Raw genomic sequence first — 72,089 nt, 5'->3', positions numbered from 1 at the left:
GCCAGAACAGCTTCAATGCACCATGGCATAGACCTAAACCATGCCAGGGAAATGCACCCCACACACAACATATTCTTTGTATCCCTCGTTTACTCAAATGTTCCCTTTATTTTGTCAGTTACCGGTATGCCGACAGTTGGAAAGGCTGCAGTATAGGCTACAGCTTGTTGCGGTTGTGGTCAAAGACATATAATCCATAGAAGGGTCTCGTAACCTCTTATCCTGGCAATTTGACTGTGAAACTCATGGGTACACGAGCAATGGATGCCAGTCCTGACTAGAATGGGAACTATCTATAGATTATATTTCTATAGTTGGTTGTGGCTGTCAGTTTGCCTTTTGCAGATTTCAAAATATAATATCAAGAAAAACGTAAAGTATTGGAAAGCAAATGCCAACTGCTGAAAAGAGAAGACTATCTGTCTGTAGAACCAATAGAAATAATCATTTCTCAACAACTCCCAATTTGTAGGGGAGGGGCATGGGGGGAGGGAGCCTATAAAAAAACATAGCCCCAGGGCCTATGATGTCTTAATCCGGCCCTGATTCCTAGGTGTGTGTGTGATCTGAAGAACAGTGAACCCCATCGTGCACATTGTGTTTCTAATAAATATCTGACATTTTAGGTAAAAGCAACATAAGAAAGTGTTACATTTCGAAGTGTTCTCTGCAAAAAGGTAAATAGCTGTATGTAAAAAGCTGTTCAATGTTTGAGTATGCTTTGTGTTTTATGTTTGTTCATTGATGAAGGACAAGCCGGAGGGTAAGTTTAAGTACTTTTAATAACCCAATGCTGCCTGGAGCTAGCGATGTACAACAGTGTGTAGCCATCAGAGGTGGGACCAAATCACTATTATTCGTGTCACAAGCAAGTCGTAAGTCACAATTAAGGTCTTAGTCTCAAGTTGAGTCCAAGTAGAACGGGTCGAGTCTCGAGTCAAGTCCAAGTTGTGCGTTCTAAGAGCAAGTCAAGTTTGAGTCAATGTCGAGTCACAAGTTTTTTCAAGTCAATTCTCAAGAAGTAAAAAATCAATCTACACATGCAATGACAACTACAAATATGTGTCCATTTATTGAGGCTATCAGACATCCCTTTTCATTATTTTGTATGAAACACATTTTGACAAGCAGTTTTGACATGCCAAAAGACCAGTAGCTAGGCCTATGATAGGAATTGTTCCTTGATGCCCCATTGCAGGTGAGCTTGAAAAGTAATATTCTTGATCACCAAACTGTTTTTGGAGCTGGATATTTATTTTTGGCAATTTGCTCTCACTACAATTTGACATATTACACTAAACTCGATCCTTTAGCTGTACAGCAAATCAGCAATCTGTTTGCTAGCTAAGTGGTTCCTAAACTTTTTGACCCGCGACCCCCAAAAAAACTGTGGTTCAAAGCTTGAGACCCCCCACGCATGCAAGTGCGCACGCACAATTGCTGCGCAAATGTAGCCTGTCATTTCAAAAGCTGCCATGGCTAATTGAGTGACTCAGTGACTGACATAACAAGACAAAAACTGCTGATGCACAACCACACTGCACCTTGTGTATTCCACTATTCTACATGAACTGTGTTGTCCTTTGTAGCTCTGTTGGTGGCTTACGTTAGTTTTTTTTTTACATCCCAATATTGCACTTTATATACATCACAGAAGACTGAAATATAATAAAACTGTTTGACATAGACTTCCCAGTTGTCTTGAACTCACTGAAGTCAAGTTTTTGCAGTTCTGAGTTAACAGTTGTTTTGAGCGCGGAACAAATCACGCTTCATTACAGCATGGCCAAGGTTGAATGTTAATCATTTTAAACTTGGAAAAGAGCCCCTTAATCCCAGATTTGGGACCACACAGCCACTCCACTGAATAGCAGGCTAGTGATTGCTTCGCAACGCTTGCAGTTAGCCACTGTCACTGATTTCTTCCAAACCACTCATTGTTGAAATTGCGATTGTGTAATGTTTATTTTCAATGGCCGATGAGCACCGATATGTTTTAGCTATAACTTCTCTTCATTATTTCTCCTCATATGACAAGGATTAAAACGGATTTACCAGTGAATTGTCGACTTGATTCGTGATGATGACTGCTAGCTAAGATTTTGATAGTATGATGTTGACATAATCAGTCCAATCAAAGCTACTGTACATATAACGTGATTTGACGTCATTTTATCTGTGGCCAATGACCTTGAGCCTTCTTGGATGGGCACTTCTAATGTAACTCTATGGCAGCACCCAAAGGGCTAGAATTTTCTAGCTCTACCCTTAGACTTGGTAGTGTCCCCATGAGTGACAGAACACTGAGCCAATCACGGCGCAACGCTCCGTATTTTCTGCTGTCTTGCCCCACCACCACAGAAAGCACTGAGCTAGGCTGAAACACCTGCATTTTGGAGCTGCCTTACTCAAGAAAACAAAAAGAGACCATGTTTGCATGTGGCTTTATTAACTCAATGATACATTATTTTTTACATTGTTTGCAAACTGATATGTGACACATATTAATGCCAAAATAACATTAACATTAATGCCAAAAATAACATTTTTGGGAGGGGCAAAAAATGTGGGGCTCAAAACAAGTGGGACTCTATGCTGAATGACAAGTCGCAGTCATGGTGAATACTGTTACAGATGTGTTGTCCATGTTTGTCTTGAATTCTGAAAAGACAAGAAACATTGCCTTTATAGAACTCAGTAAAAATATTTACAGAGCTAGATCTTTTCCTCCCATTTGTCTTACAGGACTGGCTATACTGTGCATGTTGAAGGTTCAATCAATCATTTATCTTTCTGCAATATACAGTTGGATTCGGAAGTTAACATACACTAAGTTGACTGTGCCTTTAAACAGCTTGGAAAATTCCAGAAAATTATGTCATGGCTTTAGAAGCTTCTGATAGGCTCATTGACATAATTTGAGTGAATTGGAGGTGTACCTGTGGATGTATTTCAAGGCCTACCTTCAAACTCAGTGCCTCTTTGCTTAACATCATGGGAAAATCTAAAGAAATCAGCCAAGACCTCAGAAAATAAATTGTAGACCTCCACAAGTCTGGTTCATCCTTGGGAGACATTTCCAAACGCCTGAAGGTACCAGGTTCATCTGTACAAACAATAGTACGCAGGTATAAACACCATGGGACCACGCAGCTGTCATACGCTCAGGAAGGAGACCTGTTCGGTCTCCTAGAGATTAACGTACTTTGGTGCGAAAAGTGCAAATCAATCCCAGAACAACAGCAAAGGACCTTGTGAAGATGCTGGAGGAAACAGGTACAAAAGTATCTATATCCACAGTTCAACGAGTCCTATATCGACATAACCTGAAAGGCCGCTCAGTAAGGAAGAAGCCACTGCTCCAAAACCGCCATAAAAAAGCCAGACCACGGGTTGCAACTGCACATGGGGACAAAGATCGTACTTTTTGGAGAAATGTCCTCTGGTCTGATGAAACAAAAATATAACTATTTGGCCATAATGACCATTGTTATGTTTGGAGGAAAAAGGGGGACGCTTGCAAGCCGAAGAACACCATCCCAACCGTGAGGCACGGGGGTGGCAGCATCATGTTGTGGGGGTGCTTTGCTGCAGGAGGGTCTGGTGCACTTCACAAAATCGATGGCATCATGAGGCAGGAAAATCATGTGAATATATTGAAGCAACATCTCAAGACATCAGTCAGGAAGTTAAAACTTGGTCGCAAATGGGTCTTCCAAATGGACATTGACCCCAAGCATACTTCCAAAGTTATGGCAAAATGGCTTAAGGACAGCAAAGTCAAGGTATTGGTGTAGCCATCACAAAGCCCTGACCTCAATCCGATAGAAAATTTGTGGGCAGAACTGAAAAAGCGTGTGCGAGCAAGAAGGCCTACAAACCTGACTCAGTTACACCAACTCTGTCAGGAGGAATGGGCCAAAAATCCCCAAACTTTTTGTGGGAAGCTTGTGGAAGGCTACCCGAAATGTTTGACCCAAGTTAAACAATTTAAGGGCAATGCTACCAAATACTAATTGAGTGTATGTAAACTTCTGACCCACTGGGAATGTGATGAAAGAAATAAAAGGTGAAATAAATCATTCTCTCTACTATTATTCTGACATGTCACATTCTTAAAATAAAGTGATGATCCTAACTGACCTAAGACAGGGAATTTTTACTAGGATTAAATGTCAGGAATTGTGAAAAACTGAGTTTAAATGTATTTGGCTAAGGTGTATGTAAACTTCAGACTCAACTGTAGTGGGTCAAATTGTATTCACAATCAAGGCTGTATCAAAACAAAGGCACATAAACACACAGGCACAGACAGACACAGCAACAGGTTATGCCTGTAAGATATTTTGATATGTGACACGTATTAATGCCAAAATAACATGCAAAACAGGCAAGCCCACTCGCTGGCCAACAGATTTTCTCTGTAGTTTCCATTCAATAGGGTTTTCAGTACATTTATCTTAAGCTATCCCTTTCAATACGGTGTACCTTTAATTATAATTTTGTGGACAGAATCAATAGAATACATGGAGAGAACTGATTCAGAATAGATGGATTAATGAAAGAATGCCATCTATGCATCTTCGTCTCCGTTTCAGCAGCAACTTGTAGATTTTAAAATAGTCTGATCTTGTAGATTATTTGGGCACATTTTAGGGTTAGGAAAGCATGTATGAATCATTAAATAAATGGGTTTGGAAAGCCTTTACGCACAAAATATATTGATGAATAAAAAATGCAGTGGTTTGATTCATCCTGAAATACATGAAATATTGGATGGTGCAAAAAAGTGTACAATAGGGGTTGAACAATAGTCCTATAAATGTACCCTTAATCCTCACTATTCATGGAACTGTATGACAACAGTCCAATTGTTGTGAACCATGCGCCAGGCTCCAGGTTTAAACTGCTACCTGGTCTGAGTTCCATAATGATTCAAATAAACTACATGTCCCAAATTACTGCACAACGTTAGCCTAATATGATCCACTAATGCTAGCAACCCCCAGGAACAACTACACGGACGTGAAAGAGGAAAGAAAGGTAAACAGAATGGAATGATGCAAAATGTAAACTACAAGTTGAAGAAAACTAACACTAAAGTAACAGTTATAAATGTATGTGTGTATTACTGACGGTGGCTCCCGATAGTGGCTAATATATGACATGATACACAATTTAAAATAAAACGGAGAAAAGCCCAAGCATAGGCTATAATTAAAACATACATCAACTCGGCAGGTTCAGCCCTACAGAAGCCTATAACTTGGGTGTCCAAATTTCATCCACGCAAATTATGAGGGCACACAATTAAAACGTTGAATAACGGCACAGCTATTTATTCTAGCCTATTTCACTGTGAAAAAGGGGACGCAATACATGTCATGTTTATATGATTTTCAGTTTGCTTCCATATGGCGAGTTTCACATTTGTCTACATGGTTCCTAAGGAAAAATAATCTAAAACAATTGCAATGTTTATTCACAATCCCCTTCTCCTAACGGACTACTTATTTTCCTAGCTCTTTTATATTGCTCTTATCCATTTATAAATTACAGTGCATGGAGAATGCTATTATTTCTGTCAGAAAAAAGAAAGTAGATGCTTTCTCTACTGAGAAACCGGCAGGTTTGCTCGACCTTATTCATGGTTTCTTGGCGCACAAAGGTGGTTGGATTATGAGGGAGTGAAGTCAAGGTCAGAATAGGGTTAATCTGTAGACACCTCCGCCACACATCCATTTCTTAGATCTCCACCCTGAGCCAACAGGTGAATAGCATGCTATTCTCATGCTTAAATTCAAGGTCAGAATATGCATAGAAATAAAAGTACATAAAAAGGAATTACTTTCCGTTTGCGTCTGCTTACCCTGGGTTGGAATCGGGGCCATTGTGAATAGCACATCAATGCAAGGGCTCCCAATCATCATTACTAACATCAGCCATTTGTCAAGCAAAGTAAAACTTTCAGAAATGATGGATTACAGCCAGTCTATATTTTCCATTTTGATCATTACAAACTCTTGTATTCGTTTATACATACTGTAGACAACCCATGATTTAGGTTGATGATTGCTATTTCCAAAATAAAGGAAATCACACACAAAAAACACAGTTGTTTAATCTTGTACTTTTCATTTTTATTATTAAATTGACAGAGAAATTCATGAAATATATATATAAGTTACAATATTGTTCATCACTTAACAAATGTTAACTTATTCTGTCTCATTCTCTATGTACAGTGGGCCTCAAATTAAAATGTAGTCTGGTGACTGATGCAGCTGTATGCTGCATAAGATATTAAATATAAAACCTAGACTTGACTAAGAAAACCCACACGGAGCCCTTTTTTGACCTATTGTGTATTTAGATAAATACATAAATGATTATAGCTAAACCAAAAATCAACAGAGATGAAGGGCAGCTCTCTGAGACAGGACAGACAGTAGCAGAAATAGTTCTATTCATACTAATAATGATGATAACATGAAAATATACAGTATTGTAGATTACAGATGATTTTCATTGTTTTCATACACTTTATTTATAGTGACTTTAGAACTAAAATAATGTTTACAGCATAATTGTAGGTCTATATGGTGGTTTTGAAAAGTATATTCACAAATGTGAAGTGTAAATATCCCATTAAATTCTGTTATAATAGGGTTCATGTAAAGCCCGACACCCTCCACCCACATCTTGATAAGACATTTACATACAATATCTGTTTCATGTACATCTTGCCATAGTTGCACGTGGCAGTTTTTCAGTGGCATTGCTTTTACTTTAACAATTTATTCATTATTCATTATGAAAACTTTGTCTACAGGACTAGAACTGCGTTTAACCCATTTTTAACAGGAGGCCAGCCTGTTAGACACACGGTATAGTTTTAAGACATGCATTCTGATGGCTTGATTGGCCATTCCATAAATTGCAGGGTTTATCAATGGTGTAAGTAATGTATAGTATAGTGACATGATGATCCGAAACATAAAAGATGTCCCACTCATGTTAAATCTACTTTGAGCAATTTCAAAAAACCCTCCAATAGAGTAGTTTATTACTGAAAGTAAATGAGGGATGCACGTTTTCAGTGCTTTGACCTGAGATTCTTTTGAGGATTTCAGGCAGACCCTGAAAATGTGTGCATATGAGAATATAATCATGAGGAGCTGAGGGATCATAATGAAAGCTATTAGCACAAGTCCTACAATACTATGGTAAAATGTATTAGAACACGCATTTTTGACCAATTCAAAATTGACACAAAACAATTTAAAATGTATGAACCTCCCACAAAACTTCAATCTCAAAGTTAAGCAGAAGTACATCAGAAAGAGAGAAAAGGGATATAGCCATGCCAATGCAACAAGTTTACAAACCTTGGAAATAGACATGATGCTGTGATAATGTAGTGGATAACAGATGGCAACATACCGGTCATATCCCATGACAGCCAAAATATGAAATTCAACCGCTGCATATGTATGTACCCAATAGATTTGTATTAGACACCATGGCAATGATATCTCATATGTCTCAGACAAAAGTAGAATCAGAGTAGAGGGAAGAAATCCAGTGCTACCATATAGTCCGTTAGCAGCTAAGTTACATATGAACACATACATGGGTTGATGCAGAGCTCTCTGACAGCATATCACAGCAATCAGCAGCAAATTGAAAGAGATTATCAAAATATACAACAACATAAATATAGAAAACTGCAGGTACTTGTTATTTTCCATTACAGCATACGCAGTCATGGTAAATACTGTTACAGATGTGTTGTCCATGTTTGTCTTGAATTCTGAAAAGACAAGAAACATTGCCTTTATACAACTCCGCCTTCAGAAAATATTCATACCCCTTGACTTATTACACATTTTGTTACATCCTGAATTCAAAATGGATGAAGTATATTATATTCTCACCCATCTACCCACCCTATTATTACAAAGTCAAAACATTTTTATACATTTTTGAAAATGAATAGAAAATGAAATACAGAAATATCTAATTTACATACGCTACCGTTCAAAAGTTTGGGGTCACTAAGAAATGTCCTTGTTTTTGAAAGAAAAGCACATGTTTTGTCCATTAAAATAACATCAAATTGGTCAGAAATACAGTGTTGTCACGTCCTGACCAGCAGAGGGAGTAATTGTATTAGTTTTGGTCAGGACATGGCAGAGGGTTTGTGTTTTGTATGTATTTCTACGTTCTGTCTAGTTTAGTTTTTCTATGTTTAGGTTTGGGTGTTGGACTCTCAATTGGAGGCAGGTGTTTCTAGTTGCCTCTGATTGAGAGTCCTATATATAGGTGTGTGTTTGGTTTGGGTTTTTGTGGGTAGTTGATTTTGCACTGCTGTATGTAAGTACTTAGCCTGTAAAACTGTCGGTCTTTTGTTTATTGTTTTTGCGTGTTTATTTAATAAATTATCATAATGAACACGCAACCCGCTGCGTATTGGTCCACCTTTTCTGACAGTGATTTTAACATATTGTCAGATGACGGAGAAGACTGTTACAAGTGTAGACATTGTTAATATTGTAAATGACTTGTCGCTGGAAACTGCTGCTTGTTTAGGAAATATCTACATAGGCGTACAGAGGCCCATTATCAGCAACCATCACTCCTGTGTTCCAATGGCATGTTGTGTTAGCTAATCCAAGTTGATCATTTTAAAAGGTTAATTGATCATTAGAAAACCCTTTTGCAATTATGTTAGCACAGCTGAAAACTGTTCTGTTTAAAGAAGCAATAAAACTGGCCTTCTTTAGACTAGTTGAGTATCTGGAGCATCAGCATTTGTGGGTTCAATTACAGGCTCAAAATGGCCAGAAACAAATGACTTTCTTCTGAAACTCATCATTCTATTCTTGTTCTGAGAAATGAAGGCTATTCCATGTGAGAAATTGCCAAGAAACTGAAGATTTCTTACAATGCTGTGTACTACTCCCTTCACAGAACAGCGCAAACTGTCTCTAACCAGAATAGAAAGAGTGGGAGGCCCCGGTGCACAACTGCGCAAGAGGACAAGTACATTAGTGTCTAGTTTGAGAAACAATCGCCTCCCAAGTCCTCAACTGGCAGCTTCATTAAATAGTACCCGCAAAACACCAGTCTCAATGTCAACAGTGAAGATGCTGGCCTTCTAGGCAGAGTTGCAAAGAAAAAGCCATTTTACTAGGCAAGTCAGTTAAAAACAAATTCTTATTTTCAATAAGCCTAGGAACAGTGGGTTAACTGCCTTGTTCACAGGAAGAACAACAGATTTGTAGTTTTTCAGCTCAGGGATTTGCACTTGCAACCTTTTGGTTACTAGTCCAACACTCTAACCACTAGGCTATGCACTAGGCTCAGACTGGCCAATAAAAAGAAAAGATTAAGATGGGCAAAAGAACACAGACGCGGACAGAGGAACTCTGCCTAGAAGGCCAGCATCCCGGAGTCGCCTCTTCACTGTTGACGTTGAGACAGGTGTTTTGTGGGTACTACCTGGGTTTTCAAGAGGTAAAACACACATAAATAAGCTAAAACATGAAATTGTCTTCACTTATTCTTCATCGGAATGACTTATTATTCTCAACAACCTTTAAATTCCACCAAGTGCAAACACTTAGTAAATATGATCTACATTAAACTCTTATCCATTGTATGAATGTGGTCATTTGATTTGTTTAATTAAAAGCATTAAGGTTCTCCCATGTTCCGACTAGCTCATACTTACCACAGCAGGGATGTCAGGGAACAATTACTTCTGAGAAGGAAGTGCATGTCGTCATTCAAACTGGATAGAGAATTGTTAAAGGCCTGTTCCGGTCAAAAAGGTAATTTTCCTGTGTTTTACATACATTTCCACACTGAGGTCGGAATAATTCTGTGAAATTGTGATAATGCCCTTTTAGTGTACAAACTGTTTGAAAAGATCACCTGTTTTGGTGTGAAGGAGAATTTGGCCAGTAAACTAGTTAATCTTTATTTAACAAGGCAAGTCAGTTAAGAACAAATTCTTACTTTTAATGAAGGCCTAGGAACCTCTGCTTTGTTCAGGGGTAGAACAACAGATTTTTACCTTGTCAACTCGGGGATTTGACCTTACAATCTTTCAGTTACTTGTCCAATGCTCTAACCACCTGCCACCCCATATAGACCAATAAGAAAGAGAATTCCAAACCGCTCTGCCAATAACAGCTCGTTTTCAGTTTCAGTATTGAAAACAATCACAGTAAGGTACTTAAATGTTACACAGAAATGATTTGATAATAAACTAATAAAATGGCTTTAACTAACCTTTATAAATACACTATTTCTAAAATATCATTGTACCTTCAAACAACTTAGCTCCAGTGATCCCTAGTTAATGAATTAAACAATAACTCAACAGGAAATAATTCAAAACAAGGAAACAAATGTATACAATGAACACATTTTAAAGAAAATAATTAAAGGAGAAACCATAAATTAAGAGTTATTCAGAAAACGAAAATGCAGTCTGTGCATGATTTACCTGTTTCTGAGAGTCTGAGAGTTAAATAAAGGTTAAATAAAAATGAAATAAAATGTCCCTCTCAATCCAACACTGCCAGTGTTACACCTCCCCAGGTTGGCAGAAGTGAATGAAAATGTTGCATCGTGTCTTTTTGTTAAGACGTAAAAACATGACGTCAGTTATCTGTGCAACAAATTTGACTGATGTTGAGTATTCCAATCCCACAGGACACTGGCTGTAATCTGTGTGTTCCTAGACACACCGTGTCAATAACACTTTCTGAAACAATGTCAAATATAGTAGTGACATGAAAAATATGCTTCACTTCACAAATGAATTGCATTTTAATTGATCCATTGATTTATTTCATGAGAAAAACACCTTGATACAGGATCACACACAGTGAGCAATACTTTTGTTGGTTAGGGTCCTGACATTAAAGGGAGAGTTCATTTTTTAAAGTTTCATCTTACGCTTGACTTAACATGGGTGTTGTCGTTTGATCCAAACTGTTTATAGGTTTGGTTGCTGGTTATGTAGAAATGTCCAGGATTTTATAATAATAATAATAATAAATTTATTTGCATAGCACATTTAAAACACAGACTGCAGCTCAACGTTTTAAATAATTGGCTAACAAACATAACAGGTCCATTTTTGGGAGAGAAAATGTATTCAGTTTGGATGAAGAAACAACACCCTAGGTCAGGGCAATTCAACTATATTCTTATGGGAGCCAAGTATTGCAAGTATTCTTCTGAAGAACTATAAAAAACAGCGCGCACACACCATATAAAACACTTAAAGATCCCCTCCGGCCTCTGTAGAACCTCATTTATTACCGCATTTACTTAACAAAAGGCTCAATAGGTAGTCCAGGTATCCTCTCCTCTGACATGGCACAAGTGGGGGTGGGTCTTTTCTCTTGTCTTCAATTGCTCCTCTATTGTTCCCGCAAGCAAGGGGAGGCCGATGACATCAGAGTACACGATCAGACCAACTCCTTGAATTGCCAAACGCTTAATTTTCGCAGTTGTGTCTAAACTAAATTTTGCTAAAAAAAATGTGACCATTGAGTGTGTGTACTTTACTGTATTTATACTTGGAATATCGTTTTTTAACTGGAAAAGTAAAAAAATTGCTGGAGTGGGACTTTAAGTAAAAATCCCCTGAAAACGAAGCATTTTCGCTATGATATTTACTGCCCTAACACATGGATAGTGATAACATGGACCAACCAGCTACATTATTTTTTATTTTTGTGCTTTTGAATTTGGCCTTATTGCAATGAAATTTCAGTCTGAATGAAGTATACTTTGAATATATTTTCCTCAGTCATTGAAAAACATTTCATCCTCACTCACTCTATGTACAACAGACTGTATGTTGTAAATTTCAAAAACACAATGTTGACGGCTCAGTACATCACCGGGGCCAAGCTTCCTGCCATCCAGGACCTCTATACCAGGCGGTGTCAGAGGAAGGCCCTAAATATGGTCAAAAGACTCCAGCCACCCTAGTCATAGACTGTTCTCTCTGCTACCGAACGGCAAGCGGTACCGGAGCACCAAGTCTAGGTCCATGAGGCTTCTAAACAGCTTCTACCCCCAAGCCATAAGACTCCTGAACAGCTAATCAAATGGCTACCCAGACTATTTGCCCCCCCATAAGCTGCTGCTACTCTCTGTTATTATCTATGCATAGCCACTTTAATAACCCTACCTGCATGTACATAATTATCTCAATTACCTCGACACCGGTGCCCCCGCACATTGACACATTAACTCTGTACCGGTACCCCCAGTATATAGACCCGCTATTGTTAGTTACTGCTGCTCTTTAATTATTTGTTTTTCTTATCCCTTACTTTTTTAAAGGTATTTTCTTAAAACTGCATTGTTAAGGGCTTGTAAGTAAAGATTTCACTGTAAGGTCACCTGCTGTATTCAGCGCGTTTGACAAATAAAATGTTATTTTATTTGACCTAAGCTCTCATCTACAATAAGGCCCTAGCCAGGAAGGTAATGCTATATGCAGAGGTCACAAAGCAATATAGGCCTACAGTAATTTTGACCCCCTCAAACGTGGATTGCCATTGTTTGTATGGCCACATTGGGTACATGGCTCCCATCTCCCTCCATTCAGTTCCATCAGAGTTACATCAGTGTTGTCTTACGGGAGGTAATTACAGCGCTGTCCTCATCTGCTTCACCCTAACCTCCAGACACTGGCCACAGAGTGCTCCGTTTGGTCGGAGTGTCCTTTAGGTCTCATCAGTGTGTGCTTTTTAATTGCTTTCCAGGGGATGAAAGTATCAAGTGGATAATGACCTCTGATAAACATGTTTATCCACTTTGCAGTTTGTCAGCAATATCCCAGAAGGTACTGAGAACCCTCCAGAATGTACACAACGTCAGCATATCCAAAATTGGATAGCAACATCTACAGTTGAAAGTTAATATACTGTAACTCTAAAGTTGCATTCTCTTCATAATGGCACTGTTCATACATCATCTGTCAATTACTAGGGAAATCAAATCAAATCAAAACCAAATGTTATTTGTCATATGCTTTGTAAACAACAGGTGTAGACTAACAGTAAAATTCTTACTTACGGGTAATTTTCCATCAATGCAGAGTTAAAGACAAAGATCCAAAAAATAAACGAGGAATAAATACACAGGGAATAATGATTAACAGTAATGAGTAAAAATAACATGGCTATATACAGGGAATACCAGTACCGAGTCAATGTGCAGGGGTATAAGGTAATTAAGGTACAGTAGCTATGTACATGTAGGTAGGGATAACGTGACTAGGCAACAGGATAGATAATAGACAGTAGCAGCACTGTATGTGGTGTGTGTGAGTGTGTTTGTGGCGTCAGTATGCATGTGTGCGCATGTTCTGTGTGTGTGGACGTATGTAGTGTGTGTGTGTATATGTGTGTTGGGATGTCAGTGTAAGTATGTATGAGTGTGTGGGTAGAGTCCAGTGTGTGTGCATAGAGTCAGTGCAAGAGTTTGTGCAAAAAAGGGTCAATGCAGGTAATCTGGGTAGCCATTTTATTAGATATTTTGCGGTCTTGTTTAGCAGTCTTCTGACATAGTGGTAGAAGCTGTTCAGGGTAGTGTTGGTTCCAGACTTGGTGCACTGGTATCGCTTGCCATGCGGTAGCAGAGAGAACATTCTTTGGCTTGGGTGGCTGGAGTCCTTGACAATTTTTTGGACACCGCTTGGTATAGAGGTCCTGGTTGGCTGGGAGCTCAGCCCCAGTAATGTACTGGGCTGTAATCACCACCCTCTGTAGTGCCTTACGGTCGGGTACCTTACAGTTGCTGTACCAATAGTGATGTAGCCAGTCAAGATGCTGTCAGTCATGCAGCTATAGAACTTTATGAGGATCTGAGGGCCCATGCCATATCTTTTCAGCCTCCTGATGAGGAAGAGGGGATGTCGTGCCCTCTTCACAACTGTGTGAGTGTGTGTGGACCATGTTCATTTCTTAGTGATGTGGACACTAAGGAACTTACAGCTCTCGACTTTCTCCACTACAGCCCCATCAGTATGGATGGGGGCGTACTCGCCCCTCTATTTCCTGTAGCCCACAAACAACTAATTTGTCTTGCTGACGCTGAGGGAGAGGTTGTTGTCCTGGCACCACACTGGGCCCCCGTGTTGATGATTAGCATGGCGGATATGTTGTTGCCTACCCTCACCGCCTGTGGGCGGCCTGTCAGGAAGTCCAGGAACCAATTGCAGAGGGAGGTGTTCAGTCCCAGGGTCCTGAGATTGGTGATGAGCTTGGAGTGTACTATGGTGTTGAATGCTTAGCTGTAGTCGATGATCAGAATTCTTACATAGGTATTCCTTTTGTCCAGGTAGGTAAGGGCAGTGTGGATTGCAATAGAGATTTATCATCTGTGAATCTGTTGGGGCGGTATGCGAACTGGAGTGGGTCCAGGGTGTCTGGCATGATAGTGTTGATGTGAGCCATGACCAGCCTTTCAAAGCATTTCATGGCTATAGAGATGAGTGCTACAGGTTGATAGTCATTTAGGCAGGTTACCTTGGTGTTCTTGGGCACTGGGAATATGGTGGTCTGCTTGAAACAGACCGGGTCAGGAATAGGTTGAAAATGTCAGTGAAGACACTTGCCAGCTGGTCAGAGCATGCTCTGAATACACGTCCTGGTATTCCGTCTGGCCCCGCGGCCTTGCGAATGTTAACCTAGGTCTTACTCACATCGGCTATGGGGAGTGAAATCACACAGTACTCCGGAACAGCTAGTGCTTTCATTTAACTCGGTAGGCTTGTGTCGCTAAGCAGCTCGCAGCTGGGCTTCCATTAGTAATCTGTGATAGTTTAGTAATCCGTTGAGCGTCAGAGCCAGCGCAGTAGGATTCCATTTTAATCCTGTACTCACGCTTTGCCTGTATGATGGTTCATCGGAGGTCGTAGCAGGATTTCTTATGAGCGTCCGGATTAGTGTTCCGCTCCTAGAAAGCGGCAGCTCTAGCCTTTAGCTCAGTGATAAAGACATACGTGAGTGAAAGTAAAGATACCTTAATAGAAAATGACTCAAGTAAAAGTGAAAGTCACCCAGTAAAATATTACTTGAGTAAAAGTCTAAAAGTATTTGGTTTAAAATGTACTTAAGTATCAAAAGTAAATGTAATCGCTAAAATATACATAAGTATCAAAAGTACAAGTATAAATCATTTAAAATTCCTTATATTAAGCAAACCAGACAGCACAATTTTTTATTTTTTTTTAATTTAAGGATAGACAGGGGAACACTTCAACACTTAGACATAATTTACAAACGAAGCATTTGGTGTTAGTGAGTCAGAGGCAGTAGCGATGACCAGGGATGTTCTCTTGATAAGTGTGTGAATTAGACAATTGTCCTGTCCTGCTAGGAATTCAACATGTAACTAGTATTATTGGCTGTCAAGGAAAATGTAAGGAGTAAAAATAACATTATTTTCTTTAGGAAAGTACAGATACCCCAAAAACTACTTAAGTAGTAGTTTAAAGTATTTTTACTGCCCGTTGCTGACAGGTGTATAAAATCGACCACACAGCCATGCAATCTCCATAGACAAACATTGGCAGTAGAATGGCCTTAGTGAAGAGTTCAGTGATTTTCAATGTGGCACCATCATAGGATGTACAGTACTATATATATATATATATTTACATGTATATATATATATATATTTACAGTACCAGTCAAAAGTTTAGACACACCTACTCATTCAAGGGTTTTTCTTTATTTTCACTATTTTCTACATTGTAGAATAATAGTGAAGACATAAAAACTCTGAAATAACACATATGGAATCAGGTAGTAACCAAAAAAGACAATTCAAAATATATTCAAAATATATTTTATATTCTTCAAAGTAGCCACCCTTTGCCTTGAGGATAGCTTTGCACACTCATGGCATTCTCTCAACCAGCTTCACCTGGAATGCTTTTCTAACCGTCTTGAAGGAGTTCCCACATATGCTGAGCACTTGTTGGCTGTTTTTCCTTCACTCTGCAGTGTAACTCATCCAAACCATCTCAATTGGGTTGAGGTCGGGTAATTGTGGAGGCCAGGTCATCTGATGCAGCACTCCATCACTCTCCTTCTTGGTCAAATAGCCCTTACACAGCCTGGAGGTGTTGGGTCATTGTCCTGTTGAAAAACAAATGATAGTCCCACTAAGCGCAAACCAAATGGGATGGCGTATTGCTGCAGAATGCTGTGGTGTCATGCTGGTTCAGTGTGCCTTGAATTCTTAATAAATTACCAACAGTGTCACCAGCAAAGCACCCCCACACCATCACACCCCCTCCATGCTTCACTGTGGGAACCACACATGCGGATATCCTCCGTTCACCTACTCTGCGTCTCACAAAAACACGGCGGCGGGAACCAAAAATTGCAAATTTGGACTCATCAGACCAAAGGACAGATTTCCACCAGTCAAATGCCCATTGCTTGTATTTCTTGGCCCAAGCAAATCTCTTCATCTTATTGGTGTCCTTAAGTAGTGGTTTCAATTCAACCATGAAGGCCTGATTCATGCAGTCTCCTCTGAACAGTTGATGTTGATGTTATTTGGGCTGCAATCTGACGCTGGTAACTCTAATGAAGTTATCCTCTGCAGCAGAAGTAACTCTGGCTCTTCCTTTCCTGTGGCGGTCCTCACGAGAGCCAGTTTCATCATAGTGTCACACCCTGATCTGTTTCACCTGTTTTTGTGATTGTCTCCACCCCTCACCAGGTGTCACCCATCTTCCCCATTATCCCCTCTGTATTTATACCTGTGTTCTCTGTTTGTCAGTTGCCAGTTCGTTTGGTTCGTCAAACCTACCAGCGTTTGTTTCCCTGCTCCTGCCTGTTTTCCAGCTCCTGTTTTCTAGTCCTTCCCGGTTTTGACCATTCTGCCTGCCCTGACCCTGAGACTGCCTGCCGTTTTGTACCTTACCCCACCGTTCTGGATTATTGACCCCCACCTGCCCTGACCCTGAGACTGCCCAGCAAAAAGGCACATGAAAGATTCAGATCATGAGCCAAAAGATGATGTGGTTTGATAAGACAAAAATGTAACTATTTGGCCTGAAGGCAAAGTGCTATGTCTGGAGAAAACCAGACACAGCTCATCACCCATATAACACCATCCCTACCATGAAGCATGGTGGTAGAAGCATCATGCTATGTGGATGCTTTTCAGCAGCAGGAACTGAGAGACTGGTAAGGATAGAGGGAACAATGAATGGAGCCAAATACAGGAAAATCCTTGATGAAAACCTGCTTCAGAGTGCAAACAACCTTAGACTGGGGAGAATATGTATGTTCCAACAGGACAATGACCCCAAGCATACAGCCAAACCAAAGCTGGAATGGTTTAAGAACAAGAATGTGAAAGTTCTTGAGTGGCCCAGCCAAAGCCCAGACTTGAATCCCGTTAAAAATTGATGGAAAGATTTGAAGATTGTTGTTCACCAAGATGACTCAAAACTGTAATCGCCACCAAATGTGATTCTACAAAGTATTTGGAAAATATGGCTAGGTTGTAGATTTGAAGGACCATTAAAATAGGGGAAAACATAGGTGCTGTTATTAGGCCGGTTGTAACCACTACAGAATGTCCAGTTAAAACAATGAAGGGGCAGTGTTTCCAGATTAAGGGTGTTTATTGAAGATCCACACACACACACACACACACACACACACACACACACACACACACACACACACACACACACACTGACCACTCTTGGTTCTAAGTTCTAACCCAGTAATATCTGTAGATACAGTAGTATGGTTTCATATTATGCACACACAAGTACAGCTAACTTGTCTTCTGAGGAGAACTCACAAACTGTCTACTTGGCTTCCCGGGACTGCAGATTGCGATGTCGCAGGTCTCGACGAAGGTCTCAGGACTAGAGACTGCAGGTCCGCAACAGCAGAGCTCTTCGAGGGCGTCCGGACTGCAGATAGGGAGGTCACCCCATCAGCGACAGGAGAGGCCCCTGGGACAGGAGTTGAGATCGGCTGGATCTCCAAAGCAGCGTTGGCAGGAGATCTCAGGACAGCAGACAGCCAGAACCCCACATCAGTGACAGGAAAGGACTGCGGGTCAGGAGCTGAGATCAGCTGGATCCCCACAGCAGCACCAGGTGGAGATCTCAGAACATGAGACAGCTGCACACCTGAACGAGAGGAAGAAAAAAGCAGGAGAGAGCTGTTGACTTGGGGCTTGATAGAGCTTGTGACTTGGGGCCTGACTGGGCTACAGACAGTGAGCTAGGGGATGTTAGATCTATTAGGACAGAAAGTTCCGGACCTACTGGGATAGGAAACTGGGGACCTAGTATAGCAGTGAAACTGGGGACCTAGTTTAGCAGTGAAGCCACTAGGTGATCAGGGAACTCAGGGCTATGATGCTCTGGACCTACTGGGGTTATAGATTGAGGACCTAGTGGGGAAGAGGGTGAGGTGTCTCCTACGACAGGACGCTAAACACCTCGGACAGGAGGGTCCCCCACTGGAACACCGGGAGGATTCCCCACAGGAGGGTCTCTCAAGGCTGTAGCTACCAGGGCACAGTTTGGAGGGGCTAGCAAGAACCCAAAGGCTCAGACTAGCAGGTTCCACCAGACAGGGACTGACAGCAGACATGGACCGAGCCACTTCAGCTGAGAGGGAACTCACACGGAGGAGCAGGTAGAAGTCTTTGGACAGCAGCAGGCTAGACGTCAAAGGTAAGAGAAGGGAAACATATTTTTTACAGCAACAGGCTGGACTAGGCAGATCCCACCAGACAGGGACCAGAGACGCTTAGCAGACACTCTTATCCAGATTAACTTACAGGAGCAATTAGAGTTAAGTCCCTTGCTCAAGGGCACATCGACAGATTTGTCAACGTGTTGGCTCCAGTATTCGAACCAGCAACCTTTCAGTTACTGGCCCAACACTCTTAAGCACTAGAGTCAGATCCGAGACCGGGGCTGATGGCTTCTGTGATGCTGATGGTGAGGGCTCATGCTGATGGAGGCGCTGATGAGCAGCTTAAGGCTGGTGAGAGTGGAGTGGGGCTGCAGGGTGTAAATCTGCAGCACCGCCTTGATGCTGTGCTACAGCAGCTGACAGTGAGAGAGAAGGTGCATGAGAAAGGAGACGTGAAGACTGGTCAGCCCCCACTTGGTCAGGATGGGCATCTCTTTTGGTAACCAGTGGTGGTGATCTTCTCCTCATCGTAGATTCTGAGCCATTCCTTCCCTGCGTCTTCTCACTGGCCCTCCGTGGTGTGCTGGTACGAGCCTGTGACACAGGAGGTTCAGCTGGCTGTGGGCGTGATTTGGTTAGTGTAGCCATGAGCTGCTCCATCTTATGCTCCATCTGTTTTAGATCCTTCTTGGCCTCAAGTAGCATCAGGTCAGAGGTGAGCTGGGCTGTGGCAGAGGACCTCGGACCTCTGCCTGATAGCATTCAACTGATCTTCTACCCAGTGGTCACCCCGACCAGTAGGGGGGAAGTGGCATGCCGTGTCTTGAGGCTTGTCTGTTCGTCTTCGTTCAGGGAGAGAAGACTGGGATGAGGTGGGTGCTGCTGTGTGTGGTGGTCTGTGCCTTACCCCATAGTCATTCGGATGATGTCCGTAGCGAGTCTGACGGCGGGGACAAACCACATCTTGTGGAGGATCTTCTCTGTGTACTGGCATCCTTGGGCTGTAGCAGTTACAGTACTTAATCCGCCTCGAAAGGACCATGCAAAATATGGCTAGGTTATAGATTTGAGGGACCATTAAAATAGGGGAAAAGTTAGGTGCTGTTATTAGGCCGGTTGTAACCACTACAGAACGTCCGGTTAGAACAAGGAAGAGGCAGTATTTCCAGATTAAGGGTGTTAATTGAAGATCCACACACACACTGATAACTCTTGGTCCTAAATTTCAACCCAGTAATAACTGTAGATAGTGTGGTTTCATATTATGCACGCATAAATACAGCTAAAACATGGTGCAACTTGTAACTTGTCTTTTGAGGAGAACTCACAAATTTCACTTGTCAATATAGAATGAGCAAAGTATATTTTATACAAACAACACATCCTATACAGTAGTCAGGGTAACATGACTATCTCTCACAGAGAGAAATGATTAACATAAGGACAATAGCACGAGTTTGAGATTAGGTGAAAAGAAATGTTGCTCTCGGATACCGTGACACTACTGCATCATGAGCCTACCCTTTGCAGTGAATCAGTTTTACTAATGTGATTAGGAACAGTATGTCTATTCAGACATCCACATAATTCCATCCTGAGGTTCTCACAGTGACCATAGCGTTCCCTATTAAAGTGACTCCTCCCTCAAGACCAACATACAAAACAGGCCATGACTAAAAGGTTTAGTTCCATGTCAAAGTCATTGGAGTAGCACCATCATTTTCTTCAGCAACTAGAATGTCTTGTCAACGTATGGTCACCTTGGTGCTCCTGGTTTTCCTATTGCTTAATAGTAAGTTTAGATTAAATTTGTGTTTACATGTCTTATGAAAATAGCACTGCTAAATGAAATGGTTATATCTCTGCATTGGCATTCAATAGTTACATGTAAGTTGCATGTAATACAGTATATGCCATATGTTTTTCTTAGGTTTCTATTGTTTATTTATTCCAATTTTTACTCCTTTTGGTTCGAACGAAAGTTGTGGAGAATGAGGCTGCATCATTTCCCTTCTCTTGCCCCACCCTGAGTGGAGTCTGTCGAAAACTTTGCCTGCCAACAGAGATGTTCTTTGGACCACTGGGCTGTGGAAAGGGATTCTTGTAAGTCTATATTTCAACAGTTCCACATGAAGTAAATGTATTAAATAGTGGGACACACTTTCATTTTGAATATGTGCACTTACTAATCTATTATATTATTTTCAGGTGCTGTGTTTCTCATTTCTTATGACAACTGAATAATTACTAGATTGTTTCTGATCAATCACACATGAAGACATCACCATCCCCATTTATGGTCTTTCTTCTTATGTCCCTCCACCTGACCTTGGATTCGGGGTGGGATGATAAATACACTGGGAAAACAATGTAATAAATGCATGTATTAGTGATACAGTTCTCCTGTGAGGAGTGGCTGGTTATAAAAGCTGTTCTGTTATATTATGGTGCTATTATTGTACTCTTGTTTGGAAGAACTTATAAAGCATAAAGGGGCAATCTGTGATTGCTACATCCATTGTTTTTGTCAAAATGCACAAGCTCAGAAAATTTGGTTGGGAATCATTGATGGACAGCCATATTCAAACTTTGTTTTTATTAATTAAAAAACGTTTCTATAATGTAGGTTGTATAAATACTGTAAGTAGGAAACAAATCCAATTGAATCCCTTTTTAGATTGAATTTTAAGGCAGCAAAATGTGAAAACTGTGCAAGGGCTATGTAGACTTCCGCTAGGCATTGTTAATATCCACTCACTCTTGAAGAATAAAACTTATAAATGCCTCATGAGCTTAGTTCAACTGTCTTACCCCATCAGAACCCCATATATAAGCTTGTTTTACCACATTGTTTGTAAACAATGCCATTGTAAACAAACACTCTATAAACAATTCCTATTTCTCTATGAATTCGAGAACGGTTACATTTCTCCAGCCCAGCCCCATCCCTCAGCTATTTAATAAAGAAGTGGCAGGGTGTTAACTTTGTTATTCTTTGTTTTGCAGATTTCCCCTTTAATCCAGAGGGTTTTTTTGTGGGGGGGTTTAGCAAAGAAAATACACGCATTTACAGTCAGGTCCATAATTATTGGCACCCTTGATGAAGATGAGCAAAAACCCACCACTGGTGTGCGTGGCCGAAGAGTTCTATTTTCATGTCATCTGACTATAGCAGCGGTTCCAAGCCATGTGCCATTGCCGTTTATCAAACTTAGCCTAGGCAGCTGATAGTGGGTGCTATATCTGCACTATTGTTTATGATTGATGCACACAGCAGGTAATACTCTCCTGTCCCCTGTGGACCAGCTTGTACATAAAGCATCTTCCTTTCAGGCAGCAAAGGTATGATTTTCCACTTTAACTAGCTTAAAATGGCGGGCCGTCTGAAAAACAAATGTGTACTGTCTTAATAAAACACCATCTTCCACCACTGCTGTACACCTTTAGCTGAACGTGGTGTGCAACATCCTAAGTTATCAGAAAATGGTTGTGGACATTTTTGTTTTATTAAGACAGCACACATTTCTCTTCAGATGGCGCGCCATTAAAGCTAGTTAAAGAGGAAAGTAATGCCTTTGCAGCCTGAATGGAGGATACTATATTTACCAGCCGGTCCACAAGGGACACTAGTGTATTACTGGCTAGGCACATCAATCCTAAACGATAGCGCAGATCTAGCGCCCACTATCCTGGCAACGAATGTTCCGCCCTCACAGGCCCCTGAGCCTAAGTAAGGATATGATTGGAATGGAATATTGTCTTTTCAAGACAAAGAAGTGGGCAGTAATAAAACTTTTCATGATGTAGTCCACCCTAAAACCCCACCAAAGAAGAAGAAGCTCATGGAGATCTCCTAGAACAGCGGTTCCCAAACTAGTGGTTGCGACCCCATGTGATATGAAAATGGGGTTGCAGGAGAATTGTCAAAATCCTGGTAAAAAAAAAGTAATAATAATAGTATTATAACATCGTATTTGTCTCTCAAAATCATTGTAATGTGGTTAATCTTAAAAATCTAAATGAAAATCCTTCAAATCTAAAATTGTGGAAAAGGCAGCACTTGACTGTTGGACTTGAATCATTCCCATGATGAATGGCTAAGCTCACTACGCTAGCAAACCATACACTATTGCAGAGACTTTCATATTACCAGCCGCAATTGATATGGTGAAAACAATGTGTGGGGAGGCACCGAAACTCACATCAATACCTAAAAAATCTGACTGAACAACTCCAAAACTCCCCACCTTATACTCTCCAAATGGACGTTAGCTGTGAGGGCTGGGATGCATTGACCGTTGTTCGCTGCATGTCGGGGGATATAATTCAGTGGGACATCATTTTCTGTCTCACGATTCCCGAGCATGAAACAACACAGGGGATGTTCAGTGTGCTGCGTGGCTATATTGATGAAAAACAGATTCCACGGGATCGAATGGTGGGCTTTTGCACAGATGGGGCTTAATCTATCACGGGTACGGCGGGCAGCCCTCTGCACTCTAATTACAAATATGTCTCCCTCTGCCATATGGACACATTATATGATACACCCACGGAGCTATAATGGATACACCGAGAGCAACTGGCGGCAAAAAAAGCTGAGCGCAGAACTCAGAGATATGCAGCAGGTAACTTCGATTGTAAACTACGTTGCACACGCCTGTTGGCAAAACTACTGTATGTTGAGATATGCGATCAGAGGATGATAATGTTCTATTTCACACTGAGGCTTGGTGGTTATCGAGGGGGAGTGTTGAAAATATTTTTGGAATTAAGAGAGAAACTCTCAATGGATGTTGACTTTCTGTGTAATGAAAATAAAATGTGTCTCCTTGCCTATGTAACAGACATATTTGGGAAACTGAACGAACTGAACGCAAGCATACAGGGGAAATACAAAAAAATTCTATAGATGAGTGAATGAAATTGAACAGCTGATTGAGCTGTCATGTGACCGAATACTGCAGACAACACATTCACTGGTCACTATGAAGGAATTTTGGTTCCTGACTCAAAGGGAATACTATGCCATTTCCCTCCAAGCATTTATTCAATGCACTGATTCAGTGCTCTCGCCTGCATTAAAAACAAATCAATCCAGGTTGGATGTGACAGGAGAGATGAGGTGCGCACTGTCGACCACCCCTTGACTTAGAGAAGCTCCGACGCGACATGCATCAAGGACACCCATCTTATTAGTGATGGTGAGATAAGAGAAATTATGTCAGACTAATTTGAAATTGACTGTAATAGCCCCACATTAAAAGTATATGATGGTGAGTTTAGAATACAATCAGAAATACTGTTAGAATGTTTTGCAATTGACTGCCATAACCCCAATTCAAAAAGTAAACACACAAAAGTAAATTACATAATTTTGTTTCAAATGGCAGGGGTCGCGTGAATTTTCAGACATCAAAATTCGGTCGTTGGCCAAAAAAGTTTATGTCGCACGCTGATCTGTTTCATCTGTCTTTGTGCTTGTCTCCACCCCTCTCCAGGTGTCACCCATCTTCCCCATTATCCCATGTGTATTTATACCTGTGTTCTCTGTTTGTCTGTTGCCTGTTTATTTTGTTTCCCCTTGTGCCTGCCTTGTCTATTTTCCTGTTTTCTAGTTTTCCCGGTTTTGTCCTTTCTGCCTGCCCTGACCCTGGGCCTGCCTGCCATCCTGTACCTTTGCCCTCTACTCTGGATTACCAACCTCTACCTGCCCTGACCCTGAGCCTGCCTGCTGTTCGGTACCTTTGCCCCACTACTCTGGATTACCGACCTCTGCCTGACCTGAGCCTGCCTGCCGTCCTGTACCTTTGCCTGCCCGTGTTCGAATGAATAAACTTTTGTTACTTCGACATTATCTGCACCTGGGTCTTACCTTCAAACGTGATAGAATCCCTGTCCTAGAATAAGAGTTTCAAGGGAAGTGTGGCTGCGTCCAGCCCACTGGCCAGGTTTATGCTCACTCTCTGGTCACTCTCTGGTCACTCTCTGGTATTTAGTACAAAGTTTTGGACTTTTGCTCTTTGGAGAACTACAAGAAAAAAAAAAAAAACATGCAGCTAAAGGCATTAAACAATTTCTCTGATAGAAAATGGCCTAAGTGGCATTGATATTAGTCAGAAACATTTATTTTATTGTCAGAATTGACAACAAAGTGTAAATAGGATAATTTAGGATAACTGAGTTTTGTAAGTGAGTTCATGACTTGAGAGTTGGGTTTTGATTTTGACAAACCACTAAAACAGGATACACAGCTGCGACGATTGCGCTCTACCCAATCCTACCGCAAAACACACAGTCAGTAGGCAGGTATCCATTGACCCAGGTATATTCGACAAAAGCAAAATAATTGCAATGTGTAATGGAAATGGCAGATACAGGAGAAATGTTCTATAGATTGAAAAAAAAAATGTATTTGTTCGATAGGGATGGATTTGTCTGACTTACATTACTGCAACAAATAATGATGGAAACTGTGTTTATCGAATGAATGCTGAATAAATTTGAAAGAATGCCTACGTGGGGCACATGATGTCATCACGTAACTATAAAGCTCCACATTTAGTTCTAAATGCAACTGACGAAATTAGAGAGGCTCTGAATTCAATGAAAAAAGGGAAATCACCTGGCCCTGAAGGCCTATCAGTTGAATTCTATACAGATTTGGGAGTTACTAGAATACCCTATTTTTAACATGTTTCAAGATTGCATTAAAAGTGGGGAAATGGTCTCCACTATGAAACAGGGCCTTATTTCATTGATTCCGAAGCCCGATAAAGACCCTTCGCTCATTGACCATTGGAGACCAACTACTTGATTAAATATTGATTACAAATTGATTGCTCTGGTTTATGCCAAAAGATTAAAGAAAGGAATAGATACCATTATAAATGAGACTCAAACAGGATTTATGAAGGGCCGTCTGTAACAGTTGTTGTCGGGGATAGAGGACCAAAACGCAGCAGGAATGTGGATGCTCATCTTGTATTTATTTTGAATAAAGAGAACACCAAAATAACAAAACGAAGAACTCACAAACAACAAACCAGTCTTGTCACGCTCACACAGGCAAAACAAGAAACAATCTCCCACAACACCAAACCAAACAATTACCCACATATAGGACTCTCAATCAGAGGCAACGAGAAAGCACCTGCCTCCAATTGAGAGTCCAACCCCCCATCAACCTAAACATAGTAATACAACAAACCAGAAAGAACATAGAAATACAAAACATAGAACATAGACCAAAACCCGGAAATAATAAATCAAACACCCTACTACATAAATCACCACCCCGAACCACATAAACAAAATACCCTCTGCCACATCCTGACCAAACTACAATAACAAATTACCCTTATACTAGTCAGGACGTGACACCGTCACATAAGCTCTAACATTCGTTTAGTCTTGGACCTTATAGATTATTCAGATGCAATTGACTCAGATGCGGTTGTCTTATTTTTGGACTTCTGTAAAGCCTTTGACACAATTGAACATGAATTTCTCTTTAGGTCACTTAAACTTTTTGGATTCAGTGAAAATGTTATCAAAGTCATTCGCATGTTTTACAAAGATATAAATAGTTCTGTGTTACTAAACCTTAATACTTCCAAAAGATTCAGTATCAACAGAAGTATACGACAGGGATGCCCAATTTCGCCATTTTTATTCATTTTGGTTGTGGAACTTCTATCTCTAGATATTCTTAATAATGCAAATTTGTATGGCTTAACCATTTTTAACAAAGAAATCACAATTTCTCAACTGGCTGATGATACTACTCTTTTTTTAAGAGACAAAGACCAGGTTGTCCTTAATGCTATAACTGCATTTTCTATTGCATCAGGATTAAAACTGAATGTTTCTAAATGTGAAATCTTATGTTTATTTGACTCTGATGATAAAGAAATAGAAAATATTCCTGTTAAGGACTGTGTTAAATATTTAGAAATACATCTGTCAAAAAAACCACTTAGTCAGACAACATATGAATTTCTCTCCTAAAATTAAGAAAACCAAAAATATATTTAATAATTTGCTACAAAGAGATCTTTCTATACTTGGGAGAGTACTTCTGTCTCCTGAATAAGAAACAATGTAATTAACAATTTCGCTTTGTCTCGCTTTGTGTACCCCTCATTATCTTTATTTGTAAATCCTTCTACTTGTAAAGAGATCAATAAGACCTTTCTTGACTTCATCTGGAAAAATAAGTCTCACAAACTAAAAAAGTCAGTCCTTTCTAATAAAAGAGCTGAAGGCGGTCTGGAAGTGTTGGATTTTGTTGACATAAATAACACTTTCAAGATCAATTGGTTGAAAAGATGTTTGATCAATACTGGTATTTCATTCCAAATAATGTGTTTAATAGGTTGGGAGGTCTTCAATTTTTACTGAAATGTAATTATATTCCTGAAAGATTACCCGCTAAATTGGCTAGGTTTCACCAACAAGCTTTAATGGCCTGGAAAATATGTTTCCTGCACAATTTTTCCCCACATAAAGCTCGTTTGTGGAATAATTCAGACATAACTGTAAGGAATAAGTCATTGTTCTACCCCAGCTGGCATGAGAGGAATATTGACTTTGTTCTTGATGTTTTCGACAACAGGGGTAATATTCTTACATATGAATAATTTATAACATTGAAAGAGTTTCCAATACCTTTCAGAGAGTGATCAAAGCCATTCCCAGTGGTCTAACTACACTAATGAAAACTCATCTTAGCTTTGGTAATGATCACAAAGTTTATCCAGAACTCAGATGGAAGGTGTGGGCTTACTTGAGAAATCTAGTTGTAATAAATATAAAAGACAAATTCACTATTCACAAAACCAACTAACACTGAGAGGAACATTTTTCTGGAACATGCTTATTGCTGACATTGTCTGGAAAAATGCATGGTTAAGGCCTTACAAATATTGTATACCAAACAAAGTTACGGAAGTGCACTTTAAAATTTTACATAAGATATATCCATGTAATTTTATGTTATCCAAATTTGTGGCTATTGATGATATCTGTGTTTTCTGTGAAAAAGAAGGTGAGAATATGTCTCACTTGTTCTTTGAATGTAAATTTGTGTCAGAAGTTTGGGAAAACCTTGCAAAATACATATTTACCATTATGAACACCACCCATGTTTTGACATGAAGAATATAATATGCTACTATTGCAATGATAACAAGACCATTGAAATGATTGTGAATGTTTTTATTCTTGTTACAAAATACTTTATACACAAACAAAAATTCCAAATTCTATACCAAAATTACACATATTTTTGATTGAATTTAACTATCTTATTAAAACATTAACCCTAGTGAATAACAACAAGAATAACATCTTCCTGAATCATTATAATACGATTTTTTCAGAGTGATTACAATTGTACTAGAATTGTTTATTTTTTTATTATTTCATTGATATTTTTTGTATGTTTTAGTATTTTCTTATTAATACCTGCATTCTATTTTGTATGATGTAACAATGTAAATTGTTGATCTGTATTATGATAAAAAATATATATTAAAAAAAATATATATATATATATATATTATTTGGTTCTAAATGCCTACTTCTTAAATCTATTTTTCAACTATAAACATTTTAGTTGCTTTGCAGGACAAGGATTGTCCTGACTTTAAAGTATGCCTAATTTGCTTTGCTTTTCTGGTTGGCTGCCAAGTTTCCCCATCCAATTATTTCAGATCTACAGGAGTGCTAGTTTCATAATGGCACGAACCGTGGTGATATGTTGGTGTTATGGATGTCACGCTGCTTGCTTAGCAAATACCACTACATCCCGATACGGCACATACGTGGCGCAAACTCGGGACGTCTGGCTTGCTAGAACGTGACCAACCCCTACCAGTCGGCACCACGTGAAAAGCTAACTATTCACTGGCGCAAGTGGGGACACTTCAGGCTGAGGAGTAAGTTTCACACATCCCATGTGCTACACTGGCACATCAGAATTACTTGAATATGGCAAATATTAGTCAATTATTGCATTCTATCCATGCTGGCTTTCGCAGGCGACCTGAGACTTGAAACATATAGGGGGAGGGCATACAGGCTATCGCCAATTTATTAATGCACAATTTTCCTAAATGGGTAATGGAAACACTTCAACTATAAAAAAATGATTAGACACTGTCGTATTTTTTACTTGTGAAATACTGCACCAAACACCTTAGCTAGATGAAAAAATGTGCGACTAAAACCTCAACAAAAACATAAAAATGTATTACATATGTCGTGGAAATTCTACACAGGGATACTCAAAGTCATTAATCATTGTTTATTAACAGTAAGCTGGAGAGGTCACAGTCAAATTTAGATGCATAAAGTACCGGTCTGAAGTGAGCTCCGTAGACAAGCTACATTTGCATGATTTAGCTTATTCCTCATTCATAATCAATTAATCATTAACATTTATTATCATTCATGTGACCGATCAAAACTGGTTCATGCATTTGACAGACCAATACCTCACGAGGCTTCTTCTCTCCAAACTGAGACCTTGAAACTGAGATATCCCTTTTGTTCTCAAAACAAGGTTCTGGGCGTACTGCTAAATTGTAGATACTGATAGTGAGGATTCCTCCCAGGCACGTTCAAACAGTCACTTGCTTGAACACAGAAATGCACAAACACAGAACACAGAAATTGGTTATTAGAAAAGCACAAACATAACATTTTCCATCACACATATTTCTTAAATTATCTTAGATTCATTCTGACTATTTTGAGTAAGTGATACTGGCTTTGTTCCTACGGTGTCTCATGGGGGACAAACATCGGTAACTGCCACATCAAACCACACCCCCAAGACTGAAATCATAATGTTATGACTATAACTACTGTTCCCCGAAGGAGGGAAACGAGGTACAACATACTATGGGGAGTTGCACTCTCGCAACTTTAGTTGAAGGGTTGAAAATCTAAAAAAGGCCAATGAAATCCACGCCTTGATGTAAGCTCCACCTTCCACAGGTGATAAGTATGAGGCTCAGATTAATTCCTTCAATTTAATACCGCTCTTCACCAAGCACAGGAACAGGCGGTGCGGTGCCAAACATGTTTTGTACCTTGTTTTTCTCCTTCAAGTAACAGTAGTTAAAGTCATAACGTTATGTGTTATGTTCCCTTTCAGTCAGTCAACTGAAAAAGAATCACACACCAGGCCGACCCCAACAGATACTAAAATGAAACAGAGCATCGCAGACCACCCAGACCTGACCCCGCAAGATGAGACAGTGTGGGTATTGCGCACAAGTCATGGTGCCTAGTCACTTTCCCCTGTCCCAGCTGTGAGCACACTGGGAGCAGTGACATCAAAGCAATAAAACCTCACAAAAGTGTGTGGTGATGCCCAACTCGCCGCATCTCAAATATCTCCTACAGTCAACCCTTTAAATAACACCCAAGACGCTGCCAGACCCCTGGCAGAGTGGGCGTGTACATCAATAGGTAACACTTGCCCCTTGCTGCTATATGCCAGCTCCAATGCCTGCCACTTATACAGCCCCCAGATGGAGGGCATCATTGTGGACGAATAGTAGCAATCACGTTTGGAGGTAAACCTCTATTCTCGAGATTGGACCTCTCAGATGCCAAGAACCACAGACCCCAAATCTCTGGCCGAGGGTGCCAAACCTGCCTGTGTGCCTGGGATAATTGATCCCTGCGCAGAGGGAGTTGCCACTGGACCCCACCCATCATGAATAGGTTGCATAAATCATCACACATTTCAAAATGTTATAACAACCCTTCTACACTAAAACAAGTGACATATTAGACAACTGCAACCTGTTAAACATTACGATCTTGTGGCTAGCAAGTAGCAACTAACGTTAGCTAGCATATCTAACACTAGCTAGCATTGTTCAGCCCATAGAAAGTCAGCCCGCTAATAACTTTGGCTTGCTTGCTATCAACTTGAAATTGAATGGCTTAGCAAATGTATGTTGTAGTTCTACATTAACTACATAGGCTGAACATTTCCTTTCCCCACTGGAGTTATAAATGTTCCTTCTTGGATGTTCTAGCTAGCTACTACTGCACTACCCATGTTCACTTCAGGCAAGTTTCCTGCCTACCCCCTGATTTTGGCAATGCATGAACATGAAGTACCCTAAACATAGTTCATAGTCTGGCCCAAAAAGATCAGACTACAGCAAGTATGACCAACAAAACCAAAAGAGACATGAATCATCTTTCATCAAGTTAACCAAAAATGTACACCACCGTTGAAATGTTTAGGGTCACTTACAAATGTCCTTATTTTTGAAAGAAACTAACATTTTTTGTCCATTAAAATAACATCAAATTGATCAGAAATACAGTGTAGACATTGTTAATGTTGTAAATGACAATTGTAGCTGGAAACGGCAGATTTTTTTATGGAATTTCTACATGGCGTATAGAGGCTCATTATCAGCAACCATCCCTCCTGTGTTCTAATGGCACGTTGTGTTAGCCAATCCAAGTTGATCATTTTAAAAGGCTAATTGATCATTAGAAAACCCTTTTGCAATTATGTTAGTACAGCTGAAAACTGTTGTTCTGATTAAAGAAGCAATAAAACTGGCTTTCTTTAGAATAGTTGAGTATCTGGAGCATCAGCATTTGTGGGTTCGATTACAGGCTCAAAATGTCCAGAAACAAAGAACTTTCTTCTGAAACTCGTCAGTCTATTTTGGTTTTGAGAAATGAAGGTTGAAAAAAAAATCTGCCGTTTCCAGCTACAACATTAACAATGTCTGCACTGTATTTCTGATCAATTTGATGTTATTTTAATGGACAACATTTTTTATTTTCTTTCAAAAACAAGGACATTTCTAAGTGACCCCAAACCTTTGAACGGTAGTGTATATCTAATGCAATATTTACTAATGTAAGGATAAAGAAAACAGAGAGCATGTACAAAATGTTTTTATTTTACAGGATGATATAATGCATGAAGCAAACATGGAATGACTTGTGAAAATGTAGACTCAGTGAAGATGTCGAGGGAAGGTGCCTTTCATCCCTCTCTGTACCCTGGTGCAGTGGAACAATTCTTGTTCAGCCTCATAGTAGCATGATTCTGGTTCTGATTCTGGATAAATGAACTCCTGTAAATAGTGAAAGGACATTTAGATAACATTGTAAAGCTTTGTAAAACATTCACAGAGGGCTATGTGTTTTTCCAACTTGAGACCCTAAGGAGGATGAATGACCTGTCGAACTACAGCAACCTTGTACTTGTTCATATGAATTTGAGACTAAAGGGAGGGGGTGGGGGGCATAGCAGCGGAAGTTAAGAAGTAGGTGTTAGAGAAAAATCTGAATTAAAACAAATATATATTTTTAAACCACAGCACCCCCACACCCAAAATCTTAATGCGGCAATTGCAGGGAGCGACAAATTTGGCTGAGCTTGCAGGGGTGCATTTATACAGAGTGTATCGTCTGGTACGCACCTATAATTCAAAAGTTTAATTACAGATTATGTTTTCACTGTTAATAATTTCAGTCAATAAAAATATGGAATGAAAAGGTCTAGGTAGCATAACTCAAAATAATGGGAGCATTTCCACAAGGAAAAGGTTAAGCAGGGTAACAACACAGCTGCCATCTTGCTTCTTGTTTTCAGCTTTACGATAACCTATTGGAAACGGATTAGCCTACTGCATGAATTCTGTTAGCACGAGACAAGGATTTAAAAATATACATAACTGTCACGTCCTGACCAGTAAAAGGGGTTATTTGTTATAGTGGTCAGGGCGTGGCAGGGGGGTGTTTGTTTTATGTGTTTGGGGTTTTGATGTATGTTCTATATTTTATATTTCTATGTTCATTCTATGTTCCCTATCTAGTTTTTGTATTTCTGTGTTTTGGCCTGGTATGACTCTCAATCAGGGACAGCTGTACGTCGTTGTCGCTGATTGGGAGCCATACTTAGGTAGCCCTTTTTCCACCTGTCTTTTGTGGGAAGTAGATTTTGCATAGCTGTGAGTAGCCTGCAATATTGTTTTGCTGGTTCACGTTAATTAAAATATGATGAACCCAACCCACGCTGCGCCTTGGTCTCATTCCAACAACGGACGTTACAATAACACAGCGGTAGGGATATGCTTCTGGTTTAATGTGACCCTCTCCTAACCCTCAGAAAATTGGACCAACTAAGGTGTCTTAATTTTTTTTTAAATACAAATATTTTCACATGACCCTCCCCTTGTACTGTTAAAACATGCACCACACACATCCAATAAGCAACACATAACGTTGGGATACGGATGTAACCTCGGTTCTTTAGTTTTCGTAATGGGTCGCCAAACGACCTATGGGAACTCCCTCCCCTTCACGAGATGTGATTGAGATGCTTAATATCAAAGATGTTTACAGTCGCGCCACACCCTTATTGTACCCATGTGACCTGTCACTAGTAAAGGTGGTGTGGCGTGACATCTGTAACCCAACGTTTTATTTCGTTTTCATAACAGGTCACCAAACGACCTATGTGAGAGGCTGTACCAAAGAGATCGTTTGGACAACATTGTCAGGATAACGCACCATTTAACTTAGTCCAGATGAGTCCCTGGGACGTCCTTGTATCCACCACAGAATAACAGGGTAACAGGGTAACACAGAATTCAGCTGTGGTATACAATTGTGTACACATGCAAGCTGAAAGTTAGACCTTACAAGATGAGGCAACAAATTGGGTGCAACAGCACCAAGAGTGGAAGGCCTCTGTATAGAACATCCATCTCACTGATGGTTGATAAGTATCTACAGTGTTCTCGGTCTGCTCACTTATCTAGGTTGAGAGAGCGTGCCGTGTCCAGAACCACAGACCCCACTGATGGTGTGGACATAACATTGAGCCTGTAGTACCTCATGAAAGTCATGGGTGTTGCCCAATTTGCAGCAGCACAGATAGAGTCCGGGGAGGTTCCTTTGAACATGGACCATGAAGTGACCACAGCCCTGGTAAAGTGTGCTACCACACTGTCTGGAGTTGGTCTACCTGCTGCAGCGTATGATTGACACTGCATTGGTAATCCAAAATGCCAGTCTCTGCTTTGAGACAGCATGCCCTTTGGTGTTCTCCCCATAACAGACAAAAAGCTGTTCTATTTGACAAACATTTCTTGTTGCATCAAGATAGGCACACAATGCCCTAATCGGGCAGTGTTTGCAACTCACAACTCTCCTGTGAGAAGTGGGGAGGCGGGTGAAATGCCGCTAAGATTAAGGGCTGGATGGCGTATGATGATGAAAGCACTTTAGGTAAGAATGCTGGATTTTTCCCAAGCACTGCCATAGATCCATCTTCTGCTAAATTGAGGCATGAAGGATGTGTAGAAAACGCATGTTATTCTCCAACACGCTGGGCTGAAACAATAGCCAATAGAAAGGCAGTCTTGACTGAGAGCTCACATAGTTTAAGTGAAGACACTGGCTTAAGTGATCATAGGACAACATCTAGCTCCCATGAGTGTACTGAAGGAGCCTTGGGAGCCGTAGCCTGCGGGCACCTTCCATGAATTGCGATACTAGAGTGTGTGCCCCTGGTGATGCACCCGTAATCTGGTCATGTCCCATGCAGATGGCTGCCATATACACTTTCAATGTAGATGGGAACTTCCCTACAGCTATAAGCTCCTGGAGGAAAGTCAAAATGACAGAAATTGAGCAGGAAGATGGCGATTCTGCATGGTCGACACACCACTTCCTGGAAACGCATACAGCATCCCCCTTGGCCATCTGTGTGATAGGGCATCGACCCTGAGTGGGCCTGCTGGACCCTTTATGGAGAACCACATAGGACAATGGGTTGAGTCTTGCAATGCGAACAGAACGACGATGGCACTTCCGAATCGAGCTTCAGTTCGTTGATGTGAACCATTGTCCATGGTGCTGACCATACACCATGGACCCCTAACTGGTTCAAGATCAACTCCCCATCCCTGTAGGGAGGCCTCTGTGGTTAAAGTCACCCATTTGCGAACTACGACTAGGAGAGCTCCACTGGGAGTTCGAAGTGCTCGGCGCCACAATTCTATTGCTCTCCAGCAACTCATTGAAATTGTGAGATTTTTTGGTTTGTCCCTATAGATTGTGACTCTTGTACCAGTGCTGTATTGGCCGCATGTGGAACAAGCCCAATGGTACAACATTGACTGCAGCAGCTAGGAGGCCAAGGAGCCTATGACTAGCACTGCCACCTGTTTTCTCAGTTTGGATGTTGAAAGACAATTTACCAAAGATACCAGAGAGTGTTGCACACATGATTTCAATGTCCAGTGTCAAGCCCAGGAAGGGACTTTTGAAATAGCCTAATCATATTAAAACATTGTGACTAGTTGTGTTTATACCACACTTAAAATGTAATACATTTTAAAAGTGAAATGATAAATATTTAGGCTTTATTGAAGTGCTAGGTTTTAGGTTGAGGAATAGCCGCTAGGATCGGAAAGAAAGCAGAACACGTGTTAAACTTTCCTGAATAACTGGGCCTGCTGGGTGCATAGGCCTATTTATTTCACCAGGTAAGTTGACTGAGAACACATTCTCATTTACAGCAACAACCTGGGGAATAGTTTCAGGGGATGAATGAGCCAATTGTAAGCTGGGGATGATGGTATGAGGGCCAGATTGGGAATTTAGCCAGGACACCAGGGTTAACACCCCTACTCTTACGATAAGTGCAATGGGATCTTTAATGACCTCAGAGAGTCAGGACACCCGTTTAACGTCCCATCCAAAAGACAGCACCCTACACAGGGATCTTTTTTAGACCCGAGGAAAGAGTGCCTCCTACTGGCCCTCCAACACCACTTCCAGCAGCATCTGGTCTCCCATCCAGGGACTGAACAGGCCCAACCCTGCTTAGCTTCAGAAGCAAGCCAGCAGCGGGATGCAGGGTGACATGCTGCTGGCACATAGGATGACTATGGAGAATGATGATCGGCAACAGACAGTGCATCAGTTTCAGAAGTAAAAATAAAGCCAGACTGGCCTGCTACTATGCCTTTCTATAATCTGTTGAGAGAACACCCACAACTGATCCAAATGTGTGAGTGAATGGAATAAAAATTCAAATAACAAGGCTTTTACGCCATTATTCAAATTACATTTTCAGTGCAGTTTACAGAAAAAGGTAACAAAAAATTGCTTTTGTTTTGGTGTGTCTAGGTGTATGACTCGGTATCGGTTGCGGATGCTTAGAGAGAAAGTTATACTTACGGTTGGCTCCGACCTGTTGTGTTTCGGGGTCATATCAGAAGTAAACATACAGTCAGACTGGCCTGCTACTTTCTATAATCTGTGGAGAGTACACTCACAACTGATTGGGCTATGAAGAGAGTAGAGGAAGATGGGTCAAGGATGAGGGATTCTACAAATCCTCCCGTGAATAGTAGTCCTTTGCCAGTACAGAGTAATAGGCCCATGAATTAAATGGGCTTCAGTCAGGTTGGCTTTTTAGCATTCATTGCCATGGTTATCAACTCTATCACAGAAATGGAACGTAAATCACAGACAATAGTTGCGTAGTGGAAGCTGCAGAGAAGTACTTCAGATTTTACTGCAGAGGATTACAGGGAGTGTTGAATGGTGGTGTCCCATCCTCCTAGGCTGTTGGCCTGGGGTAGATTCAGAAAGTAGTGGAATGGGGTGGCAGGTTTTTATTTTATAAGTGACGGGTTAGTTGGCAGGGTAATTTCTTTCCCTTTTCCCTTTTGTATCACAAAGTGAAATATATTTACACTCATCTCCAGTTGGTGGTGGTAATGCACCTTTAGGTTGCCAACCTCCATTTAAAGCTGCAATATGTAACTGCTTGGTTGACCCTACCAAATTCACATAGAAATAAGTTATAGATCTGTCATGTTCATTGAAAGTGCTAGATCTGTTATATGTGCATTACTTCTATGCTTGTATCTTTTACTTTCGGTTTTGTACACCAGCTTCAAACTGCTGAAAATACAATGTTTTTGGTTATGGAAAATATATTTCACACCGGTTTAATACCTGCTTGTTTTGGCTGAAATTTTAGCAACCAGGAAATGGCGGAACGATTTCTTCATAGTGCACCTTCAAAAAACACAGAAGAAGAAAAACAGATTACCATTCCAAAGATTTGTATAACTAACCCAAGATAGACCACCGACTTGCGTTTCGAATGGGAGCAAATTAATCATAGTAGGCAGAACAAGCAAGAGCCACGCACGATGTAGCGAGATCCGATTGGCGCGTTCTAGCATGTCGTTGCATATTTCCTTTAGAGAACGCCTACTGTGAAGTGTGCATGTGTAATAACTAAATTGGCCCTTGCACTCCTTCTAAACAACGCAATTAAACAATTTGGCAAAGGATAAAGTCTGTTCGTAACATATTCTAGTTCTGGGAACAGAAAACGGTATTGAGATCAAACGTTTCATCGATGTAAAAGAAATTGCAGAATGTTGGCCAAACTCCGTCAATGGGCTTCCTCTCATCGCCATATTTGGTGGGGAGCGAAACCACCAACCGGATGCTTCAGATTTATACATCCGGTGAAACTTCTGGCTCATTTTTCTTTCTATGACCGTTCTCCTAGCGGCAGGATATTATTATACAGGAAATGCATTAGTCTTTAGCATAGCATTTTCATAAGAGTGGCTTTAGACACCAAACAATATAGTTATACACTATTATAACGTATCTAGCTATCTTTCCAATTATACTTTAGTTTGCTAGCTGTGGCATACACCGTTAGCCACTTGAGTCTTCTAACAATTCTAAGCTGTTAACTAGTTAAATTAGTTAGCTAAATCTAGCCTCTGGAACCGGGAAGGAGAAGACAAAACAACAAGGCACTGGACTGGTACAAGAAGGATCATACCCATTTATTTTATAACTCAATTGTCACACCACTTCTCCCCAGATAGCTAACTAGATATGTTTTACTTCCGATTATTGATATTGTTCTGATCAGTTGATCGGACAGTCAGTGATGATCAACCTGACATAAAGTACCGTAGTTTTAAGATCGCTAGCTAACGTTAAAATATCTTAGCTGAGATTATAGCTAGCTAATGTAAGCATAGCTATCTATCCGTGGTAAGTCAAATTCGTGTTTGTTGTTGTCTTAGCACACCCGGCTAGCGAGCTAACGTCAGTTTATCTGGCCAAGTAAACTAACTCACTTTAACTAGCTGAGTTGTTACCGAACATAATAGTTTTGTCCACCAGACCGAATGTTTCCCCCCAATTGATTACACTTTTTTTTACGTGTTTTCGCTATTTGCTAACTTAGCTGGGAACGCGAAATAGCTATTTGTGTTTTATATACAGGCACCATTGATCGTAAAAACTATTATACCGTGAAAGTGTGTTTGTTTATTTCAACAGCGTGCAACTGCAGCCCGCAATTCTGGGCGTTCCTGTATTGTGGACTTACCCAGTCATGAGACGATGGCTAGTTCGCCACACCGTTAGCTATCGCCTGTTGTGTACCGGAGAAAACCGTGCCTGACAGTCGGGGGCGGTTACTGTCTACCGCTTGCGCGGGAGGCTGGGGCTACACGATGTGTTTGCTAGCTAGCACACGGTGTCGTTCCCGCCAGCTGTGTACCGGACTAGCTGGCACACTTTAACAGAACTGCGGGAAAACAGTGCCCGACAGGCGGGGACGAAGGACACTGTCTGCCGATGTACGGCTAGCTAGATACCATTGTCGCCCCGGCCCTTCTATGGGCTTTATCGGCGACTGACATCCAACGTTATTGTGCATTAACGCCACGTACTGTACTGGAGCGTCTCTGTTAGTTTAACAATGTACCAATAGAAGTATAAAGAGGGGTTCCTGCAAATGCAAGAACGCCCCGAAATGCAGGCCGCAATTCCACCCATGTTTATTTGGTTTGGTGTTGGAATCATTTGTTATTATGCAATTGATTAATCGATGTATGAGATTTGCCTCTTCCACTCCCCAGGCTGAACTTCCCAGCTTCCTGGCTCTACTCATCCCATTCTCCAGACAGACAGTGAGGCAGGATGTTGGGTCTGTGGTGCATGGGTGCCCGACTGGGCGTTCTCACTCTGGCGCTGTGCTGCACACTGGCTCCCTTACCTGCGCACGCATACATCTATGCTGTGAGTCCTCATGATTGTTGAACTGTGTGATCAAGTTTGTTGTGGATTTAGATGTGATCTCAGTGTACTGGCATTGATTTGAACACTTGTGTCTCTGTCTGGTAGCATTACAGCAATATGACCAACATGTTGTTTGAGGACCTCCCTGCCTTTTTTGGATCATCACTACCCAAAGAAGGACTTATGGTGAGTAGTGAGTAAGGTTTAATATCAAAATACTTAATACCAAAACGATACCATGGAAAAAGAAGGCATATTAGCCAAAGTAACAGAATGGCACTTGATCCAGACAGAAACTCAGCTACTGCTCTATTCAATCATTAGGCATCTTTTGAGTTCAATATCATTACACTTTACATTTTTTGCGTCAACATTTTTCAGAGACAGCCATGTACAGTGCGTTCGTAAAGTATTCAGACTAGAGGTCGGCCGATTAATCGGAATGGCCGATTAATTAGGGCCGATTTCAAGTTTTCATAACTATCGGTAATCAGCATTTTTGGACACCGATCATAGCCGATGACATTGCACTCATCGAGGAGACTGCGTGGCAGGCTGACCACCTGTTATGCGAGTGCAGCAAGGAGCCAAGGTAAGGCGCTAGCTAGCATTAAACGTATCTTATAAAAAACAATCAATCTTAACATAATCACTAGTTAACTACACATGGTTGATATTACTAGTTTATCTAGCTTGCCCTGCGTTGCATATAATCGATGCGGTGCCAGTTAATTTATCATTGAATCACAGCCTACTTTGCCAAATGGGTGATTTAACAAGAGCATTCGCGGAAAAGAGAACTGTCATTGCACCAAGGTGTACCTAACCATAAACATCAACGCCTTTCTTAAAATCAATACACAAGTATATATTTTTAAACCTGCATATTTAGTTAATATTGCCTGCTAACATGAATTTCTTTTAACTAGGGAAATTGTGTCACTTCTCTTGCGTTCTGTGCAACAGAGTCAGGGTATATGCAGCAGTTTGGGCCACCTGGCTCGTTGCGAAATGTGTGAAGACTATTTCTTCCTAACAAAGACAGCCAACTTTGCCAAACGGGGGATGATTTAAAACTTCATACGACACCGAGTTTGACAATAACCAGTGAAAAATCAGAGCGCCAAATTCAAAACCACAAATCTAATAATTTCTATTTCTCAAACATACGACTATTTTACACCATTTTAAAGATACACTTCTCCTGAATCGAACCACGTTGTCCGATTTCAAAAAGGCTTTACAGCGAAAGCAAAACATTAGATTATGTTAGGAGAGTACATAGACAAAAATAACCACAACGCCATTTTCCAAGCAACTAGATGCATCACAAAAACCCAAAACACAGCTAAATGAAGCACTAACCTTTGACGATCTTTATCAGATGACCACTCCTAGGACATCATGTTACACAATACATGCATTTTTTGTTCGATAAAGTTCATATTTATATCCAAAACCAGCATTTTACATCGGCGCGTGACGTTCAGAAAATATTTGGCCTCCAATACTTCCAGTGAATGTGCACAACAATTTACAAAAATACTCATCATAAACATTGATAAAATATTAAACTGTTATTCAAAGAATTATAGATGAACATCTCCTTTATGCAACCGCTGTGACAGATTTAAAAAAAGCTTCACGGGGAAAGCACACTTTGCAATAATCTGAGTACTGCGCTCAGAAAAATACATTAGGCAATACAGATACCCGCCATTTTGGAGTCATCTAAAATCATAAATAGCATCAGAAGGCACTTCCAGGAATCCCAGGTCCACAATAAATGTTGTATTGTTCGATAAAGTCCATAATTTATGTCCAAATAGCTCCTTGTTGTTTGCGCGTTCAGTTAGCTACTCCAAATGTAGGAAGCGCGCGGAAAATGTCACGACGAAAAGTCAAAAAAAGTTCTATTTACGTTCGTTCAAACATGTCAAACGTTGTAAAGCATCAATCTTTAGGGCCTTTTTAACGTCAAACTTCAATAATATTCCAACCGGACGATTCCAATGTCAAGAAAAACGTTATGGAACACAGCTACCTCCTCACATGAATGCGCGCCAATGAATTGATGTCATTCCCTGAGTCAACAACTTCCCAGCCTTCTTGTTCGCTCTCTGTTCACTGCAAAAGGCTGAAACAAGGTTCTAAAGACTGTTGACATCTAGTGGAAGCCTTAGGAAGTGCTAAATGAATCATTTGTCACTGTGTGTTAGATAGGCAATGACTTGGAAAGATTCCACGCATCAGATTTCCACTTCCTGGTAGGAATTTTCTCAAGTTTTTGCCTGCCATATGAGTTCTGTTATATTCACAGACATCATTCAAACCGTTTTAGAAACTTCAGAGTGTTTTCTATCCAAATCAACTAATAATATGCATATCCTTGCTTCTGAGTTTGAGTAGGAGGCAGTTTAATATGGGCACGTATTTCATCCGAAAGTGATAATACTGCCCCCTATGCGATTGGTGTCATAAGAGGTTAATAAAAGCGCATTTGCGAAAAAAGCACAAACGTTGCACGAATGTACCTAACCATAAACATCAATGCCTTTCTTAAAATCAATACACAGAAGTGTATTTTTTTTAAACCTGCATATTTAGCTAAAAGAAATTCATGTTAGCAGGCAATATTAAACTAGGGAAATTGTGTCACTTCTCTTACGTTCATTGCACGCAGAGTCAGGGTATATGCAACAGTTTGGGCCGCCTGGCTTGTTGCGAACTAATTTGCCAGAATTGTACATAATTATGACATAACATTGAAGGTTGTGCAATGTAACAGCAATATTTAGACTTATGGATGCCACCTGTTAGATAAAATACGTAACGGTTCCGTATTTCACTGAAAGAATAAATGTTTTGTTTTTGAAATTATAGTTTCCGGATTTGACCATATTAATGACCTAAGGCTCGTATTTCTGTGTGTTATTATATTATAATTAAGTCTATGATTTGATAGAGAAGTCTGACTGAGCGGTGGTAGGCAGCAGCAGGCTCGTAAGCATTCATTCAAACAGCACTTTACTGCGCTTGCCAGCAGCTGTTTATGACTTCAAGCCTATCAACTCCCGAGATTAGGCTGGCAATACTAAAGTACCTATTACAACATCCAATAGTCGAAGGTATATGAAATACAAATCGTATAGAGAGAAATAGTCCTATAATAACTACAACCTAAAACTTCTTACTTGGGAATATTGAAGACTCATGTTAAAAGGAACCACCAGCTTTCATATGTTCTCATGTTCTGAGCAAGGAACATAAACGTTAGCTTTTTTACATGGCACATATTGCACTTTTACTTTGTTCTCCAACACTTTGTTTTTGCATTATTTAAACCAAATTGAACATGTTTCATTATTTATTTGTGACTAAATTGATTTTATTGCTGTATTATATTAAGTTAAAATTGTTGTATTATTACAAATATGTATGTATGTATGTATGTATGTGTGTATATACACTGCTCAAAAAAATAAAGGGAACACTTAAACAACACAATGTAACTCCAAGTCAATCACACTTCTGTGAAATCAAACTGTCCACTTAGGAAGCAACACTGATTGACAATAAATTTCACATGCTGTTGTGCAAATGGAATAGACAACAGGTGTAAATTATAGGCAATAAGCAAGACACCCCCAATAAAGGAGTGGTTCAGCAGGTGGTGACCACAGACCACTTCTCAGTTCCTATGCTTCCTGGCTGATGTTTTGGTCACTTTTGAATGCTGGCGGTGCTTTCACTCTAGTGGTAGCATGAGACGGAGTCTACAACCCACACAAGTGGCTCAGGTAGTGCAGCTCATCCAGGATGGCACATCAATGCGAGCTGTGGCAAGAAGGTTTGCTGTGTCTGTCAGCGTAGTGTCCAGAGCATGGAGGCGCTACCGGGAGACAGGCCAGTACATCAGGAGATGTGGAGGAGGCCGTAGGAGGGCAACAACCCAGCAGCAGGACCGCTACCTCTTCCTTTGTGCAAGGAGGAGCAGGAGGAGCACTGCCAGAGCCCTGCAAAATGACCTCCAGCAGGCCACAAATGTGCATGCGTCTGCTCAAACGGTCAGAAACAGACTCCCTGAGGGTGGTATGAGGTCCTGACGTCCACAGGTGGGGGTTGTGCTTACAGCCCAATACCGTGCAGGACGTTTGGCATTTGCCAGAGAACACCAAGATTGGCAAATTCGTCACTGGCACCCTGTACTCTTCACAGATGAAAGCAGGTTCACACTGAGCACGTGACAGAGTCTGGAGACACCGTGGAGAATGTTCTGCTGCCTGCAACATCCTCCAGCATGACCGGTTTGGCGGTGGGTCAGTCATGGTGTGAGGTGGCATTTCTTTGGGGGGGCCGCACAGCCCTCCATGTGCTCGCCAGAGGTAGCCTGACTGCCATTAGGTACCGAGATGAGATCCTCAGACCCCTTGTGAGACCATATGCTGGTGCGGTTGGCCCTGGGTTCCTCCTAATGCAAGACAATGCTAGACCTCATGTGGCTGGAGTGTGTCAGCAGTTCCTGCAAGAGGAAGGCATTGATGCTATGGACTGGCCCGCCCGTTCCCCAGACCTGAATCCAATTGAGCACATCTGGGACATCATGTCTCGCTCCATCCACCAACGCCACGTTGCACCACAGACTGTCCAGGAGTTGGCGGATGCTTTAGTCCAGGTCTGGGAGGAGATCCCTCAGGAGACCATCCCCCACCTCATCAGGAGCATGCCCAGGCGTTGTAGGGAGGTCATACAGGCACGTGGAGGCCACACACACTACTGAGCCTCATTTTTACTTGTTTTAAGGACATTACATCAAAGTTGGATCAGCCTGTAGTGTGGTTTTCCACTTTTAATTTTGAGTGTGACTCCAAATCCAGACCTCCATGGGTTGATAAATTAGATTTCCATTGATTATTTTTGTGTGATTTTGTTGTCAGCACATTCAACTATGTATATATATATATAAATCGGCCGATTTAATTGGAATCGGCTTTTTTTAGACCTCCAAGTATCGGCGTTGAAAAATCATAATCGGTCAACCTCTAATTCAGAGCCCTTGACCTTTTCCACATTTTGTTACATTACAGCCTTGTTCTAAAATTGATTAAATACAAAAAATCCTCATCAATCTACACACAATGCCCCATAATGACAATGTGAACAGTTGTTTTTTTTGCAAATGTTTAAAAAATAAAAACGTACCTTATTTACATAAGTATTCAGACCCTTTGCCATGAGACTCGAAATTGAGCTCAGGTGCATCCTGTTTCCATTGATCATCCTTGAGATGTTTCTACAACTTGATTTGGAGTCCACCTCTGGTAAATTCAATTGATTGGACATGATTTGGAAAGGCACACACTTGTCTATATAAGGTCCCACAGTTGACACTGCATGTCAGAGCAAAAACCAAGCCATGAGGTGGAAGGAATTTTCCGTAGAGCTCCGAGACCGGATTGTGTCAAGACACAGATCTTGGGAAGGGTACCAAAACATTTCTGCAGTAGTGATGGTCCCCAAGAACACAGTGGCCTCCATTATTCTTAAATGGAAGGAGTTTGGAACCATCAAGACTCTTCCTAGAGCTGGCTGCCCGGCCAAACTGAGCAATCGGGGGGGAAGGGCCTTGGACAGGGAGGTAACCAAGAACCCAATGGTCACTCTGGTAGAGCTCCAGAGTTCCTCTGTGGAGATGGGAGAACCTTCCAGAAGGACAACCATCTCTGCACTCCACCAATCAGGCTTTAATGGTAGAGTGGCCAGACGGAAGCCACTCCTCAGTAAAAGGCACATGACAGCCCGCTTGGAGTTGGCCAAAGGTACCTAAAGGACTCGCAGACCATGAGAAACAAGATTCTCTGGTCTGATGAAACCAAGATTGAACTCTATGGCCTAAATGCCAAGCTTCATGTCTGGAGGAAACCTTGCACCATCCCTACCTTGAAGCATGGTGACGGCTTAACTGACTTGCCTAGTTAAATAAAGGTTAAATAAAAAAGGGACCTCAGACTGGGGCAAAGGTTCACCTTCCAACAGGAGAACGACCCTAAACACACAGCCAAGACAACACAGGAGTGGCTTCAGGACAAGTCCCTGAATATCCTTGAGGGACCCAGCCAGAGCCCGGACTTGAACCCGATCAAATATCTCTGGAGAGACCTGAAAAAAGCTGTGCAGCGACACTCCCCATCCAACCTGACAGAGCTACAGAGGATCTGCAGAGAATGGGAGAAACTCCCCAAATATAGGTGTATCAACCTTGTAGCGTCTTAACCATGAAGACTCGAGGCTGTAATCACTGCCAAAGGTGCTTCAACAAACTACTGAGTAAAGGGTCTGAATACTTACAGTTGAAGTCGGAAGTTTACCTTAGCCAAATACATTTACACTCAGTTTTTCACAATTCCTGACATTTAGTCTTGTCAGTTAGGATCACCACTTTATTTTAAGAATGTGATATGTCAGAATAATAGTAGAGAGTGATTTATTTCAGCAGTTATTGCTTTCATCACATTCCCAGTGGGTCAGAAGTTTACATACAATCAGTTAGTATTTGGTAGCATTGCCTTTTAAATTGTTTAACATGGGTCAAACGTTTCGGGTAGCCTTCCACAAGCTTCCCACAATAAGTTGGGTGAATTTTGGCCCATTCCTCCTGACAGAGCTGGTGTAACTTGAGTCAGGTTTGTAGGCCTCCTTGCTCGCACATGCTTTTTCAGTTCTGCCCACAAATTTTCTATAGGATTGAGGTCAGGGCTTTGTGATGGCCACTCCAATACCTTGACTTTGTCCTTAATCCATTTTGCCACAACTTTGGAAGTATGCTTGTGGTCATTGTCCATTTGGAAGACCCATTTGCGACCAAGCTTTAACTTCGTGACTGATGTCTTGAGATGTTGCTTCAATATATCCGCATAATTTTCAATCCTCATGATGCCATCTATTTTGTGAAGTGCACCAGTCCCTCCTGCCGTAAAGCACCCCCACAACATGATACTGCCACCCTCTGTGCTTCACGGTTTGGATGGTGTTCTTCGGCTTGCAAGCATCCCCCTTTTTTCTCCAAACGTAACGATGGTCATTATGGCTAAACAGTTCTATTTTAGTTTCATTAGACCAGAGGACATTTCTCCAAAAAGTACGATCTTTGTCACCATGTGCAGTTGCAAGCTGTGGTCTGGCTTTTTTATAGCGGTTTTGGAGCAGTGGCTTCTTCCTTGCTGAGCGGCCTTTCAGGTTATGTCAATATAGGACTTGTTTTACGCTTGTGGAAGGCTACCTGAAACGTTTTACCCAAGTTAAAGAATTTAAAGGCAATGCTACCAAATACCAATTGAGTGTACCGTAAATTCCGGACTATAAGCCGCAACTTTTTTCCCAGCTTTGAACCTCGCGGCTTAAACAATGACGCGACTAAGATATGGACTTTTCCCGCTTTCAATTTTTTTCTCTAAAAAAAAAACACATTCTGTGACGTGCTCAGTTTTTGGGCGGCATGAAGCTTTCATTAGACCAATGAAATTGCCGAACGGGTTAAGGTCAAACAACTTTTTTGTTTACTGTTTAGATTAAATCGAGCGCTCTCAATCTTCCCATCATTCTGATTACGATAGTCATTTTGTCACCCTCATCATGGCAAAGACACGGAGAAATGCATATGATGCAGCTTTCAAGTTGAAGGCGATTGATCTGGCTGTTGGAAAAGGAAATAGAGCTGCTGCACGGGAGCTTGGTCTTAATGAGTCGATGATAAGACGTTGGAAACAGCAGCGTGAGGAATTGACTCAGTGCAAAAAAACAACTAAAGCTTACTGCTAATTTTTTGTTACAAGCCGTGTTTCGTTAAAGGCTATTTATTTTTGTTACAAACCGTGTTTCGTTAAAGCCTGTGTAAAGTTCATTTGTTTCAATGTACCGGTAGGCACCTGCGGCTTATTTATGTTCAAAATAAAAAATAAAAAAAATTCTGTGGGTGTGGCTTATATTCAGGTGCGCTTAATAGTCCAGAAATTATGGTATTTAAACTTCTGACCCACTGGGAATGTGATGAAAGCAATAAAAGCTGAAATAAATCATTCTCTCTACTATTATTCTGACATTTCACATTCTTAAAATAAAGTGGTGATCCTAACTGACCTAAGACAGGGAATTTTTATTAGGATTTAAATGTCAGGAATTGTGAAAAACTGAATTTAAATGTATTTGGCTGAAGTGTATGTAAACTTCTGACTTCAACTGTAGATACTTTTGTACCCGTTTCCTCCAGCATCTTCACAACGTCCTTTGCAGTTGTTCTGGGACTGATTTGCACTTTTTGCAGCAAAGTACGTTCATCTCTAGGAGACAGAACGCGTCTCCTTCCTGAGCGGTATGACGGCTGCGTGGTCACATGGTGTTTATACTTGCGTTGTATTGTTTGCACAAATGAATTTAGTACCTTCAGGCCTTTGGAAATTGCTCCCAATGATGAGCCAGACTTGTGGAGATCTACAATTTTTTTTCTGAGGTCTTGGCTGATTTTTCTTTTGGTTTTCCCATGATGTCAAGCAAAGAGGCACTGAGTTTGAAGGTAGGCCTTGAAATACATCCACAGGTACACCTTCAATTGACTCAAATTATGTCAATTAGCCTAATCGAAGCTTCTAAAGCCATGACATTATTTTATGGAATTTTCCAAGCTGTTTAAAGGCACAGTCAACTTAGTTTATTTAAACTTTTGACCCACTGGAATTGTGATACAGGGAAATAATCTGCCTGTAAACAATTGTTGGAACGTGTACTTGTCATTACAAAGTAGATATCCTACCCATTACATTTACATTTAAGTCATTTAGCAGACGCTCTTATCCAGAGCGACTTAGAAATTGGTGCATTCACCTTATGATATCCAGTGGAACAACCACTTTACAATTGTGCATCTAAATCTTTTAAGGGGGGGGGGGGGTTAGAAGGATTACTTTATCCTATCCCAGGTATTCCTTAAAGAGGTGGGGTTTCAGGTGTCTCCGGAAGGTGGTGATTGACTCCGCTGTCCTGGCGTCGTGAGGGAGCTTGTTCCACCATTGGGGTGCCAGAGCAGCGAACAGTTTGGACTGGGCTGAGCGGGAACCGTGCTTCCTCAGAGGTAGGGGGGCCAGCAGGCCAGAGGTGGATGAACGCAGTGCCCTTGTTTGGGTGTAGGGCCTGATCAGAGCCTGAAGGTATGGAGGTGCCGTTCCCCTCACAGCTCCGTAGGCAAGCACCATGGTCTTGTAGCGGATGCGAGCTTCAACTGGAAGCCAGTGGAGAGAGCGGAGGAGCGGGGTGACGTGAGAGAACTTGGGAAGGTTGAACACCAGACGGGCTGCGGCGTTCTGGATGAGTTGTAGGGGTTTAATGGCACAGGCAGGGAGCCCAGCCAACAGCGAGTTGCAGTAATCCAGACGGGAGATGACAAGTGCCTGGATTAGGACCTGCGTCGCTTCCTGTGTGAGGCAGGGTCGTACTCTGCGAATGTTGTAGAGCATGAACCTACAGGATCGGGTCACCACCTTGATGTTAGTGGAGAACGACAGGGTGTTGTCCAGGATCACGCCAAGGTTCTTAGCACTCTGGGAGGAGGACACAAGGGAGTTGTCAACCGTGATGGCGAGATCATGGAACGGGCAGTCCTTCCCCGGGAGGAAGAGTAGCTCCGTCTTGCCGAGGTTCAGCTTGAGGTGGTGATCCGTCATCCACACTGATATGTCTGCCAGACATGCAGAGATGCGATTCGCCACCTGGTTATCAGAAGGGGGAAAGGAGAAGATTAATTGTGTGTCGTCTGCATAGCAATGATAGGAGAGACCATGTGAGGATATGACAGAGCCAAGTGACTTGGTGTATAGCGAGAATAGGAGAGGGCCTAGAACAGAGCCCTGGAGGACACCAGTGGTGAGAGCGCGTGGTGCGGAGACAGATTCACGCCACGCCACCTGTTAGGAGCAACCTGTCAGGTAGGACGCAATCCAAGCGTGGGCCGCGCCGGAGATGCCCAACTCGGAGAGGGTGGAGAGGAGGATCTGATGGTTCACAGTATCAAAGGCAGCAGATAGGTCTAGAAGGATGAGAGCAGAGGAGAGTTAGCTTTAGCAGTGCGGAGAGCCTCCGTGACACAGAGAAGAGCAGTCTCAGTTGAATGCCCAGTCTTGAAACCTGACTGATTAGGATCAAGAAGGTAATTCTGAGAGAGATAGCAGGAGAGCTGGCCAAGGACGGCACGTTCAAGAGTTTTGGAGAGAAAAGAAAGAAGGGATACTGGTCTGTAGTTGTTGACATGGGAGGGATCGAGTGTAGGTTTTTTTTTTCTTTTTTCTACCCGACTTGCCAAAACTAGAGTTTGTTAACAAGAAATTTGTGGAGTGGTTGAAAACGAGTTTTAATGATGCCAACCAAAGTCTATGTAAACTTCCGACTTCAACTGTATGTAAATGTGATATTTCAGTACATTTTTAAAATAAATTTATAAAAACCTGTTTTTGCTTTGTCATTATGGGGTATTGGGGCGGCAGCGTAGCCTAGTGGTTAGAGCGTTGGACTAGTAACCGAAGGTTGCAAGTCGAATCCCCGAGCTGACATGGTACAAATCTGTCCGTTCTGCCCCTGAACAAGGCAGTTAAAACACTGTTCCTAGGCTGTCATTGAAAATAAGAATCTGTTCTTAACTGACTTGCCTAGTTAAATAAAGGTAAAATAAAATGTAAAAAAATTGTGTGTATATTGCTTGGGGGGGGAAAACTATTTAATACATTTTAGGCTGTAACGTAACAAAATTAGGAAAAAATCAGAGGGTCTGAATACTTTCCGTATGCACTGTATGCATTAATGAATCAATTATACAGTCATACAATCAATTTGAGTTTTTTTTACTAACCAAACTACATAACATAATGGTAATAATTTATTTGAATGGTAAATATCTTTGGAAAATTGAGATGTAGCCTAGGCCTTTTTTAATTTTTTTAAATGTTTTTATTGACTCTTATTTTACCAAGTGAAACTGCATATACCTATACAGGTGAATGCATATTCAATAGGAGTGTGTGCATGCATTGAGTTATTGGGCTTGTTTTGCCTTATTTCAAATCAAATTTATTTATATAGCCCTTCTTACATCAGCTGATATCTCAAAGTGCTGTACAGAAACCCAGCCTAAAACCCCAAACAGCAAGCAATGCAGGTGTAGAAGCACGGTGGCTAGGAAAAACTCCCTAGGAAGAAACCTAGAGAGGAACCAGGCTATGAGGGGTGGCCAGTCCTCTTCTGGCTGTGCCGGGTGGAGATTATAACAGAACATGGCCAAGATGTTCAAATGTTCATAAATGACCAGCATGGTCAAATAATAATAATCACAGTAGTTGTCGAGGGTGCAACAAGTCAGCACCTCAAGAGTAAATGTCAGTTGGCTTTTCATAGCCGATCATTGAGAGTATCTCTACCGCTCCTGCTGTCTCTAGAGAGTTGAAAACAGCAGGTCTGGGACAGGTAGCACGTCCGGTGAACAGGTCAGGGTTCCATAGGCAGAACAGTTGAAACTGGAGCAGCAGCACAGCCAGGTGGACAGCAAGGAGTCATCATGTCAGGTAGTCCTGAGACATGGTCCTAGGGCTCAGGTCCTCAGAGAGAAAGAGAGAGAGAGAGGGAGAGAGAGAGCATACTTAAATTCACACAGGACACCGGATAAGACAGGAGAAATACTCCAGATATAACAGACTGACCCTAGCCCCCCAACACATAAACTACTGCAGCATAAATACTGGAGGCTGAGACAGGAGGGGTCAGGAGACACTGTGGCCCCATCCGACAATACCCCCGGACAGGGCCAAACAGGAAGGATATAACCCCACCAACTTTGCCGAAGCACAGCCCCCACACCACTAGAGGGATAACTTCATCCACCAACTTACCATCCTGAGACAAGGCCGAGTATAGCCCACAAAGATCTCCGCCACGGCACAACCCAAGGGGGGGCGCCAACCCAGACAGGAAGACCACGTCAGTGACTCAACCCACTCAAGTGACGCACCCCTCCTAGGGACGGCATGGAAGAACACCAATAAGCCAGTGACTCAGCCCCTGTAATAGGGTTAGAGGCAGAGAATCCCAGTGGAGAGAGGGGAACTGGCCAGGCAGAGACAGCAAGGGCAGTTCGTTGCTCCAGAGCCTTTCCGTTCACCTTCACACTCCTGGGCCAGACTACACTCAATCATAGGACCCACTGAAGAGATGAGTCTTCAGTAAAGACTTAAAGGTTGAGACCGAGTCTGCAACTCTCACATGGGTAGGCAGACTATTCCATAAAAATGGAGCTCTGTAGGAGAAAGCCCTGCCTCCAGCTGTTTGCTTAGAAATTCTAGGGACAATTAGGAGGCCTGCGTCTTGTGACCGTAGCGTACGTGTAGGTATGTACGGCAGGACCAAATCCGAAAGATAGGTAGGAGCAAGCCCATGTAATGCTTTGTAGGTTAGCAGTAAAACCTTGAAATAAGCCTTTGCCTTTAACAGGAAGCCAGTGTAGGGAGGCTAACACTGGAGTAATATGATCAAATTTTTTGGTTCTAGTCAGGATTCTAGCAGCCGTATTTAGCACTAACTGAAGTTTATTTCATGGGACCATATGGGATTTATTTATTTTACTGCAGTATAAGCACCCGGCCCAGAAAAACAATTTCCATAGTTGGCCAAATAGAGAAGTCAGATTAGAAATGTCCTAATAAGACACTTTAGTCAACACCTTTGTTCACAAAACAGCCATTGGATTATTCAAATAAGGCCAGGTCTTTTTCATCACTCAGCCACAGATCCTAACGTTTTATATTCATCCCAATGTCTGCCATGTTGTGTCGCTGCTCCCTGTGCACCCTGAGTGCTAGTGTGCATGTGATGTTGGTCTATGTAAACCAAATGTAACCTAGACGGTCCATGAATCGGCGTATACAAACATGAGTAGATTACCTTGAAAACAGCGCTCAGACATTTTAGAGTCAGTCTCCAGTTCTTATTATACCTCAGTGATTCATACACAGTTTCGCTGTGGCAATAGATCATCTTTCGGAGAGACGTGAGAGAGAGACCAATTTTAAGTGAATGGCACAAACTTTATTCAATCAGCTTTGAAATCAGCATATTTTGCATTATGGTTAGCATATTATCACAAAGTACTAGGGTAGTTAATTGATATTCGCTTCAGCTGTAAGCTAGCAAGGAAAGTTAGTTTACAAAGCTGGAAGCTACTGGTATCTTCTTGCATTGTCAAGTGTTCTTGCCATTATGGATGTTGTTTTGCGAACAGTAATTAACAGTTTTTACATGCCGTGTCGCATTATTCAAGTGTGTTAACTTCTGTGCAGTATGAGTGGGGAGCTAACATATGATGCAGGCACGGTATAAAGGTTTCTACACACTTAATGTTTGTAGAGTTGTACGTGCGCTGGGTGGAGTCATGCACCTTTTGTTACATGATATCTCATCAGTCCATACTCCCAAATAGCATCATTCACAAGGGGGTGACAGAAGTGTTCTTGTCTTCTCATTTGTTGTGAAAGCAAAATAAGAGTCTCTTTTCTTCCCTTGCTAGCAAGTTGGCTAAACATTGCAAGCTAGCTAGCTTTTTAGCATCCCACATTGCCATGTGAAATAATATGCCCCGGCAAATATTCTTAAACTTTCCGGTGTGACTTAAAACATTATTCCAACTTTGATATGCTTCTTCAATGTCTTCGCTCCCATATCAGCTAAAAAAACATATCTTAAACTTGATTGCTAACATGCAAAACATTTTGGGACTATGTCAACAATTCATTAATGAAAGAAATACCAAAATATTTTATTTTAAGGGGGACATCGGCTTCGCTCAACAGACTTGATCCGTGAGACACATTTCACAGAAGTACCGAAAGTAAAAACAAATTCTAGTACATTTACATTTTAGTCATTTAGCAGATGCTCTTATCCAGAGCGACTTAGTTGGTGCATTCATCTTAAGATAGCTAGGTGGGACCACCACATCTCACAGTTATAGTAAGTACATTTTCCCTCAATTTAAAGTGCAAGTGTTAGTTCACAAAAGGCATTTTTTCCCTTGTTTTTTGTGAGGGTCAGAGTGAGAAGGGGGGTGCTGTGGGATTATTTAACATAGGGTTTCAGATGTTTTCGGGAGATGGGCAGGGGCTCTGATGACCTAGCTTCAGGGGGAAGCTGGTTCCACCATTGGGATGGCAGGACAGAGAAGAGCTTGGACTGGGCTGAGCGGGAGCTGCCCTCCCGTAGGGGGCCCAAGAGACCTGAGGTGGCAGAACGGAGTGCTCGGGTTGGGGTGTAGTACCGAACCGTTTTCATGTTCTAGTATCGAAAAAGTACAGAAGTTTCTGTGTACCATGCAACACTAATGTGAGAGAAGGGTAATGGAAGAGTGAATACAGGAGCAACATGTCCTTTGATCCATTGCAAACATCAGCTGAAACCTCCTTTCTCTCTCTTCAAGGGTGTGTTAGTAGAGTCACGACCACTCAACGGCTGCACTCCGATAGAACCTCCACCACCACGGCCCACATCTAGTGAGCCCAACACGACCACTACTAAGTACATAGTCCTCATCCGACGCTATGACTGCAATTTTGATATCAAGGTTGGTGTGTGTAGCTATGCTGTTGGGTTGCTTAGGATATAAGGTATTGCAATTACATTTGAATTCAACAGATTATCTATTGCAACATATTCAGTGTAAAATCACACTGCGCCTAGTGTTTTCAATTGTTACAATGTAAATGATGGTTCTGTATTCAACGCAGGTGCTGCATGCACAGCAAGCTGGATTCAGTGCAGCCATTGTTCACAACATGTACTCAGAGACACTACTCAACATGAACTATAGCAATGGTAAGGATCCTACAATCATCACCTTCTCTAAGCTGCCTTTATCCATTTCTTACAGAATCAGTTCTGTTAGTACAATGTTTACTTAACCAGGTTGCCTGATTTGTCTTCTCTCTCTTCAGAATCTGAAGTAGTCTTTATTAACCAGTATCATCCTAATAATTAAATACATTGGTAATGCTGAGTGGCAGTTCTCCCCTTTTTGTTTGTTTGTGTGTAGAAACTATTGCAGATGAGATTGAGATCCCCTCCGTATTCACCAGCTACTACGCCTCCCAAATTCTCAGGACTTTCATCATTCCTGAACAAGGGTGAGTACCATTGTGACGTTTTTTATTTTTGTCAAACTCAACTTCCATGACAAGCTGTTAATTGGTGATGAATTGGTCATTTCTACCCCTAGTCACAATGTTAGATGGAGGTATGACTTAACTGTCTGTTGAGGGGTTATGATTGCTAATGTAACCATTCAACAGAGTATTTTATTGGATATTTGTTCATGGTCTTGCACCATAGTGAAGACCGGACCTTTATTGATTAGATTTGCACTGAGATTCAGTCATATTCTTCACATCTTTGCACTCATCATGTCAATCCTGCTGAGGGTCTCAAATGAAATTATATTTGTCACGTGCTTCTTAAATAACAGGTGTGGACTGGCAGTTAAATGCTTACTTACAGGCCGTCCCAACATTACAGAGAGAAAGAAAATTGATAAATAATAGAAAAGTAAAACATGTAATAGCAGATACAGAATGAGTAACGATAACTTGGCATTATACAAGGGGTACCAGTGCCGAATCGATGTGCAAGGGTACAAGGTAATTGAGGTAGATACGTACATATAACTAGGAATAAAGTGAGATTGGCTGGTCCTATGTGGACGGCATCACTATGTTGGAGATGGTGTTGAGTCTGGCACTGCTGTCCCTCTTAGCCATACAGATGTGTGATCCGGAGGTGGACGCTGTTCTGAACAATACCCCCATACTAATGCTGATGGTGCTGTATTTGGTATGCAGGGCCTATGTGATCCTCAAGCCGGAGTTTGCCTTCCCACTCTCATACTATCTCATCCCCTTCACTGGAATAGTGGGCATGATCATCCTTGTGATGGTTGTCATCCTGGTAAGTGCCTTTAGGAAACAGACTCATTTTGCTATGAATGGGGAATTGATTTCACAATTGAATAGTTAAATATTCATTTCATACATCCTAAAGGAATGGAATTCAATAATTGTATTCGCATATTAAAAAGCACTGTGACTCTCAATCCTTAGATTTTGGTGTGGCCTGTGTCTCTTCATTCCCTGCCTTGTCTTGGTTTAGATTGTGCGCTGTGTGCAGTACAGGAAAAGGATGAGGAAATATAGGCTGACTAAGGAACAGCTGAAGAGGATCCCCATTCACAAGTTCACTAAAGGTAACGAGAGTCCCTCCACACATTCAAATGAGAATCTGTCACCAGTGTAACTAGTCAAAGACGTTGCAAAACACTTTGTGAACCAGCAGTACAGTATTTCTTCTCTGGAAGGTTGAGAAACCTGATTAACAAGAAGGGTAATCTGATTGATTGTCTGCTCCTGTTTTTATTACATTACACATAGCATTACAATGTATTGTATTTCCACCTGTCACATGTCAATCTTATTTGTATTCTAGGTGATGAATATGACGTCTGTGCTATTTGTCTGGATGAGTATGAAGAGGGTGACAAACTGCGAGTTTTGCCTTGCTCACACGGTAATTGCAAATTATCACATTTGGCCCTGTCTCACTCAGAAGTTGTTCTCACAGTTCCAAGGCCATATGGTAACGGTTTTATTTCTGTCATCTCTTCAGCGTACCACAGCAAGTGTGTGGACCCCTGGCTTACAGGGACTAAGAAAACTTGCCCTGTGTGTAAACAACGCGTAACCCGACCTAATCCAGAGTATTCTGAGTCCGAGTCTGAGGATGATGGGGCACCTCGTGCAGACGAAGAGGGGGCAGAGGGTGAAGCTGACACCGAGCGCACCCCTCTGCTCCGCCCCTCCAACCCAGGCTCCCCTTCTGGCAACCCAGGGGCCTACTCTGCCACCGTCACCACGGTAACCACCGCCCAGTGCCTGGGCTCCCCCGGGCACAGCGACTCGCCCATCCTGGAGTACGAGGGCTACTACTCCCCTCAGGAGGAGTCAGACTCTGATACTGAGGAAGAGGGGATGGACTCCCACCCCTCAGATGATGACACTGCCCAGCTCATTGTTAGGGGTGCAGTGGGGGTCTGAAAGCCTGGAGGGAGCTGAGATTAAATTACTTTGTGCTAGCTGAAAAGGGTCAGGCTTGTCCCTGCAGGGTGTTTTTAAATGGTTTATGGAGTTGTGGCTATGAAGTTGTCTCAGCCATAGACTTTCTAGAACACTATTGTCACTTTGGTTACGTAGGACAGATTTACATATTTTATCCAATTTAGACTCAATGTTGCTAGCTCTAAGATGTTAATATTTAGCCAAGATTCTGTTATGTTTTAGCAGCTCTGTCTTCAACATGAGGCACACATTGATAAGTACAGTAAATCAGTTAAAACATTTAGCTTTGAGTCTTTGCCAGTGAACTATAACCCCCTCACCCATCCCTAAAACTTAAGATTTGCACAAAATGAATCAACTGACAGGTAGTCTCAATCTTAACTAGCAGTATTTAGTTGAATACATTTTTTCAATGCACTACTTGACAATTGACATACCCCAAATTCTTATTTTCAATGAACATATTGTACAAGGAGATAACCCACCTGAGATTATTTTTGTAGTTATTGAGTAGACTCAAGTCATCCACCAGTTGTTCTTCATATTTCTTCAACATTTTTATTCTAGTATTACATTGTTATTGCATTGTTGGGTTTTGAGTTTGAAAGAAAGGCATGTCACTGTACTTGTGCATGTGACATTAAAACTTGAAACTTGAGTTGAAAGGAAACTACAGTGCTGCAGTCTCATTAATAAGATATTTTCCCCATGCTAGTAGTATACGGTAACCTGTATGCATCTCTGTAACTGGTTTCTTTCATTATATTGGTGAAGTGGGAGTATAGTTTACTCTATGGGGTGTTTCTCTCTCTGATGGGTTTCTGGAGTTTTTGGACTGTTAATTTGTTATGCATCATTGACCAGTAATCGGGGCATGCCAATGGAGATTATTATTATTATTTCTTTTTTACTTCACTGTAATATATTTTTATTATCCAGCATTGTTTCTTTTAACTTCTTTTACTCCTTTTAAAAGTGCAGAATTTGTCCAGTTTAATTTTATTTCAACCTCTTCTATGATAGATCGTTCAGAGTTCTTCATGATGTTGTAATATTTGTTTGTTTTCTGTCTGTTTTTGTTTTTGAAAACTGGTGATATGGTTCCGTCTAAAAGAGATTCCATCTGCTCTCTGAAGAAGTTGAACAAACTCAGGAATAGGAACATATTCACTCTGTATGGAAATTACATTTCAGAATTCTTCATGGATATTCTTGTTTTATTTTCATACAGAATGAACATAATATTACACCATAGAATATAGCAAACCATCGGCACAATTCTTTCCAGTTTTGTCAGTCTCCTCACATCAGCCTTTGTCTACCTGTAGAAGTACAGATGTATTGTTAGGAGAATAGTGTGTATCTTAAGGGACTATTACTCATGTAACAGTGTTTTTTTTTCCTCCTGTGTAGCCTTTTATACACAGTACACACTTTTGGAACAAGGTAGGCAACCATGTATATGATCATATGTCCATGCATCAAAATACACTCTGTTTAGATCATTTTTTTCTCTGGAAAAGAGCAGAAGGGGGATGCCAGTACTTACACATTGTTACATATTCACGTTGGTCTCCACCTCGGCTATGAATCTATTGCTTTCTGTATGCAATTTCTTGATTGTCTGTGTACATTGCGTATTCTAGTATTCCTAGGATGGCAATTATTTGTTGACAAATTATATGTTGACATCTCCCATATGACATGATGTATGATTTAGCTTTTGAGTAGAATGTGCCTAATTTCAGTCAGAATGTATCTTTATTGCTGATAAATGATCAATGTTCATATACCACAATGTAATTTGTAGATGTATTTTTTTAAATGATTTCCAAAATGTTTATGTTGGATGAAAGACTTATGTCAATGTACCTTTAAGCACAAGCAAAACGCTAGTAACAAGAATAATGGAACTGGCTATAAGCTTCTGTGGCGCTCATGCCATTGGGACCAAGTTTGAAGTCTTATGTAAAACTTTCATTTTTGTCATTGTCAGTTAGTCCTTGACTGCTGCTTTTCCATAACCTCCTTTCTCACTGCTGAAGATTTATATAGTCTTGTGACATTTTATGTTGGTCCCATAAAAATAAATTACATATTTTGGGCTTCTGTTTTAAGTCTTGAGTTTTTATCAGCTAGGAATCAACTTCCTATCAACATTAGTTAGAATATGGTAAATTAACTTAAATATCCCCTCTCCCTCCACCAAAGTACCATGATTAGCAGGAATGGTGTCTTGCCTGGCTGAGTTTGAAAATGAACAATTGTCATAAGATTCACAACAGTCGTTGAAATCAGAATAATTCTAAAAATAGGCAATTTCTTTGACGATAAATGTCCTAAATCTTTACCAACTACAAAACTAGTGACTCATACTGTACCATAACTGAATGACAGCATGAATTTGCTTCTAGCCCCCTGCAGTTTACCAGCCCTGCAGTTCCATTGGTTGAATTGAACTGAGCCATGAATAGTTATGGTCAATGGATTGGACCAGTCACCACACCTCTCTCATTTCTATTCTGTGTCAAAGAGACACAGGTTAATTTATAAGCAAATACCTCAGAGTACAGTCATTAGGGTAATTAACATTGAGCATAGCTCAACAAGTCTGGCTACGATATGTTCCCTGACTGTGTTTTCATTTCAATAAGGCTCTCCCCCACACACTTTCTTTAACTCCATTTATAAAAGACATTCAGCTAGTAAACAGTCATCACACAAATCAGTTGTGTACTTGCCCTTTAGAAAGTGTTTGACATCACGCCTGTGAAAGCATATATATAACCTCCAATGATCAAAAACCTACAATGTTCATTACACCTGGTACAACATATCTGTTATTTCTTACTGTCTGTTGTGGGAAATGATGCCTGGATCATCACTTTCCCCCTCTCCTGTGTCTCTCACTATTCTAACTGATCTCATCTTTTTTGCTTGTTTCCAAAGAGTTCCCTTAAAAACTGGACAGGGAGGAACGTGACCAAATGTATTTGCCTTTGTACTGAATAAAAAACATGTTAGCTACAAGAACATCACTGTTTTTAGGGGACCCTTTGTTCCACTTAAAGCTGAAATAAACACTTGTACTGTAATTCATGTATAATACAAATTATGGTTTCAGACTGTTTGTATTGTTTTTCCCTGTCCATCATTGGTTTTGTCAAATTACTATTTTGTACCACAAATTAATTTCATGTCTCTTAAGCAGCCAGATGTCAATGACGAGTCAGGGGATGTCTGTATATTATCATCATACAAGGATGTATGGTTTAACGTGGATCAGGGTGCTGAACCCACTCCTGTCTGGTCGCACATCCTCTGGGACTTCATGGATCACCAGCATAAGTTCAGTGGCAAGACTAAGGGCCAAAAGGATGTGTCATACCATTGAATGACAAAGGTGAGTACTGGAATGACTGTGCTGTAGCCAACTATTTTATTGTTGTTGTCATGCCAATGATAGAGGAGTTGGCTACAGCACACAGTATGGGACCAGACAGGATAATGTAGCCTGGTGGTAATGTGCACAGCACCTGTCAGGTGGATGATTTATCTTGGAAAATAATAAATGCTCACTAACAGGGATGTAAACAAATTTGTGCACACAATTTGAGAGAAATAAGCATTTGTGCTCATGTACAATTTCTGGGATCTTTTATTTAAACTAATGAAACATGTGGCCAACACTTTATATGTTGCGTTTTATTTTTGTTCAGTGTATATTTTTGAAAACTACCCCTTTATGATTCATATTTTTGTGCAATTATTAACATCCCCTGAAATTCATATGCTGCCTTTGAAGCATACAACCTGATATATATGTATAATTAAATGTATATAAGACCTCTGTGACGTTTGTAAAAGTTATTTTTATTATATGTTTTATTGTTCTTTTTTTTCCTTAAACCTGTGTGTTTGGCTATATGCTTAACTAAATATGCAGTTTGAACGTGTAATCCAACTTCCGGGAAATGTGTTTCCTGTCTAACAGCGTCGCCATTACGAGACCACGCAGGATTGCTAAAAGAACGTGATTTATTAACAGGTAATTTACCCCCTATAACGTTTCATTTCATGTGGTCACGAGATGTATACTAAAGCTGATGTTATGTAAAGAAAGTAACAGCATATGTTTTGTAGCACGTAAAATACAACGGCCTAGTAAAAGTACCGACCTTGCTTTGTTTGCGTCTACCGGTACTAGCTAGCAACTTCCAACTAACGCGGCTAGTTAGATAGCTAGCTAAATTACAGTGCTGGGGGCGCTAGCTAAGCTAATTTTAGCTTACTACTATGAACATGTAAACTAAGCTAGCAGTAAATTGGAAGTACCTAATTAAACTACAACTAGCTACCATGGAGAAAGAAGTAGCTAGGTGGCTAGTTTTACTAAACCTACTTCGAAAAACAGATATTCAAGCTAGCTAGTTAATGCGGCGCGAACACTAGCTAGTTAACGTTAGCTACCTAAACAGCTAGCTAGCTACTTGAAATGCCATGTAAGATGTTGGTTAGCTAACTGGTCATGTGACTCCCAGCAGCAGAACTCGACTCTTTGCTACACACATTTGGCTACGGACAACGTAATGTTGGTGTTTAACAAATTATGATGATTATATTAGCTTGATTACTGTTGCCCGTTCGATTTCATTTGTTTGCTGCCATTAGCTACTTACCATTTTAATGTTTATGCTCATTTGTCCACTGACCTACATTTTTAGGGTGATGGCGGACAGTGATGATGAATATGATCGCAGAAGGAGAGACAAGTTCCGTCGTGAGAGGAGCGACAACTATGACCGCTCCCGAGAGAGAGAGGAAAGGCGTAGGGATGACTGGAATGACAGGTGAGGAAGAGGGAATAGACTTGTATAAAACAAGAGAGAAATAATGGCACATTGGAGGCAACTTTTGAAATTAGGTCGAACAATTCCAATCCATATCATACATGCATGGTGTTTCACATTTATCTTTTTGCTCTTTCCGTTTACTGGCGCCCATCTGCCAGGGAGTGGGACAGGGGCAGGGAGCGGCGTAGCCGGGGGGAGTATCGGGACTACGAGAGAGGTCGCAGGGAGAGGTTCTCCCCACCCAGGCACGACATGAGTCCCCAACAGAAACGCATGAGGAGAGATTGGTGAGAATCAAATTTATCTACGCGACCTACATTGCTGTCCACAATGTTTGAGTTAATCTTCCCTCTGTTTTGATCAGGGATGACCATGGAGGAGATCCCTACCATGGGGGGTATGACTTGGGCTATGGTGGTGGCGGAGGCCCCAGCTACGCCCCTCCACAGCCTTGGGGCCACCCTGACCTTCATCTCATGCAGCCTCACCATGGCATACCCATCCAGGCAAGGTGAGGAGGGTAGACTGGGCACAACCAACCTGTTCATGCAAAGATGCTGTCTTTGGAAAGCAAATTACAGTAAAATGGCACCATGTCCTTGACTGGAGCTGTGACTGTTCCACACAATAGATTAGCTTGCCCTTAGTTAGTCAAAGTTTCTAAGTACCTGGTTATCTCACACTCTTTTTTGTCATTTGTCTACTAGGCTAGGAAACATCCATGATATGGATCTGGGCCTGCCACCTCCGGTGATGAAGAGCTTTAAGGAGTTCCTTCTGTCCCTGGATGACTCTGTTGATGAGACCGAGGCAGTCAAACGTTATAATGAGTACAAGATAGACTTCCGACGGCAGCAGATGCAGGACTTCTTCCTTGCGCACAAAGATGAAGAGTGGTACGATTATCATAGCCTTTGCTGCTCTATTATTAGTATTCATGATCAGTTTGCTGTGAATTAGGCTGGCAACACTGACAACCTTTCTATTCACAGAAATTGTCAGTCAAATGGATCTGGCACTATCGGAGCTGTTCGTTAATAGCTTGGTAAAGACAGTATAGTTTGTGGAAGACGTTAGGCCTATATTTGACAGGCTGCGATATCAAGGCATTCAAGACTTTTAGTTGGTTAGCTAACTAAAAAAGGGTATAGTTGAATGGGTGTATTTAAAACATCCTGAACATACTTAATTTAAGCTATTTTTATATATAAAGATTTTGATCTATTATTGAATGTGTTAAGAAAATACTTGGTATTTTGGGCAGGCTTATCATGCATACCATGCCACCTTCAGATAAGAATAGTTGGTTAATGCTATGGGCGGTTACCATCATGAATAGAGAGGTCAGTAAATAGCTTAGCTACTAAACAGTACAGGATAGAGATTTGGCTCTTAAGTGAGTCTGATTTGGATTGTCAGTTGACACAGTTTTTAGCAGAGTATGTTTGTCGGTTTAGTTTCACACTTCACACAGGGATTATGATACAATGTCAATGTTCTTTTCTTAACTTAACCAAACCTTCTTCCCTCCCACTCCTCCCCCTGCCCTTCACAACAAGGTTTTTGAAGATGAGAAAAACTGGAACTCCTCGCAGGAATCGTTGTTAGACAGCTAGGGTTTGCACTGCGCACAATGCAGTTGCTTTTAGACGTACAGTACCAGGGATACTAGCTAGACAGACAAATAAACCACTTGCGCGCATGGAAATATTTTCTTTTCTTTAGTATGTGATGCTTTTTTCCCCCCATTTTTGTTTTTATATTTGGATCAAATCGAATCCCAAAACCGAAAATGAAATTGTGTGCACACAAACACAGTAGGGGGGTGAAGTGGAGCCCATTTTTACAGAAGAGACCCCTCTCAGTATATATGTGTTGTTATACTGGGAGAAAAAAAGGTAAATTTTGTCCACTCCATGGCAAATTTGCTCTTCTGAACTGTAAAATTCTAAACTGTGTTATGTTATTTTATTTGAATATCTGTGTCCCTTTTGCCTTTGAGTTATTTTTGGTGCGTTGACCTAAAGCATCCTGATATGTTTCACAAACGGCTATACTCACACACAAACATAACACCATGCAAACTTTGTGAAGAATCCACAGTAGGACACCAGAGCATTTCCAGGTGCAGAACAAAAGTGTTTCTTCATATGCCAGTCACTTGAGTGGACCTGGATACACTACATAACCAAAAGTATGTGGACACCTGCTTGTCGAACATCTCATTCCAAAATCATGGGCATTAATATGGAGTTGCTCCCCACATTGCTGTGTTAACAGCCTCCACTCTTCTTGGAAGGCTTTCCACTAGATGTTGGAACATTGCTGCAGGGACTAGCTTCCATTCAGCCATGAGCATTAGTGAGGTCGGGCACTGATGCTGGGAGATTAGGCCTGGCTCGTAGTCTGCGTTCCAATTTAACCCAAATGTGTTCGATGGGGTTGAGGTCAGGGCTCTGCAGGCCAGTCAAGTTCTTCCACACCGATCTCGACAAACCAACCATTTCTGTATGGACCTCGCTTTGTGCACAGGGCCATTGTCATGCTGGAACAGGAAAGGGCCTTCCCTAAACTGTTGCCACAAAGTTGGAAGCACAGAATCGTCTAGAATATCATTGTATGCTGTAGTGTTTGTAGGCTTGTGTGCAGCTGCTCGGCCACGGAAACCCATTTCATGAAGCTCCCGACAAACAGTTATTGTGCTGACGTTGCTTCCAGAGGCAGTTTGGAACTGTCGTGAGTATTGCAACCGAGGACAGACGGTTTTTACACGCTTCAGCACTTGGCGGTCCCGTTCTGTGAGCTTGTGTGGCCTACTACTTCATGGCTGAGCCGTTGTTGCTCATAGTTGTTTCCACTTCACAAATACAGCACTTACAGTTGACTGGGGCATAAATGTGACAACTGGACTTGTTGGGAAGGTGGCATACTATGATGGTGCCCTGTTGAAAGTCACTGAGCTTTTCAGTTAGGTTATTCTACTGCCAATGTTCCTCAATGGAGATTCCATGGCTGTGTGCTCAAGGTTTTACTCCTGTCTGCAACGGGTGTGGCTGAAATAGCCAAATCCACTAATTTGAAGTGGTGTCCACATACTTTTGAGTATATATTGTAGTTGCATTTAATTGATGGACATGCTGTGTTACCCCCCCAGATAAGACATTGCAGGATACAGGAACGTTCAGAAAAAAGTTGTCCTCCAGTATTTTAATTTTGTTTTTTAATTTGATTTAGTGTTTGGGTATAGAATGGCAGTATATTAGTCCCAGTTCATTGCTGTAGGCCAGTTTATTTGGCCTGGCCATATATACAAGGGCGTTCTCTAACATTCTGCTCTCCTCCCCTCCATCCCTGCCCCTGTCTCTCCCGTGCTCTTTTGGGGACATTGTTGTGAACTCAGGTTCAGATCCAAATACCACCCGGATGAGGCGGGCCGGCGGAAGGCTGAGGCCCACAGTGGCTTGCAGAACCGGCTGAATGTCTACATATTCCTGATGGAGAACGGCTGGTTCGACACAGTCTCCCTAGACATGGAGAAGGCCCAGGCCATCATGAAGGTCTTGGATGCAGGTAAAGTAGTGGGTGTGGTTGGAGGTGGGTGGCTGTGGGAAACTTCTCTAATGGCTTCATTCATCTCTCTTGCAGAGTATTTTGATGTCAACCTTAGTTTCGAGCAGTGTCAGGATGAGTGTTATTTGTTGGTGGGTTTAGTTATTTCAACAGGTTATATATCCTAACCCAGTGGTCACCAACCTTTTTCTGATTCAATATCACTTTCTGAGTCAAAATGCAAGCTGAGTTCTACCATTCACAATTTTGTAACATGACTTAAAAAATGTACACCTATGCAACATTAACCTATTAAAAACAGTTCTGTAGCAATGAGGGTTTTTCAATGTTTTTCTCAGACCATTTTGAAATTATATTTAAAAATGTAAGGTATATGGTCACACTGGTAATGTATACTTTGTTGTATTACTTAACCTCTTAGAGACCCCTTAACACGCGAATCCCGTTAGCGGATCGATTTGACAACAGCCAGTGAAATAGCAGAGCGCCAAATTCAAAACAACAAAAATCTCATAATTCAAATTTCTCACACATATACACGTATTATACAGCATTTTAAAGATAAGATTCTCCTTAATCCAACCAGTGTCCGATTTCAAAAAGGCTTTACGGCGAAAGCATAGCATTAGATTATGTTAGGACAGCACCTAACAAGAAAAACCACACAGCCATTTTCCAAGCAAAGAGAGGCGTCACAAAAAACCAGAAATACAGCTAAAATTAATCACTAACCTTTGATCTACATCAGATGGCACTCATAGGACTTCATGTTACACAATACATGCATGTTTTGTTCGATAAAGTTCATATTTATATCCAAAAATCTCAGTTTACATTAGCGCGTAATGTTCAGTAATGTTTTGCCTCCAAAACCCCCAGTGATTTTGCAGAGAGCCGCATCAATTTACAGAAATACTTACCATAAACTTTGACAAAATATACAGGTGTTATGCACAGAATTATAGATGCACTCCTTAATGCAATCGCTGTGTCAGATTTCAAAAAAGCTTCACGGCGAAAGCAAACTTTGCAATAATCTGAGTACGGCGCTCAGACGACGACAACAACATCAAGCCAAACAGAAACCCGCCATTTTGGAGTCAAGAACTCAGAAATAGTATGATAAATATTCACTTACCTTTGATAATCTTCATCAGAATGCACTCCCAGGTATCCCAGTTCAACAATAAATAAAGACGAAAAGTCAAAAAAGTTATACTACAGTTTGTAGAATCATGTCAAACGATGTATAGAATCAATCTTTAGGATGTTTTTAACATAAATCTTCAATAAAATTCCAACCGGACGATTACGTTCTCTTTAGGAATGAAGATGAACTCAGCTCGCTCCCAAGCCTGCGCGCGTGACTGAACTCATGCCTTATCCTGGGACACCTGGTTGGAACAGCTCTTGTTGGCTCCCTACTCACAGTAAAAGCCTGAAACAACGTTCTAAAGACTGTTGACATCTAGTGGAAGCCTTAGGAAGTGCAACATGACCCCGTTAACACTACAAATTGGAAAGGAATTAACTTCAAAAACTACAGTCTCAGATTTCCCACTTCCTGGTTGGATTTTTCTCAGGTTTTTGCCTGCCATACGAGTTCTGTTATACTCACAGACATCATTCAAACAGTTTTAGAAACTTCAGAGTGTTTTCTATCCAAATATAATAATATGCATATCCTACCTTCTGGGCCCGAGTAGCAGGCAGTTTAATTAGGGCACGTTTTTCATCCAGACGTGAAAATACTGCCCCCATCACTAAGAGGTTTTAAGGCACAGCTGAGTGAGCATAATTTGCTTTTTAAAATTTTACTGAACTGATGGCCTGCGTCTAAGGCTTCCTCTCACCGTCCCTCTGCCGAGACTGACCAAAAATGAGCTAATGGCAACTCGAGTTGCACTGCATTATTTCTGCCCCGTGCACCAATTCATGTTGTTATTCCTATGACGAGAGAAAGTAATATTTCTTAATATTGAAGACAAGCTGATAATAATAACGCAAGCTTATCTATACAATTTGCTACTCATGCATTGCAACTGCAGTGTTGGTTGTAGCGTGAGTGGAAGTAGGGAGAAGCACATTTAATGGTTGAACAAAGTGTTGACAGTGAAGTGCTGAATGACTTAAATATGAACTTTCTTGTAAAAACAGCAGGTCTTTGCTGATTTCATTCTCTTTAGTCATGGTTTTAATCTCACAGTCTCAACTTTGCTGTGCGTTTGAGGCTTTTTTTTACAGTCTTTTACATAAGGAAGCTCAAATCAGTGTCTGCCGTTATCTTGATTTGCTCTCTGGGGCTGCCGGGTAGGCACAGTTTTACCTTCAGACACATGAAATGGTTCAAACTGGGAACACTTCACTATGCCAGCGCTAGGGCAGCTAGTGCACCTACTGCCAACAGCATGAAATGAATAAGACAAAAATAGACATGCAAGGCTTTATCATTGGGTTTTTTACAGAAAAGTTTGCTGATCGACTATGAATGCTTTGGAGATCGACGATCACGATCGACCGGTTGGTGACCAGTGTCCTAACCCCTGTCCTCCCTCTGTCATTCAGCGGTGATAAAGATGGAGGGAGGGACAGATCATGACCTGCGTATCTTGGAGCTGCCGTCTGAGGAGGAAGAGGAGCGGGAGAGAGCTGACAGGGCGGCAGCTGTTGGTCCGGGCACTGAACCCCCCAAAAAAGAGGAGCCCAAGGATAAGAATCAGGACAATGACCGCAAACCCCCAGCCGACAAAGAGAATGTATGCTGTCTTGTCGTAACCACTTTCTTTGCCCTGCTCTATTCTTCCCCCTCGAGAACAGGAAGTCATCAAATTTTATTGGTCACATACTCATATTTAGCAGATGTTATTGCGGATGTCGTGAAATGCTTGTCAACTAGTCATTGATGTAGCAAACTCTGCCACAGGGGGAGAGTGATGCCTGCAGCACGGAGAAGGGTGCAAACGGTGGTGGTGAAGCAGCAGCAGAAAGGAGTGAGGGAGAAGAGAAAGGAGAAAAAGAGGCGAAAAGCAAAGAAGTTGTGCCTGAGCCTAAGAAGGTTAGTGTTTAGCATCCATGCTTCTTATTCTGTCTTTTAGAATGAATGTGCTGCTCTTAATGGGCCAAATCCTAACTTGCATTGATGACAGTGAGAAATTTGCACTAAAACAGTTCTCAAGTTAGGATTTGGGATAATTGATTTGAATCAGTGATGGATTTATTGACCTTTACCACCACCTATTTTCCTTCCCATGTGTGTGTTAGCTGAGTAAGAAGAGGAAGCGGAAGCACAGTGGAGACAGTGAAGATGAGGCCAGTGCCTCTGAGAGTGACTCCGATTCGGACTCCAACTCCCATCATTCTTCTGATAAAAATGCAGAGAAGGAAGATGAGGGTGAGGAAAAGGAGGAAGGGGAGGACAAGGATGATGAGGAAAAGGAGGAAGGGGAGGACAAGGATGAAGAGGAAGAAGAGGGTGAAGGTGAGCGATGAAGGGACTGTGTTAAAGTCACTGTTTTTACAAATTCTAGTATTCAAATATATTTTTGGTAAGCTAATGACTTCTCTGCTCCACTCAAATTGTGTAGCTGACGGGAAGAAAAGCAAAGAGGAGAAACCAAAGGAAAGGGCGAGAGAGAGGGAGAAGCAAGAGGAGAAGAAACCCAAGGAGGACCAGCCCCTGAGACCCAGGCCTCTCCACAGGACCTGCTCTTTATTCATGAGGAGCATCGCCCCTACAATCTCCAAGGCCGAGATCATAGCTGTGAGTTCAAGCAATTTGACTGTACAAACATACTGAACACTTGTATGGACTGTCAGAATGACACTACTCTGGAGTTACATTGATACAAGGGACTCTCAGATACAGCTGTTACCCACACACACACAATGACTGGAGGCATCCAGGAGGAAGGACTAACCTGTTGTTTTTGCCTCCCTCAGCTATGTCGGAGATATCCTGGGTTCATGCGAGTGTGCTTATCTGATCCCCAACCGGAGCGCAGGTTAGTTCCACATCCACAGCCGGACCCTCTCTGCTGCTCCTTGCTGCTAATGGACTATAGTGGATGGTTGAAAATGTAATGTCTGTCATTCACCTCATGTATGTATACCTCTAACCACCTCCATTCAATGTGTCAGGTTCTTCCGACGCTGCTGGGTGACGTTTGACCGTAGTGTCAACATCAAGGAGACCTGCTGGAACCTCCAGAACATCAGAGTGAGTTTAACAACCTTTCAAGACTACAACATTAGGTAGTACTGGAACCTGATGATGAGCAAGATATGGCACTTGAGTCACACAGCTGGTTAGTGAGTGTTCTGACCCTGTATGTGTCCTCTCGACTGTGTGTAGCTGCGTGACTGTGAGCTGGCCCCGGGGGTGAACAGAGACCTAGCCCGGAGGGTCCGCAACATCAACGGCATCACTCAGCACAAACAGGTGCTGCGCAATGACATCAAACTGTCAGCCAAACTCATCCACTCTCTGGACGACAGAGGCAGGCTGTGGACCCAAAAGGCCCGGGGAGATAATGTGTCTGCTGTGGAGGTACAAGACACTGAAAGCAATTTGGCGTCTTTGCAGTATGTATCATGAACTTATCAGTTTCTTGGATGTTTAATCCCGTATTGTGTGGTTGTATCAGATGGCGGCTCAGAACCCCATCCTGAAGAACATCACTGACTACTTGATAGAGGAGGTGAGCGCTGAGGAGGAGGAGCTACTGGGCAGTGTGGGCGGAGCTGATGCAGAGGAGGGCAGCAAGGAGGGGAACCCAGCCGAGATCACTGTGGAGAGGGACGACACGCTGGTCAAGGTCCATCCATCTGCCTTGGCACACACTGATACACAGCAGCTTTACATTATTTTTATGCAATGAACTGTTTGGGTTTTGTCTGACGCTAAAGTAGTCAAATGAAAAGGAAAAAGTACATTATCTTGACTTGATTTCCTTCATCTCTTCCCAGGTGTTGGACCGTCTTCTCTTGTACCTGCGTATTGTCCATTCCATTGACTACTACAACAACTGCGAGTACCCCAGCGAGGATGAGATGCCCAACCGCTGTGGCATGATACATGTGCGTGGGCCCATCCCTCCCAACCGCATCACACACGGGGAAGGTGAGCAGGACACTACTGTAATATTCAACACTGGCTAGGCACACATTTGAGATGGCTGCATCATACACTGACACGCTATTGACTGACTGTCTCCCCCCCCCCCTGTCATGCACCCAGTGTTGGAGTGGCAGAAGACATTTGAGGAGAGGCTGAGCCCCCTATTCAGTGTGAAGGAGAAGCTATCAGAGGAGGAGGCAGGCAAGATGGGCCGGAAGGACCCGGAGCATGAGGTGGAGAAGTTTGTGTCGGCAAACACCCAGGAGCTGGGCAAGGACAAGTGGCTCTGCCCCCTCAGTGGCAAGAAGTTCAAGGTGTGTGTCTGTTAGGATGGAAGTAAATTGTCAAACAGAAATATTGTATATACAAAGAACATTAAACATGTACTGGTCTGTATCTCCCTTGCCACTGTGTGGTGCAGATTAAAATGTGAATGAATTTGTTCCCTCTGCCTGGCCAGGGCCCAGAGTTTGTGCGCAAGCACATCCTGAACAAACACGGGGACAAAATTGATGAGGTGAAAAAGGAGGTGGTGTTTTTCAACAACTTCCTCATGGATGCCAAGCGACCTTCCCTCCCGGAGATGAAGCCACCTCCTCCGCCTGGCCCAGGACAGGGTGATGAACACGTTGCACATAGAAATAGAATGAATAGAGCTGACACAATTCCCTGTTGTCGCTGACAATCATATTTGTTCTACACCATACATTTTGTGTTCGAACGTTCTGTAATGTTACATCCTCCTGAACAGGCCCCCGGGGAACAAATGTTTCTAGAATAGTTTAGGTGTAGCTGTATCATTGAATCTTAGTGTGTGTTTTTCCACTGACCCTGTCTCTCCATCTCTCTGTAGGAGTTCTTTCTCCAGGCATGCCCTTCCCTCCCCAGGGCCTCATGGGCTTTGGTCCCGGCCAACCTCGTCCTCCTGTCATGGGTTACGGAGGTGAGCCTCTGCCTCATCTCCTATCATATTATCAATCACATTGATTTATTAAGCCCTTTTTACATCACCACTTATCCTGAGAATTTAACAAATTAAGTTTACCACAACTATGTAATTTGGTTGCAGCTCTCAGGTATTCTGTTCTGACATGACACACATACTGTACGTTTCTCTTCCCAAGGTGGACCTCCTTACCCACCAAACCAGTATGGGGGCGGTCGGGGTAACTATGACAACTTCCGTGGACAGGGTGGTGGCTACCCTGGTAAACCCCGCAACAACAGGTGAGACCATGGTCAGTTAGGGAGGAATACCGCACCAATAGCTTCGGCCAGCGGCATACCACCCTGCATCCCACTGCTGGCTTACCTCTGAAGCTAAGCAGGGTTGGTTTTGGTCAGTCCCAGGATGGGAGACCAGATGCTGCTGGACGGGGTGTTGGAGGGCCAGTAGGGGGCACTTTTTCCTCTGGTCTAAAAAAAACATCTGAATTCCCAATGGCGGTGATTGGGGACATTGCCCTGTGTAGGGTGCCTTCTTTCGGATGAGACGTTAAACGGGTGTCCTGACTCTGGTCACTAAAGATCCCATGGCACTTATCGTAAGAGTAGGGGTGTTAACCCCGGTGTCCTGGCTTAATTCCCAATCATTGCCAGCTTCCAATTGGCTCATTCATCCCCCCTCTCCCCTGTAACTATTCCCCAGGTCATTGCTGTAAATGAGAATGTGTTCTCGGTCAACTTGCCTGGTAAAATAAGAGTTAAATAAAAACATTTTTAAAAAGCTTTCCTTTTCTGCTAATGACAGACTTGCGTTTAGAAACCTTTGTTAATTTTTCTCTCACTCTTTCCTATTTCTGTGCTGTGCCTCTTCACTCTGCATCCTGGCTGTTTCCTTCAGAATGTCTCGGGGAGATCCACGCAACATCATTGAATACCGTGACCTGGATGCACCTGATGACATGGACTTCTTCTAGACCATCCATTTAATTATTTTAATCTCATTTGTTTCTAATCATTGTTATTTCCCCTTCTCATCCCCTTATGTTAAGTGATGAATTAGCCTCCTATTTTTTTTGTTCAGTGTCTGCGGAGCAAAGGCTCAGTACAATTGTAACCAACTTGAATTCAAAAAATGTATAACCTCAATAAAAACGAATTTGATGACATTGGCAATTTGTTTTATATATAAGCAAAAAAAGAAACGTCTTCTCACTGTCAACTGTGTTTATTTTCAGCAAACTGAACGTGTAAATATTTGTATGAACATAAAATTCAACAACTGAGACAAACTGAACAAGTTCCACAGACATGTGACTAACAGAAATGCAATAATGTGTCCCTGAACAAAGGGGGGGGGGGGTCAAAAGTAACAGTCAGTATCTGGTGTGGCCAACAGCTGCATTAAATACTGCAGTGCATCTCTTCATGGACTGCACCAGATTTGCCCGTTCTTGCTGTGAGATGTTACCCCACTCTTCCACCAAGGCACCTGCAAGTACCCGGACATTTCTAGGGGGAATGGCCCTAGCCCTCACCCTCCGATCCAACAGGTCCC

General features: G+C 41.6%; 3 protein-coding genes and 1 long non-coding RNA gene across 5 annotated transcripts; 2 read left to right on the top strand and 2 right to left on the bottom strand.

The window, feature by feature from the left end:
* Window positions 1–6,857: 6,857 nt before the first annotated feature.
* Window positions 6,858–7,883, bottom strand: LOC115153747 (olfactory receptor 1496-like). The gene has a single exon (XM_029699332.1). The coding sequence runs from the start codon at window positions 7,830–7,832 to the stop codon at window positions 6,858–6,860; it is 975 nt and encodes a 324-aa protein (XP_029555192.1). The 5' UTR covers window positions 7,833–7,883.
* A 23,774-nt stretch (window positions 7,884–31,657) lies between these two features.
* LOC115154433 (uncharacterized) lies at window positions 31,658–38,525 on the bottom strand. The gene is made up of 3 exons (XR_003867896.1): window positions 38,173–38,525; window positions 36,762–36,824; window positions 31,658–31,855 (listed from the first exon to the last, which is right to left on the bottom strand). It is a non-coding gene; the product is annotated as an uncharacterized LOC115154433 (long non-coding RNA).
* On the top strand, window positions 37,318–58,155 carry LOC115154432 (E3 ubiquitin-protein ligase RNF167). 2 transcript variants are annotated; one of them, XM_029700632.1, is made up of 10 exons: window positions 37,318–37,596; window positions 38,708–38,867; window positions 38,973–39,053; window positions 53,368–53,511; window positions 53,675–53,762; window positions 53,980–54,070; window positions 54,782–54,887; window positions 55,089–55,182; window positions 55,422–55,502; window positions 55,602–58,155. In XM_029700632.1, exons 2-10 carry the CDS (start codon window positions 38,769–38,771, stop codon window positions 56,027–56,029), a joined length of 1,212 nt encoding a protein of 403 aa, XP_029556492.1. In that variant the 5' UTR covers window positions 37,318–37,596; window positions 38,708–38,768; the 3' UTR covers window positions 56,030–58,155. The 2 variants fall into 2 exon arrangements, with proteins under 2 accessions (XP_029556492.1, XP_029556493.1); XM_029700633.1 differs by lacking the exon at window positions 37,318–37,596 and adding an exon at window positions 37,614–37,832.
* A 1,838-nt stretch (window positions 58,156–59,993) lies between these two features.
* On the top strand, window positions 59,994–71,700 carry LOC115154430 (serrate RNA effector molecule homolog). The gene is made up of 20 exons (XM_029700626.1): window positions 59,994–60,098; window positions 60,775–60,900; window positions 61,047–61,190; window positions 61,268–61,414; window positions 61,611–61,799; window positions 64,304–64,473; window positions 67,039–67,229; window positions 67,397–67,528; window positions 67,735–67,951; window positions 68,058–68,233; window positions 68,413–68,474; window positions 68,611–68,689; window positions 68,825–69,019; window positions 69,117–69,287; window positions 69,439–69,592; window positions 69,710–69,903; window positions 70,050–70,206; window positions 70,443–70,532; window positions 70,714–70,816; window positions 71,433–71,700. The coding sequence occupies exons 2-20, from the start codon at window positions 60,779–60,781 to the stop codon at window positions 71,506–71,508; spliced, it is 2,769 nt and encodes a 922-aa protein (XP_029556486.1). The 5' UTR covers window positions 59,994–60,098; window positions 60,775–60,778; the 3' UTR covers window positions 71,509–71,700.
* Window positions 71,701–72,089: the final 389 nt, after the last annotated feature.

Source organism: Salmo trutta, chromosome 19, assembly GCF_901001165.1.
Source record: "Salmo trutta chromosome 19, fSalTru1.1, whole genome shotgun sequence".
Taxonomy (NCBI): Eukaryota; Metazoa; Chordata; class Actinopteri; order Salmoniformes; family Salmonidae; genus Salmo; species Salmo trutta.
The sequence above is the reverse complement of the archived record's forward strand: the minus strand, read 5'-3'. Positions and strand labels throughout refer to the sequence as shown.

What these genes read in the sequence shown, in the direction of transcription:
- LOC115153747 (XM_029699332.1), bottom strand. Translation starts at nt 7,832, where the DNA reads ATGTTTCTTGTCTTTTCAGAATTCAAGACAAACATGGACAACACATCT.
- LOC115154432 (XM_029700632.1), top strand. Translation starts at nt 38,769, where the DNA reads ATGTTGGGTCTGTGGTGCATGGGTGCCCGACTGGGCGTTCTCACTCTG. An exon ending in CATTCACAAGTTCACTAAAG is followed by an intron (nt 55,183 to 55,421) that starts GTAACGAGAGTC and finishes TTTGTATTCTAG; the next exon opens with GTGATGAATATGACGTCTGT. An exon ending in AGTTTTGCCTTGCTCACACG is followed by an intron (nt 55,503 to 55,601) that starts GTAATTGCAAAT and finishes TCATCTCTTCAG; the next exon opens with CGTACCACAGCAAGTGTGTG.
- LOC115154430 (XM_029700626.1), top strand. Translation starts at nt 60,779, where the DNA reads ATGGCGGACAGTGATGATGAATATGATCGCAGAAGGAGAGACAAGTTC. An exon ending in TTGTGCCTGAGCCTAAGAAG is followed by an intron (nt 67,529 to 67,734) that starts GTTAGTGTTTAG and finishes TGTGTGTGTTAG; the next exon opens with CTGAGTAAGAAGAGGAAGCG. An exon ending in GATCCCCAACCGGAGCGCAG is followed by an intron (nt 68,475 to 68,610) that starts GTTAGTTCCACA and finishes TCAATGTGTCAG; the next exon opens with GTTCTTCCGACGCTGCTGGG.